The 65,403-nt window shown below is 40.1% G+C and overlaps 4 protein-coding genes across 8 annotated transcripts in view; 3 read left to right on the forward strand and 1 right to left on the reverse strand.

Moving 5' to 3' along the window:
* The window catches only part of aif1l (allograft inflammatory factor 1-like), a 15,707-nt gene extending 7,703 nt beyond the window's left edge, over positions 1 to 8,004 (forward strand). The window contains exons 4-6 of the mRNA XM_030065215.1: positions 414 to 455; positions 1,120 to 1,282; positions 5,411 to 8,004. Coding sequence (XP_029921075.1) covers positions 414 to 455; positions 1,120 to 1,282; positions 5,411 to 5,498 — 293 coding nt within the window. The 3' untranslated portion in view covers positions 5,499 to 8,004. The remainder of the gene's footprint in view (positions 1 to 413; positions 456 to 1,119; positions 1,283 to 5,410) is intronic.
* Positions 8,005 to 20,170: 12,166 nt separating this feature from the next.
* On the forward strand, positions 20,171 to 40,176 carry prkaa1 (protein kinase, AMP-activated, alpha 1 catalytic subunit). Of its 2 annotated transcripts, XM_030065218.1 has the most exons (9): positions 20,281 to 20,377; positions 23,100 to 23,241; positions 30,254 to 30,347; positions 31,675 to 31,819; positions 32,478 to 32,565; positions 32,722 to 32,946; positions 33,127 to 33,646; positions 34,777 to 34,903; positions 37,335 to 40,176. In XM_030065218.1, exons 1-9 carry the CDS (start codon positions 20,281 to 20,283, stop codon positions 37,628 to 37,630), a joined length of 1,734 nt encoding a protein of 577 aa, XP_029921078.1. In that variant the 3' UTR covers positions 37,631 to 40,176. The 2 variants fall into 2 exon arrangements, with proteins under 2 accessions (XP_029921079.1, XP_029921078.1); XM_030065219.1 differs by lacking the exons at positions 34,777 to 34,903; positions 37,335 to 40,176 and adding an exon at positions 33,977 to 34,770 and having other exon boundaries at positions 20,171 to 20,377.
* Positions 40,177 to 40,808: 632 nt separating this feature from the next.
* ttc33 (tetratricopeptide repeat domain 33) lies at positions 40,809 to 60,648 on the forward strand. 4 transcript variants are annotated; one of them, XM_030065427.1, is made up of 5 exons: positions 40,809 to 40,918; positions 42,133 to 42,378; positions 49,453 to 49,534; positions 54,507 to 54,638; positions 58,920 to 60,648. In XM_030065427.1, the coding sequence occupies exons 2-5, from the start codon at positions 42,137 to 42,139 to the stop codon at positions 59,292 to 59,294; spliced, it is 831 nt and encodes a 276-aa protein (XP_029921287.1). In that variant the 5' UTR covers positions 40,809 to 40,918; positions 42,133 to 42,136; the 3' UTR covers positions 59,295 to 60,648. The 4 variants fall into 4 exon arrangements, with proteins under 4 accessions (XP_029921287.1, XP_029921288.1, XP_029921289.1 ...); XM_030065428.1 differs by having other exon boundaries at positions 40,822 to 40,918; positions 42,136 to 42,378; XM_030065429.1 differs by lacking the exon at positions 40,809 to 40,918 and adding an exon at positions 40,938 to 41,226.
* A 3,795-nt stretch (positions 60,649 to 64,443) lies between these two features.
* Positions 64,444 to 65,403, reverse strand: part of LOC115369451 (prostaglandin E2 receptor EP4 subtype-like) — a 2,822-nt gene continuing 1,862 nt past the window's right edge. The window contains exon 2 of the mRNA XM_030066064.1: positions 64,444 to 65,180. Coding sequence (XP_029921924.1) covers positions 64,572 to 65,180 — 609 coding nt within the window. The 3' untranslated portion in view covers positions 64,444 to 64,571. The remainder of the gene's footprint in view (positions 65,181 to 65,403) is intronic.

Genomic DNA, 65,403 nt, shown 5'->3' on the forward strand with positions numbered 1-65,403 from the left:
CAGCAAAAGTGAACATCACAGCTTCCAACATGAGTATGAGTTTCCCTTCTTCTTGATTGTTCTGCTTGAACTTTGACACTCCTACTATCCCCCTCATTGGCTCCCACCTTTTATTCTGTCCCTCTTGTGAACCCCACTCAGCTGTTGCTTGCTTTCCTCTGACACACACACATATGCCCACACACACACCTGTCATTATCAGCTGTTTGTGCATTTCCTTTTGCCAGGTCAGCTGTCTGAATGTGTTAAGAGAGTGAGATAATCATACGCTATCTGGCAACAGTTCGCTGACACTTGAGGTGCCAGCTGGGAGATTGGTGCTGATGAAAAGGTTCAGAATAAGTTCATGAGTTCAGAACAAATAGCCACTGTTCAGTATGCTTACAATGTGTTGTGTGTGTTTTCTTTTTCAGATAAATATGCGGAGTTTGACCTGAATGACCAAGGAGAGATAGGTGAGTAACAACCGGCACTGAAACAGCAGCTGCACAACAACAGCACAGTCAAAACAATCTGTCAGTTGACCCATGTCTGTTTGTGACAGCAATATGAGAGAACAGTAATTAAAACTGTTGGTACATTGTCTGACTAGTGTGAGGGGAAGGTCAGGCTCAAGTGTCACTTTTGTGTCCCATATGTAAGGTGAGACCATGTTGTACACCAGTGTACAGCATGTACTCTGTGATGCTTAGGGCAGATGTGAAGCGAAGAGTGAGCTAACCAGACAACAGATGCAGCATGTCCTGGAACAAGAAGAGAGAAATAAAACTGGTTCAGTATTTATTTTGTCAACAAAAATCATGACAAAATATTTTTGTTTTACTATGTCAATGATGTGACTATAACAAAAGCATTTTGATCCTTAAAAATAAAAGTGATGGTGTAATCAAAAAATTTGACTAAAATGAAAAAATAAATAAATAAATAATTCATTGACTAAGACTACAATAAAACTAAAGGGTCTTACAATGAATCTCTGGCAAAATTAACACTGCCAGCTATGGAGGCTTTTATTCTGATAAATATTGTTTTCTTTTCACATTTGCTAAGAGGGAGGAATGCTCCTTTGGAAGTTATTCACAATCTTGAGTCTGACCATGGATTTTTTTTTTGTCTCAGATATAATGGGTCTGAAGCAGATGATGGAGAAACTGGGAGTTCCCAAGACGCACTTGGAGGTGAAGAAGATGATCTCGGAGGTGACTGGTGGCAGCAGCAATACTATCAACTACAGGGACTTTGTCAAGATGATGCTTGGCAAGCGTTCAGCTGTGCTCAAACTGTAAGTAAACCTCCATGTATGTGTGTGTTGAAGTGTGGGTCTCTGTATTTTATTTTATTTTGTCTTATCATTTATTTTATTTTGCCAATCTATGTATTGAGCAGACTTCCTAGCTTCTAGTATGGGATAAATATACTATTATATTTTGAAACTGAAAAAAGCCTTGAAAGTTTGAACAAAAACTCAAGGACAAAATCATGTTTGCAAAGATCAGAATTTTTTTTCCAGCCCATCCAAATGCTGCGCAAGCCTTCAAAACTTAGTTTCAACCTTATAAAACCTTTTTTATTAGATTTCTTGCTTTCAAACATTGAGTTTCAGTCTTTTTAAGCCTTTTTTCCTGTTTCAAAATATGACCATATATTTATCTATTTATCCCATATACAAAGGTTTTTACAAACCGAGCTGACAGTCGGCGCTCAGTGTAGCTATCTTGATCGCCTGTAAGTTTCTGTGTTACGTCCCTCACCTTCTGCCCTGATTAGTCCACCTCAGCGGCTTCCCGGATGATTCAGCATTTTAAATCGATGGTTGTGGCCGAGCGTGATAGAGAGAGAGCTTTCTGATTGACAGTTCAGCCTAAGCAAATCAGACCAGAGGGGAGAAATAGAAATCCAGTTGTGTTGATGTTGTGCTACCTAGCTAGCAAGCTATCTAACCAGAAAAAGCTGGTTATAATTAACAAAAGTTCTTCCACAAGCCAAACACTTGTGGGCTGACAACACAAGCGCCAGTTCAACTTCTCATCAGGCATATCACCAATTTGTGTAATGAGACCATTTGAACAGATTCAGAATGTGTGAAAATGGAGGGCTACTGAAGGGCTTTTGTCTGTATCTTTCCACTTTCTACCTTCCCCTCCTGGCATGGGATATTCCTGTCACACTGACACAGATCGTGCCTGCATGTCGACCATCAGCTGTTGTCTGTGCAATGTGTGATCATGGACAAGTTTTAGCAGGAGACATGAGGCAACACACAACCATCTCCTTTCTGTCTTGGTCAGCACTTGTTCTTTGAAGTTGCATCGGTGTGTCCTGGGCCCTACATAGCTACTATGCTTGTGTGTACACACCATGTGCATGTAAGAGTGAACTGTTCTTGTCTTCAGCTGGGTCTGTATGTGTGTTCACGTTTGAGACACAGAACATGAATCTGTCTCGTGCTGTGTCAGCTAGGTGGTTTATGTCTCAGCAGGGGTTCTGAGTTGACCAGTGTTGATGTCATCACTACCCACATGCGGCATTAGCCTTTAATCTCTGTGGCAACAAAACCTATTTGTAATGCCTATCAGATCCATCGTTGGGATCTTGTGAGTAGGTAATCAACAGTAGGCTGATTATTTAACCACTAACAGTCACGTAGGGATGGCGAGAAGACCAAAACTCATCATATTCATAATCAAAAAAGAAAAGAAAAATACATGTTATTACCTTTGTTCAATGGCTCTTGCAGGAAAGAGGTACATTTTTGCTGCCTGCTGTTTTGAAATGGGCTAGTGTGGCATGTGTAAGCCCTTTAAAGCAGCCCTGAGTGGGTCAGCGCTGCAGAAGCCAGAGAGCTGGCCAGTGCTCAGTGTTTTGGCTGTAACCTGTCAGCTCTGCTTGACTGAGCTGACTGGACCCTTTTCAAAACAAATCTCATAATCTCAAATACACTAATCAGCAGAGAAAACACATTTTTTTCTCCTTCGCCTTTCAAACCTTTTCCCATCTTTTGTATTCATTAATGCAGTGCCCACTATTTGGAGTATGTCTCTTCCCTCCCTCATACACTCATCCCATTTTTTTTAGGAAGAAAGCATGAAGGGTCACTATTCCCCCCAAGGAATTAAATATTCTCATTAGCCTATGCTTCCTGAGGAAAGAGGTTCATCAGCGTGTTTTCCTCTCTGTATACCTGTAAAGATCCTCTAGTAAAAATAGAAATTCAAGATCTAAACTGTGAATTACATCCCTGTTCCTTGTTATGGAATGATGATTGCTTATTATTAGGTTTAATGAAAGTAGCTTTATGTAAAATCTGGTTCCCTTTTCTATTTTTTTTATTCCATTCAAAAGATAATTATAGAATTAGTCACTTTTCATTATGATGCATTATTGTTAGTATGCCTGCACCAACTCTTGAAAATTTGTCGAGTCGATGCAGTCGCTTTCTTTTTTCCAAGATCTTTTCCCACTACTGCTTTTAATGTAACTGTGTTCTGTCATTTTTCTTGGATGAGAGAAAAGGTGTGTTGGGGGGTGATGTCAGGGAGAGGGCGCGTACAGAACCACTTTAGAGCAGTGGCATTCAAAGTGTTTGGCAGGAGAACAATTGATTCAGTAGCAATTAGAGGAAAATAATTTGCATCTCCAAAGGTGAACTTAGGCTGTGAAAGGCCAAGCTTAGATTGTTTCACTTTATACCATTTTAGCGCTGCTTCTAACTAAACACAATTATTAGTCCAAAGCAGGCACACACGCAGTCACAGCAGTTTGTTTGAGCGAGCTTTGTGTCTGACAGCTGGGCCTCGCAGATCTTGGTAAACTATATCCTCCAGAATTGTTCACATCCAGCCAAGAAGGATTAAATAAGGATTAATTAATCCTTGTAGGGTAAATCGTTTGTACTGATGGCAACCTTAGATGATGATTGTCTTCCAGTATTGAATGAGGAACCACGTGGCCTAATTCTTACCATCTGCTGTACTTTTCCATTATTATCTAGGCCCCAAATGAAGTGATTTATGCTGAGTGGGGTGATAGCCTTTGTTGGAAAAACACAAATTTCTATACTAGTCCAATGAGCTAGCAGGACTTGCACAGACCAATTTTTTTGTAGCTCAGAATAATGTCAGTGCTTACCTTTGTCCTGATATAGGAAACAACATTTGCAAATACACAGGAGTAAACAACAGGAGTTACAGGAGTAACAAGATTAAGTCAATCAATAATTAGATTTATTTAGCTTAACTTTATTTAGAGATGATAAGCTTTGCTAGGCAATGTGGGAAAACTGTTCAAAAGGTTTGGTTCAATTTAGTCATTTAAAATGACTAAAGTGAATTTCACACAGTAACAATGGATCACCCGCAGCTGTTTGTACAAAGATATTACATATACACCTGTTCAATTATGTATTGACTTGATTGACTCATATCGCCTAGGTGTAGCTGGTTACTGTCCAGTGTGAAGGATATGAAATAGAGGAGGTAGTAGAGTTGTGCCGACAGGAAGTGAATGGGAGTGGTTGCCAGGGAGACATGTGCCAGAGTTTGAGTTGCTGAGCGCTGGTTTCGTCCATGGGATCAGTACTCCTTATGGGCTTAGTGGAGCTTTGCAGAGGTTTTCCAAAAAAGGAAATTAAAGACGGGCCTTTGCTCTGAATAGCTCTTGTCAGATCTCTTACTCCACTGTGTACGGCCTAGACCACAATTCTTCCTCAGTCCCCTTTGTGTTCTTCCCTCACTCTCTCACTCAGCGCTCAGCTGCTGCATGCCCTGTCTGCAGCTCTGGCTCTGCATTTGCCAGTAGCTGCCTATCCTTCATTACTCACACATCTTGCTTTAACAGCTTTTCTCGTCCACCTTTTGTTTTGTTTTTCGCTACTCTTTTACACCAGCCCAACTGACTGTTGTCCTAATCTGCATTTGTTTCTATTTCATGCCACTCCCCCTTTCATCTGTCCAAATCCCTTATCCCTCTCTCTTGTCCCTGTGCAGCAGTAACCAGTGAGGACCACTAAGCTTCTTGTCAGCCTCCCTAGATGCCAGTTATTGTTGGACATTGAATGGAGATGTCAGCAACCTTAGATTCAATACTTGCCTAATAAAAACAAATTCTTGAGGATTTTTTTCTCATCATGCAGTGCCATCACCTTCATAGCCTGTTTTTTTTTTACTGCCCCAGTTTTCTCACAGGGTTTGGGGGCATGGACACATTCGTCAACAAAAGAAATATATATATATAGATAGATAGATAGATAGATATCTTTAAATTATTGTTATTAGTAGTAGTAGTAGTAGTAGTAGTAGCATTATTCATTTGGGCGAATACAGGATTTTTGGCAACTGATATCTTAAAAAAACAACAACAACTCGCCAGTGTGTTTGACTTTTTGTAATATGGTGTTACTTTCTCTCCTCAGAGTGTTGATCTTTGAGGACAAGGCCAATGGTGCCAGCTGTAAGCCGGACGGGCCCCCTCCAAAACGGGACATTGCTAGCCTGCCGTAAAGGCAGACGTCAGCTTCCAGACTACTGTTGGGGGCATAAGGAGCATCGGTGGGTCCTAGCCTCTGGGCCGTAGCCACATGTACATAGCCTTACCAAGTGTCTGACTTCAGGACGCCAAGACAACCATGGGTGTCGGAGAAATAAAACCTCCTTTGTGATGTGTGGAGGAGGACGACAAATTGTTTAACTATATATATATATATTTGCTGTGAAAAGAAAAATGTTGAGGCAGATTAGCTTTTTTTCTATGACAAACATACATGTATATATTTATATTGATGATTACGATGCAAAGCTGCATATTTTTACTTAGTGTTCACACTCGTAACCCTTGCGATAACTGTGGAATTGAGCCGTTCTATGAAAATGTGCAGTGTTGTATTAGTGTGGGACCAGTGATTGAGGATGTAATTTTGTGATTTACTAACTGTGTGTGCAAGATGTAGTCTGTTATTTGGAAGAGTGAGCCCACAACACACTAAGTGATGTTTGACTGTGAATGATGTTATTCAACTTGTTTTTTCCCCCCACAGTTGAAATGTAGCATTGATAGTTTTACATGTAATCTGCTTGATGAGTTTAATTTTGTAGTAAGGGTTTCATGGTAATGTTTTAAGGGAAAACTGTCATCTCCTTTCACCGGCTAAAGAAAAACTCAAAGTCCTTCACAGCATATTTTTGACACTGCCTCATCCTTTGTACCTTGCTTTGTCTTTGGGACACTTTAACTTTAATGGTGTGAGAACAGCATGCTTTTGGGGAAGCACAGGGACAAGAAAGCACAGTTTTTCCAGCACATTTTTTATAACGTTCTCAGCAGTCTCACATAGATTCCTGCCAGGCTAAGCTTGGTCAGTATCTCACTTTAGATCAGGTGCCAGAGATTAAAGGTCCGCCCCAATTCCTCTGGGTCCATAGTCATCAGCCGTCTGAGTAAGATTACTGATCTGGAATGAGTAACCGAGTCATCATGACCACTTCATATTTGCTCATTAAATACCCACCTTCGAGTGGAAATATTTTGAAGATAAGATGAGAATGTGAGATCATGTTGACTGTGGGACTCTCAGTATCAGTAAGTGGCTTGCTGACCAACAGCCAGTGTGACTCAGTTTTAAATCTGTAGGGTTCAGCACATCGTTCATTTTGGAAGGAGTGTGATTTAAGGCACACAGAAGATTGAAAAAACTCCAACAGCATTACAGACTTGCATAGTACTACATGCAATCATATTCTTTCCAAGTGCCTAAACATGCAGATACTGTAGAAATAAAAACATTCACACATCGGGAGAGGAGGGTGTTCATACAAATGTTCAGTTGAAGCAATGTTTCCACATGACCGTTAAACAATATTCTTTGGTATTTGGTAAGCTAGTCTTAATGGTGTTTGTTGAATCATATTTATGTGGTGTTTACTTCTACTTATTCCCCACATTCCATCTAAGTTTTCACAAATGATGGATTGTTTTTGCCTAATGGAACTGGACAGGGTTTGTGTTAGTAGGCCATGCCATCTGTTTGTCTGTTGGCAGGTTATCCAAGAAAAAAGTCAGGAAAGGATTTGCATCAAAAATGTGAATTGGTTAGTTATGGGCCATCAAATACCTGATCAACTTTTCATACTAATTACTCAAAAGAGGGTAAAAATGTGTATAATTAGAATGTAACATATATCGCAATTGAAATTGATATATAAGATATAAGAAACCCAAGCCGTCCATTATTGCCCCAGGCAGATAAAATGGGAAAACTGGAGTGCTCTTTTTCAGTTTAGAAATAACAACCCCGGGAATTTTTCCAAAACTTGGTACAGTGATGGAGGGGCCGCCGACTGGCCATGAGGTGTTGCGACAATCGACTAAAATGCTTACAAGTGGCTAGAATCTGAACAGCTCATGTCTTGTTTCAGGGACAGTAATGAAAATGAAAAAATGAAAATGTGTCTATCTTCTGATTTGAAACATGCTGGTAATGGGGCATGGATGAAATTAAGGTTTCACAAAAATCCTGTGTGGAACTGGCACATCTTGACAACTGTGAGTGCCATCCAGTTTAAAAGACTTCAGTCTTTTAAAAGACTCAACTATTTGGTCTTCTTTGTGCTATAACAAAATGTAAAGTTTGAACTTGATTTCACTGTTGATGTTTCCTTTGGTTTATCTTGTTATTTTATTTTCTGTAATTAATTTCTGTCTTGGCTGGCTCTTCTGTCCCTCATATTGTTTCACTAGCCATCCATCTCTATCAAACTGGTTCCATTGTCCTGTGAATTCTGTGATTTGTGCCTCAGAGTTTGTCTTTAATTTAAACTATCCCATTCCTCACACTATGGAGTATGAAATGGTAACCAGTATTTTAATATTTTAGTGTTTAACATGTTTTTAACCATTTTGTTGTTTTGTTGCCAGTTTGATAAAGCGTTTAGGTATTGTAGTGTCATTTAGTCATCATTAAGATGCACATTGTTTCACAAACACCAAAGGAAATAAAGTTCTTACACCGGCCTTTCTATTTTTGAATGGTTTATTGTGGTAATGCAGTACTTTATTAAACGCTAATTATCACAACTAACTTTGGGCTTTTATTTGAGAAGGTAAAAGCAGTACTTACTCTTTTTTTTTACATTACAGAAAATTAAATAATTTACTGAGTGAGATTTAGTCATAGACTGTATAGCCATTTAACACCTATCTGTCACTCACTGAGTGTCCTTGGTTTGAAGCGACTTCCAGAGTTAAAAGCTTTTACAGTAATTTGGTTTCACTTACGAGACTATATATGAAATATCATGCTGGAACACTGCAGTAGCCATCAGCACTGATACAGCCAGAAGGGAACCAAGCTGCTACATGAAAAAAAACAAAAAAAAAAAACAGGCAAAATGAAGGTAAATGCAAACTCACACTAAGTCAATTTAGCAATCAAGCACACTTGCCAAAGGAACTGTTAAGTGAAATGAACAAGCAAATCAAACCACATGCTCATCTCACTCGCCAGTTCCTTCAAATACTCAGAGATACCTGATGCATGGGGCTCCTGACACCGTGACTGGCTGAGTTGGGTGGTTTCAGTGTGTGAGTTTGCATTCCCTGTTAGAATTTTCCCATGAACTTTTCATACCATAGAATACAAACAGCCTAGTGCATATGTGGCCATGTACACTGTATGGGCAGAAGTATTGGGCCAGCTACATATTCCACCTACAGGAGCTTTTCTGACCTCCCATTCTAAATCAATAGGCATTAATGTTAGGTAAACATAAGAAGAGGAAGAATTTGTTGATACATATGATCCCTTAGAAATGTTATAAGATGTTTCATTCTTTTTTGTTCTACATAAAAATGCCCTTCATGTTACATTGCAGTGGGAGGGAGGAGAGAGGTTCTGCTTGAGTATAGAATCGTGGAGGGTGATAGTAAGCAACACTTTAACAAGCACATTAACAAGCAGATCCAGTAGGATTATAATAAGCACCTCTGTAATTAAAATGATAATCACTGTTGCATGCAACAAACTGCCAGGGGCTTGTGCAGGCACGGTGGAAGAAATTGCCTACGGAGCTGGGAGACAGAGCTGGGATCATGTATTCACATAAGAAAAAAAAACAAAAAAACAACGAAATTAAAAAAACAGCTTCTGATGATGCCACTGACCCTGGGGCCTGTTATTTCTATTTTCCCCACTATTTTCCTTCTATCCTGTCTAACACAGTGGAAGCACAGAGCAAAATAAAATGAATTTTAATTAATACTTATGTCAAGCTTTCTCAACAGTAAAATTCAATCATTCATGTGCAGACTGGAGCCTGGAGGAGCAGGCTGAGGATTTCAAACAGATCTCAAAATATCATTCAAGTGTCCTGCTGGTTGAAAAATGGTCTCATCACATTCCCAGCGGTCATGCTGTGCAGGGTGTATGCAGCATTCAGGAATCCGTGTCCCCTCACTTTCCCATCTCACTGTCATTTGATTTCTTTTCTTTGTTCGTTTCTATGATTCTCACGTCACAGGGGCTTCTGAAATTCAAAATAATTAGGAAAGTGAGAAGCTAAAGAGAATGCGTGTGTATATACGGGGAAGTTATATTGCTTATCCATGCTAATGAGTCAGTATCTTACACAGCCACCAGCACCATGATATGGGATAGATAGGGTTATGTGCTCATAAAACCCAGTGGATTATGAATATGCTCAATTTCCTATATTTTTACATCTGTTTTGTTCCAATTTATCTTGATCATTCACTTGCTATTTCAACAACCCCAGAGGGCTGTAGACACTGTACCGGGTAATGGATGACATGGAAAAAAATGAATGAGCCACTGGAGTGCATCCTGGGGCTTATCTGTGCAGCTGTCACCTGGATTGCTTGCCTGCATCGTCCTCTTCCTCAACTCTTGTATGGACATTGCCACCTGCTGGCCACCCAAATCCAGGAGGCGACAATGAGCCCGAGGTGTGGCTCTGCGAGATTAGGATTAATAAACCTGCTTAACCGCCACACACTAATGAATTCTCCGCCCTGTTGCAAGGCGAGTATCCAAAGCCTGTTCATCAAACATTTGACTGGTGAAATGAAAAGTAGCCTGAAGTCCTGAGGACCAGTGTGAGACTAACCTCTTCATTAACATCAGCGATATTCTGTACAGAGATGTAAGCATGGCGAAATTGAACAAGTTTCTGCCAAAAAGCTGTTTTTTTTTTTTTTTTTTTTCACAAACTTTTCAAGTACAATCTGCAGATCAGATCACACGAGGATGGTGCAGTCCAACTCCTGGTGGGAAGTGCACAATAAACAAAGTACTTGCTTTGAAATATTACACGTTTGGAGCTACAAGGACATCTAGTGGGTGTTTAAAAAATCTATGAATAAAGCATACAGGATACAACAAGCCTTAGCTTTAGTGTGTGTCTGTGTGTGTTTGTTTGCTGAGCATTTAGAGCAAATGAGTTAGATAATTTACCCACATAACTCAAGCTGGATTATACAGCATTAAAAACTGTGCTTTGGTTGTTGAGCTGTAATGGAGACAGTGGCTGTGTCTGCATGCACAGAATAACCTGTGAGCTGCTCTCCCATTAAGGCCTGATTTGAGTTAAGCTGTTTTTATGAAGTCAAGTAAAACCTATCAAGTTAACTTCGTTTGTGTGGCCCTAACAATTACAGTATGAAAGGCCGCCGCATAATGAAACAAAACATGAAAACTGATTGAGGTTATGATTGAATAAATTGATAAAATTTTCTTATCCAGTTTCCTGTCCACAGATACAGCAGTTTGCCAGCCAAAGGGCATGACAAGATTCAGCTGCCAGCTAGTAGGCAGTAGTAGTAGCTTACTCCTGATACGTCAGAAAGAAATGATGATCCAAATAGTAATGCTTGCTATTTTTATTGAAATCAGCATGCAGCCATAACCCTGTGTGAGTCTGCGGAGGAAGGAGGAGGATATTTTCATGGCAGTACACACACAGTTATAAGCCAAGCATCAGAACCAAGGGTGTCCTGCCATAACCTGCTTATTCACAATAATCTGGTTTCTTGTGCACGTTTAAGCATAATTCATAGCGGCTGCAGCCTCTATAGTAATCGGCTTTGCTCTTGCACTTCCAGAAAATACGTTCTTGCAAAATTCCAAGCCTGGATTGAACCCCTCAATCTACAGCTTGAGAGGCAAACACCTCACCATCCCAGCTAAACACCTTTGGTATAACGTCACTGTAGACAACACGTCTAAAGCAGGATGTAATGTGATGCTTAAGTCTACCTCAGCACATCAGCCAACTTGAAAATGGGTGGACTACATTATTCTGACAGCATCTTACCAGCTGATCATGCCACACACTCTTTAGGTGGCATGGCCTTACCTCATGCCATCCCCAGACATTTGGCAAAAAACAATAATGATAATAATAATAATTTGGGATCCCTTGCATTTTACAATGAAACTATCTATCTACCTACCTACCTCTGCCCTGACTTGGGCAGTGGGTTGTATTGTGAAGTTTAATTAATGAATAAGCTACATTGCATATAAATCTGACAAGGTCTTAAGGTCTTAAGGTCTTTGGAGCAGCCACATTGACAAGAAAGGGACACTGACCCTTTCAAACCATGTTGCTTTGAACATTTTTAACCAAATCAGCCTCTCTAACAGCTCTGAAACAGGAAATGTGCACATCACCAAGTTGCTCAGCGCCTCACACTGCAGTTCAGTCTCCTCAGTTTCCTCGCAGTTTCACATGAGAGGGAACCCAGCCAACGGGGGCCTAGTCAGCCCTGCAACATCTACAAGCAACCACAAGGTGTCACTGCTGTGCCTGCTCTTTCTAGTCGGCCTCTGTCCAGCATCTGTGTGACATTAGTGATTAGAGCAGCGTGTCAAAATGTCTCAGCCTGGGCCACATTTATACCCAGGCTACGTAACTTGTCATCAGTCCACAAACTTACATCCAACAGTTTGACATGTGGTTGAAACCATGCCCTGTACAAAAATTGGGCCACTTTTGTGATGCTTGAGATGTCTTTTTGTGGAGTCATGCTGTTCGTCTAATGTGCTCTCACACACACATACACACACATGCACACATGCACGCACGCATGCGGGCACAGGTAGTGGGGTGGATGGTCAACAGCATCAAGCTCATGTTGGCAAAACTGTTTCAGCTTTATATCTAAACCAGATTAAAACAAACAAACAAGCAAAAAAATAAATGTAAAAAAAATAGCAATAGGTGAGATGTGAAATCTCAAGTCATACCTATGTTTTTACTCATCAGCTAACACTGCATATATACTGAAATTGTTTCATTTTTTTATTTTTATTTTCCAAACTATTTTTTATAGTGCACACACATTTTTCACAATCTTGTTAGAAGACGCACCATCCTTGTGTTTCCATGTCCTTGCATGTTTTACAGCTGTTACATGCAGCAATGCAAATCTTATTTTCATACTTTTCATTCATATAGGCTATTTCTGCTCAACATGTTATGCTGAAACAGTCACATGATGACCTGTATATGCCTCCCATTTTCCAGATTATATCATCTTTTGTCTTTACTGGGTCACATTAGCCTACTTTCTGCTGCAAAACCCCCAGTTTGAAAAGTTCATTCTATCATTGTATATGCTCTTCTCAAAGGGTCACTTACATTGCTGCTGCTAAGGAAAAAGAAAGGAACACTCCCCCTGAGGATTATGAGTCAAAACGGTGTCATTGCACTGACTTGACACTTTTTGGCTTTATGCAGGTTTAGACCTTTACCTTGACTTCACAGTCGACAGACAGTAAACAGGAAATGTGTCAATATTGCATTAAAATCAGCAGATGTTCACCAACTTGGCACCGGTTCACTGTCAGTGGAGCTGCTCTGCACATCCTGAGCAGCTCAACATATCAGCAGCACACTGGCCCAGGGACAAGCTGCTCCTGCAACATCTACAAGAAACCACAAGGTGTCACTGCTGTACATTTGCCTCCAGAGGACATTGTCAGGCCTCTGTCTGATAGCAGAACAGGCTGTCAAAATGTCTGTTGTTTTTTTAGAGAACCCACAGAGCACTTCATTCAGTACATGTAGGCCTAAACAGTTTTGTTTTGTTGCTGCCAAGCAGAACAGGGTGTGATATCACTGGTTAAATGCAAGGAAGCCACAACAAAATCAAAGAGTCAGCCATAACCTTCTGCATCTTTATTCACTGTAAACTGAGACTCATGATTGCAGGAAAAAGGATAAGTGAGGACAAGACAAGACAAGACAAGAGATACCTTCAGGTGCATGCAGGTGAATGCAGACAAGAGTAGGCTGACGTACTGCCTGATGTAACAGAGTAGTAAATGTACTGTATTCTAGTAACTTATTTTGTTTGACAGCCTCAGCCAGTGTTGGTTCCACAGCCTCCTGTGGTGCTGTACTGTGCTGCAACTGGACAGTTTCTCTGTCCCAGTGACACTGCTGGCAACTAAAAATATGCACAAACAACGAATTAATTTGTATGAAAAGATGGCAATCTCACTGGCCAGGAGCAAAATAAACACAAATGTTAGCCTTCTTAATGGCTTGCACATGGCTACTTGCATTGAGCAGACCATCCCAACCAGGCCACATGTGAAAGCAGATTTTTTTTTTTCTGGGATATGTCTACTAATATCTAGCCATCTGGCGTTGAAAAGGTGTTATTTTTATTTATTTATTTTACATGGAATGCTTTGATATTTTTATCATTTGTGCTGCACTGGTAGTCCAGCTTGTCTAAATGTAGTTGACCTCCTCGGTGTGATTTTGCAGGGCCGCCTTGGCCACTGCTGGATGGTTTATTTTTATGTGAGCTGCTCCACTGGCCCCTTGTATATTCAGTCCTCAGCACTGTATATGGCTTGTATAAGCAATGTATCAGTTCACACAAAACCTGTCATTTACATCATCAGACAAAGGTTTCCTCACTAGACCTAGAAAAAAATCGTAATTTGGTCTATAGTACCGTCAATCATTATATGTCTGCGCTCTGGAATTCTCTACCACATGAACTAATATCTGTTCCAACAGTGTCTTCTCTTCAAATTCTTCACTTCAAACATGTACGTTAATGCAAGGTTTTAGTTAGGTTTAGAGGTTAAATGGTGAATCTTTCATTATTATTATTATTATTATTATTGTTGTTGTTGTCGTTGTTGTTACTTTTTAATAATATTAATTCAATTTATGTTATTCCATTTTATATTTTATTTTTATTTATATCCCACTATATTTCATTTTTATTCATGAACTACTATTGTTTGTTATCTTTTGTTTACATGTAATACATTCTTATATGTTTTTATGTACATGTTTTTATATATGTAATACCTTATCTTATATATTCTTCGCTAATATGTTTCTGTCATGTACGATCATTGCCTAATCATCTATCATTCATTTATTAATTGCTTCTTTATTGCTTCTTAGCAATAAAGATAGATAGATAGATAGATAGATAGATAGATAGATAGATAGATAGATAGATAGATAGATAGATAGATCGTGCACAACACAGAGTGCTCTTCTTACTGTGTCCACCAGGTGGTGGTATTCTGTTATTTTAATTTTATTCTCAGCTTTTCGACCTTCCAGTCTCATGAACTCTGAGACAGTGGGCCTCACTATGTGAAGTACATTGTAATTTGTATGTTAGTTATTTGTTCATTATATGTGTTTACTATTATAATTATCTAGGCTATTGTTTATTATAGCCTAGATGTATTATGTATGTCTCTAAAAACAAATTTGCTGTGTGTGTGTGTGTGTGTGTGTGTGTGTGTGTGTGTGTGTGTGTGTGTGTGTTTGACTTGTCCCTACACTGCCCTCTAGCCTTTGTCCTGCTGCAGCCCACGCCCACAACAACATATGTGACTCATGGACGTCTGGCTCCGTCTGACTGTGTGGTTTTGGGCAGAACATGTTTTCACAGTCGGTATTTTTTTTTTTTTTTAAACATGATAACATGATTTTGAACAGAAATACCAAAACATGGAAATGGGAAAAAGTTTTCATTTTTTCACTGTGACAGATGATAAAATTATTAACCCATCTGTGATTATGCCCACCAGCCTATATGCCTCATTGTGAAAGCAGCGTGAGTCTGTTTGTGTTTTTGTTTGCTCTGCACCTGTGACCCAGGTCATGGTCATCGTGCTCACGGCTGGAAGCTGCTCACAGCCTGTCAAAGAGCCGCGAGCTTTAGCAGGCCATACTGCACTCAAGAGGAGACCAGGTAGCAGCCTGAACTTCTCTACTATCAGAACTGATTTTCCAAGCTTCAGTCACCAATGCTGCCAACGAGCCAGAACTTAATAATTATAGCCCATTATTAATGTTAAATATGATTATATTAAAAAGTGTTATCAACTGAAATTCTCATTAATGTTCTCTTCTCTATGAAAAGCAGAATAAGTGGCCTAAGACTTTTACTATCCCATGATAGTGGGTTGTTGAAAAGTATAATTCACTTCTCCTGGTAGAGATATTTGTGGCTACAAAAACTCACCCCCTGGTCCATATCTATAAATGAATGAATGAATGAATGAATGAATGAATGAATGAATAATTAAACAAATAAATAAACAAAAGTAAAATGTAGACTTAAATTGAGATTGCACTATGTCAGCTTCTCTACAAACCCTTGCTGCCACATGGCTGCCCACTCATCTATTTCAGGGCTTCAGTGGTGCTTTAGTTACTCACCAAATGTGTAGGCTATACATATTTGATAAACACTAATGTTTCTGAGGTGCTGCAGACATGTCGTCTCTGTGGATACAGGAGTATTGCTGCCTTCAAGAGTTGTCGGACGCACCGGTGTTGGAATTTCATGTAGACCTTTATGAACCAATAAAAGCCTGATGCCCTTACCTGAGCAACCCAATAAACTGGGATATTTCATGTGACTTGGAAATTCCCATAGACTACTATTATCTAAGATATACACAAGTCTCTGAGATGATATGTTTACAGCGAAAGGCATGACAGCTGTATCTTGAACTGATGGTAAAGGTGAAATATTTATTTACTACAGCCCAGCATTCTGTGCAAATTATCAGTAATTATCAGTAGTGTTGTACGCTCCCATTTACATAATATAATCTTTTCTTTTTTTTTTTTATTAACCTGGTTCCGGTGAATCACAGGCTCACTTTAAAAGGTTTGGAGTGATTCAAATCAGGTGAAATTCAGACTGAATTTGGTGGACGGGGGGACGGTCCCCACCCTCCGCACCCCCATGTTGGAAAAACCATCATTAAAGTGCCCTCTAGAATGCCAAAAATGAGAGGAAGTGCCCCATTTTTTATAATCGAATGCCCTCTACGGTTCACCTTCATGCAATAAATAATAATAATAAATTATAGTAAATGGTGTGCTCCTGTAATGGAGAAGTGCCCCTCCAGTGGAGAAAATGTGCTGCAAAGCTGTAAAGGCTGTGTGTGTGCAAAGTTTCTTAATGGATGAACTTCCAGTGGAGAAAATGTGAGGTGCTGCCAGAGGACAGGAGGCCTGACAATAGGAGAAACATGAGGTTCCCCATGTGTCTTTCTGATGAAGGAAACTCAGAAGGTGTCCTCTCAGATGCCCTTCCAAGTGAGGAAACAGGAAGACGATTTCATCATACAAGATTCACTGACAGTCTGAGGGTCACAGTGAGATTGTATGATATCCCAATGAGATTCTGTAGAGCTCAAAGGCAGGTATATGAGCTGCTGAAGTCAACACCTGTCATCCAGACTGTAAACAGGAACATGGATTCCCAGAAAAAAAAAAAAAAAACTTTGAGATTAAATTTGCAAATTTATGAGAAAGAAAAAACTTGGATATTCTCTGAGATTAAAATGGTAAATCTAAAATTCACACATTTATGAGAAAAAACTTGAAAATTCTGACATTATAAAGTCAAATATTTGCAATAAAAAAAAAACTCAGAAACTCTGAGATTAAAGTCATACATTTATGAAAAAAAGACTTGATAGCTAGTGAGACTTGGAACAGCAGACTTAAAAACACCCCAGGCAAATGAAAAATGTTGTATTTGATTATATGCTGTTGTTTTCATGAAATTTGCTTGAGATGAGGTGGATCAGTGGTTAAAAATCACGGATTAGAATAAGATGGACACAGGTTTGGATCCTACCAGCACTGACGGTTGTCTTTGCTCTGCTGTGGACCAGCTGACTGGTGTGTAATGGTCTGTGCAGCACTTCACTGCTCTGTATGTGAGAGCACACAAACAGACATGGCACATGGTCAGTTAACACCCTAACTGCTGACATTTGTAGACACAAGGCCTGAAAACTGATCTGCAGACTGATCTGAGGGAGCTCAGCCTTAACACAGACGTCTCCCTCACAGAATCAAACCTTCCTGGGACAGTTAGCTTCAGCCAGGGCCTTAACCAGAAAAGAAGAGCACTGTTCCAAAGCCCAAACTGACATTTGACAAAATGAGTGTCAACATGTGCTGAAATCAGCTGATGTTAGCAGATGATAGCAGATGTTATTGATATCAGAATGGCAAGCTCACATGGTATTTTTAAAAGGAAGCTGAAGACCTATCGTTTCAATCTGGCTTTTATTTTAGAGTAATGTCATAGCCTTAGTTTTTCACTTTAACTGTTGGTTTTTGTATTTATTTTTTATCCATGTGTTTATTTCAATTTCATTTAATTGACTTTTATTATCTGTTTTTAACATGACATAGTTTTTACTGTGGTCATTTTTAGTCTAACATAGTTGTTACTGTTGTCTATTGATTTTATTTTTCATCTGTTTTCTTTTAATCTTGCATTAAGAAGCACTTTGGGTAGCATGCTTGAATAAAAGGTGCTATATCCGTTAAGTTGAGTTGAGTTAATATGAGATGGGAACTTTTTCTGCTCTGCTGTGAGTTTCTCCATATATTGAAAACATTTACCTCCTAAACCTCATGTGGAAGGTGAATATTCCCAAAGTGTGACAGATGAGCTTCTTTTTCAGCTCTTCACCAGGTTAGCATACAGTCTGATGCTCTTCTGGAACAATTTAACAATCGACTCTGTGACCCCAAAAGGCCCCAGAAGCCCATGTGGGGATTACTGACACAAAGGGAAAGGGCTGGAACGGTGGGACACACAAATACACAAACATGTACACAAAGCATTTTCCATTTATAGTGGCAGGATTTGTGTAGAGTTAAATGACAATAATTAACTCTTTGAAAACCTGAGCAAATTCACTTGATTTCTGTCAAAAACATGGGAAAAGATTATTACAATCAGGCGAGAGGAAATCTGAGCTCTTAGGAAAAATGTCTTTTGATTTTGTATTTATTTGCATATTCAATTCTAAAACTCAAAAAAACTATGAAGGGAATGGCAGATGGCACTCTGATTGGTTTACTGCATACACCCAAAACCCACCCAAGATTAATGGAGAGACTCAGTACAATGCTTTTGAACCAGGCGCCTGGCACAGGCAGCCTTTTTTCTGCCATTAAAATTGCAAAAGTGGACTTGGACACGCTATAAATGCATTTGCACAATGCTCTGCAAACTGTGAGCTTATCGTTAAAACAGAGCCTAGTGACAAATAGATTTAAAGTAGTGAGATTAAAGTGTGGCATTGAAATAATCTTACATTTTCATGTATTATAGCAGCTACTCAAGTCAAATAGAGCTTTACTGCCATCTGGACCATATACAGTTAGAGCATATTACAGAGAGGAGATGACTCTCTCCTTGCACCATATGGTGCAACACAGACAGCGCAGACCATCATGAACGTAGTGAATAGGATGAGGAACATGTACTCTATATTCAGGTAGAGAACTGTGTTAAGAGTTTTGAACACGTAACACTAGTAAAAAGGACTATATAAATGGATGAATAAAGAAATGAACGGAACTGCACATTGGAAAGACACTGTGGAATAGATATAAATGCATTTCCCATGGTTTAGTGTTGGTTTTGATATTCTCTTTCATTCGCTGCTGGGCTTCAAAAACCTCCTCAGCTGAACTTGTTGTTACAGTGTTGGAGTTCAGCTGGAAAAGGAGGAGGAGGCCTATAGTCGAGCTCTCTGACTCAGTGGACAGAGCTACTGTACTGTCTGTCTGTTGCAAATGTAAATTTATTCCCATACCACACTTTACCAAGATCTTTACCAAACTTACCTAGACCCTGATCTTAACTTTGAATTTCCCTGGTTGGGATCAATAAAGTATATCTATCTATCTATCTATCTATCTATCTATCTATCTATCTATCTATCTATCTATCTATCTATCTATCTAATTCTGTATTGTAAATGTCACACAAACAGCCATTTATCACATCCAAAACAGACATTTTTAATCCAAGGAGATACTGAAAAACCCATGAATGCTTTTATTTCGAAGAGCATGGCTGCATGCCTGCTGACAAAAACCAGGAGGGCACATATCACCCTTGTCCTAAAATCTCCTCAATGGCTACCTGTATGTTTTTGAGTGGATATTAAGATTCTTTTATTAGGATATAAATCTCTAAGTGGCCTAAGCCCCCAGTACTTGTTTGATGTGCTTTTAAGATATGTGCCCAGCAGGTCACTCAGGTCCTCTGGTGCTGGACCCATGGTCTGAGGAGAACGACCACTTTTTGTGGTAATGGAACTCCCTGCCAGAGGACCTGAGGAATGCCTGGTCAGATAATGTTTTTCAGAGGAATCTTAAAACTCACCTTTTTAGCATAGCTTTTACCTAAGGACTGTTTATTATTATTATTATTATTATTATTATTATTATTATTATTATTATTATTATATAGTTTTTTTCACATTTTTTATTTACATGCCATTTGTTTTATCTTTGAATTACTGTGTTTTTATTACATTTGTTTTCTCCTGCTTTTATGACTTTTGAGTTTCATTTGTTTGTATGAAGTGCCATACAAATAAAGTTTGAATTTATTTATTTGAGTATGTCATTAATTTATTAATTAAGTTAAAATAACAGTCGTGGAAAAAGTACTTTTGGTTTAAGAGCCCCTCAGTCATAATTAAAGACAAAGGGACACTCGGATGCTTGACAAATAGTGCTGCTGACAGGCGTTCTCTGATTTAGGAGCTTTCTAAGCGCACGTGAAGGCAGCATTCGACGTACATTTTGACGAGCTGCGGGTCGGTGCTCGGCAGGAGCCGGCGGCGCCTCCCACTCTCCAGCTGTAGAGGCGCAGACAGCGGAGTCAGGTCCATCTCTACCCGCAGCTAGCTATCTAGCTTCACAGCAAGGCCACTGCGGGAAGATGGCGACGGACAAACCGAAACATGAAGGAAGAGTTAAAATTGGCCACTACATTCTCGGAGACACGCTCGGAGTGGGGACGTTTGGAAAGGTGAAAGGTATGCATCCGGATCTTTGTGACTGTGCGCTGTGCCCGCTCAGAGATGGTGGGAAAAGAGAGCATTTAGTGTCGCTGCTAATGTATCCCGCTAAGCAGAGGGCTAGCTCGTTGCAACACACTTGTTGTCCTGGCCATTAGCTGGCTAGCTCAACAACTTTGCGGCTCACGTTAACGGTACATGTTGTGATTTTTAGGCTGCATCTGTTAACTGTAGTGGATAGAAAGCAGACTGCACTTTAAAGTTGTTTTTTTATTTATATTCTTTTTGCGTCAGTTAGCTGCGTTGTGAGCTAACGTTAAGTTAGCTTCTGAGCTAGGACTATTTTGGCAAGACAGCCACCGGGGAGTGCAGCCTCTGGACTGATGTTAGCAGGCAAATTAGCGAAAGCCCAGCATTGTGCGTATCTTTCCTCTTTCGCTCACACTACCTCATCATTTTAGACCCACCAGAAACAAATGGATAGCGGTATGAAGCTGAGCACTGTGTGTGCTTTCCATCCTGTCACTCCTGGCTCCTTAATTGATATAGTTGTGTTTTCCCATACATTATCGATTGAGAGAACTGGCAGTGCAAATTTGATAGGTGTGTGTGTTTTGGTGTCAGACTCCCTGGCTGAATCAGGGAGAGAGCTTGGCTAAGCTGGTGTCAGTGTAGCTGGCCCACAGTGTGTCATCATACTACTGTGTGCCCGACTTCCTGTCTGTAGAGATGGACTGGTTTGTAACTGGTGTGCAGTTTCACACTATGTAAACAAGGCCTTCCTAACACTATATTTGGGGCTGTGTCCTTACTGTGGTGAGGATAGTCATTTACATGATCATTCCAGAGCCATAATTGCATTTATGAACTGATTTTCATCATGCATTGTCATCGGCCTCTTTGGAAGAAGTGCTCAAAACACACCTGAATAAAGTGAATCATACGCTCATTTTTAAAGATACAATAGAACAACCATTAGCGTCATTATATTCAGTTAATTATTACTGAGTCATCCTTTCAGACTTTTCTTAGTTGAAGGGGTCAGCACCACACTGCATCAGAGCTTAACTCGGTGATACATTATAGTCTTGATTAGTGTGGACTTTGTTAATGCTTCACTACCAACACCACTGTTAAAGTAATGTCTTTCTTGCAAGCTTGCTGTTGCTCCAACATCCAGATGTAATGTAACGCTCTCTTTCACGGGGCCTGTGCTCTATGGGTCCAGTCTAATGTTTAAGAAAGACTGTATTTGCACAATTTAACCCTGTTCCACATTGTTGTTTGTGTGAAAGCCTTGTATCTCCAGCTGTGAACACACTGGGAGCGATTTTGACGCATGTCAAACCCACTTTCTAATCCATTGTTTGCAATTGCATGGCATTCACTGTCAGTGTTTTGAGGCTCTTCCACTGTGATGCCTGGACTCAGAGTGTTTCAGTTTGAAGGCATCAAAACAGAAGCGGACAGACTGGAGCTGTTGTTTTACAACAGGGCAATTCAAAATTAACGGGAAATGGGAGGCCAACAGCCGTCTAGTAAAAGCCTCGCTTCCCCAGCGGCTACGTTGCCGTGAATGTACCGCCTACCCAGTGTCTATTGGGTTTACTGCTCACATTTATTAAATTAGTGAATACATTAACTAATGCTGATATGCAGTAACCGGCCAAAATCAGGGGAAAGCAGCCGCCTGCCACAAGTCCAGTGCTTCAAACCTGAGTGCACATACAACCTTCATGATCACATTTTTAGCAAGAAAGCACACAGACTAATGTTAGGTCAACACCATCAACAGTTTGGCTACTTACAAATTCTTTCGTGGGTTCCTGTGTGTTTGTGCCCAGCGCAGACTGGTGGTCTTTTAATCTGACCTGGAGAGAACACCAGTGTCCCAAAATCTTTTCTGTTTCAGCTGCAGCTCCGCTGCTTGGGGAATTTAGCTAACTGTCTACTGTCGACTGCTGCAAGTTTTAGGCAAGCAGTCGTTTTTTTGCAAAAATCTCTCTCGCCAAAATAAGTCCTGAGGTTTTAGTTTGTACAGTTTTAATACAACAACACGGACAGAGGGTTAAACAAGTATTGTGGGCTGTGGGGCATCAGATGACACTGTGCTCAGCTAGTCTAATTCCTAAACAATGTTTGAAATAGTGAACATTGAACCTTGAACAATGTGTTAATCTCATTCTTGCCAAATATGTGGACTGCCTGACTGTTCACATTGTTACTTGCAACAGGCAAGGATGGGATGATGATGATAATAATAATGATTATACTATTACTACTGATAATAATCATCATCATCTTGTGGTCATATTGTTGTACTCAACTGGATGCCTGTGCCATAGGAGTATTAAATGATGCGTGTCAAATGAGGTGTGTCAGTCATTGCTTTCAGTGCATGTGGGCCTTTTCACGTTAGCTGAAGGATTACATCTACGGGGAGAGAAAATCTTCTGCCCACTTGGGCTTACTAAGCCCAGTCATAAGTCAGTTGACAATATAAAATGCAATGTTTTCAAGTTATAAACCTTGCTGTTTTTAGTAGTTTCTGAAAAATTAACATTTTGGAAATCTGTGGATTTCATCTGACAGGGACAGTATTTTTGTATTGTGGTACTATAAATTCTTATGTTATGGTGGTGGAACTGTTTTCAGTCATTTTTCCTTTATGTTTCATATGTAATGTATTTCATGCTCTGTTTGCTATTTCTCATGTGCTTGCATTCTCTCTTTCCTGCAGTGGGGCAACATGAACTGACCAAGCACCAAGTGGCAGTGAAGATCTTGAATCGACAGAAGATCCGCAGTTTGGATGTGGTGGGAAAGATCCGCAGGGAGATCCAGAACCTCAAGCTTTTTAGGCATCCTCACATAATTAAACTGTAAGTCCTAGATAGCATCCTGCTCGCTCCTCCATAATCCCCCTCCCACCACATTAGTGCCACCCAGTGAGCTATTTCAAGGTTTTAATGGTTTGCATTAGAGTACATCTATCAAGGACAGTATCTGCCTGACCCAGTCTCCTTTCCCCTCAGTCCATTGCTCTTTCTGCCTTTATGTTTTTGTTTATCCCCTCTGTTGACCTTTCATGGTGAGTTACGCAAGTGCTTCACAGATTTAGCACCATACCCATAAATTTTGCTCCGTCTGTTCTGCATGCTCTGGCTGTGTGAGCTCTTCTTAAATTCAGTATCAATATTCATGATATAGCTCACAAAACTCTTGGTTCAACATAAACTCTCTTTGGTACTGTTTTTGTGCAACTGCAGTGCAGCAGGAGGAAGTTGTCCCTACCAAGTCAGATATGGTCCTTGGTGTATTTGATTAAGCAAACATGCTACTTGTCCAGTTTAACTTTGCATGGTAGAGTTGTCAAGCGTGTACATGTCGGAGCTTGGGCAAATGACTGTAGGGTATTGAGTCAGTGCTGAATTACATGTCTGAATTGACTGTACCAGTAATCTTGAGAGGCTAACTCACGGCTCTATCGATTAACTTGTGACAGTGCTTGTTTGGGTGTGGTGGGGGATATACTGATTGTAGCTTCTGTTGTAGTCTTGATGCAGTACAGGCCTACACATACTTTTGTCTTTTGAGTTCATGAACAGCTGTGGACTTGTACTGGTCAGGCGGATGCACACGGTTTTATCCGTATTATAATTGAGGGTCACGCATTTCCCGATGTATGTGTGAGACAGAGAGAAAGAGAGTGAACATGTGTGCCATAACATGACTATGAACATCAGCTGGCTGGTAGAGATAGCCTCCTTGTGCTCTTGCCCTTGCATGCCATGTTGTGTGTGTGAGTATGTATCGATCCTCTTCTCCTGTCAGGAGCGCAGAGTGATCCATCTGGAGCATGTGCAGTCGGTGTGCTTGCCATGCAGACAGTCCATGCAGTATCAAATTATGGCCTGCATGTGGACGTCCACATAGAGGTCCACGCAGACAAGGGTGGCTGACGACATTTACATCATGTGGAATGAAGCAGACCCATGTGAATGCACAATTTATGAATTAGCCGTAACAGTGCATAGGTTGTGTCTGTCTACGTATGCAAACGGAAGGCAGCATCGATAATGGAAAATGGAACAAGGCACAAAAATGAAAAAAAAAATGTGACAGTAACATACATGAAACTTTGAACTTTGCAGCCTATGGTTAGCCTTAAGGCTCATTTATGCTCCCTGTACGTTAGAAAAATGAATACGTCCATTTCCAACAATATAACCATCTCTCCCCGTATACTTTTATGCGTTCCTGATGTTGGCATGGCTGTTAAGTGATAGGTCCACTAGAGGGCAGTTTCTGGCGAAAACGAACATGGCGATGGTCGAGAACGTCGCAATAAGGGACGTGGCACAAAGAGGCAAACCTGGAGGAGGCGTTGCAGACGGTGGTGGTCTGTTAGGTCATTAAATACATCACGACAGGAGGACTGAGCATTCTTTTCTCTAATATTATCATTTTTAAAAATGTCTTCTTCGTTTCTTGCTCATTGACCGGTCTCTCTTTAACTGTTGGCTTCGCTGCCCGTGTGATTTCCGGTGGTACTGCTCCATTTTGTGTGTATCAGGAAGCCTCCTGAAAATGTGCAGAAAGGCAGATGAAATGAACACAGAGTACAGACAGAAGGCCGTATCCACCCGTATCTGTATACATACTTAACGTTGAGCATGAATGAGCCTTTATTCGGGCTGTAGTTACTCTGGGGATGCACTCACTAGGCACACAGTGGATGTCTGATAAAGACTAATGTAGCTGTAACTGAATAAAATCTGACCCAATGACATTTTCAATAAATGTCAAATAAATTTTACTAAAATATATAGTATGTGCATAATTCCTTCTATAAAGTCGTCATATTTGTTTTTAATGAATGTCTTAGCTGTGTTGGTTTCGATTTATTTCACTGGTGGCATCGAACATATAGATGATGGTTACAAGAGAATATGCATGTCAGCATGCTCTCAAGTTACCTGACCACTGCCCGGCTATCACAAAATCCCTTTTATATTATCGTAACAGCTTTCAACATTGTATGTTTTTTCACAGCAAATAGGCTTGGGCACATTATCAGCAATGCTGAGCCAGTCAAGCTGTTTTTGTTTTCTGTTTAAGACAACTTGTGGAAACCCACAATGTCTAACATTAGAATGTGTTGTTTATTTGATTTAGTTTAAGGGATTTGTAAGCTATCAGCACTTTTTGATAACTGAGATAATCCATAATACCATAATATTACATAATATAAAAAATACTGAAGGCAAGATTTGAAAGTAGATTTTTTAATAACATGTTCTCTCTTTTAAGTAATGGCTTTTTTCTGAACTAATGTCAAAGTGGTTACTGTGGATCTTAATATTGTGCAGTGTAGGTGACTTCCAAAACCAGATCAAATTATGCTGTTTTTCCGATCCCTTCAACAGTTAAAGCTAGAATTCTAAGTATAGGCTTTCTGCTGGGTGTCTTTTAGATTGTGAGCACCAAGTGGAGGGGGCAGGACATCTAAAAAGGATGGCTGGCCCAGACACAGTACCTCAAATGAACTACATCTGAATAAACTGTTTACAGTACAGTGGTGGACAGGGAAATGACTGCATGCACAGTTACACTGGGCAACCAGTGCGACCTGTGTGATACTCCAAATATTTTCCCAGGGTTGGCAGCTCTGATCTATTAAGATAATAATAACTTTCTGTTTTTGCATAATTTCATCATGAGAATCAAGAGGAGTTATCTTTGGAATCATAGGTAGTGATACTTGTGTTCCCATTGAGTTGAGGTAGCCTATGTGTTGGACTTGAGTCCATTTTGTATATTCATGGAACACAACTAGATGTCTTCAGCTAGATGAAGAGGAAAGCATAGTATGGTAGTGATAGGAATATAGTTGTGATGTTTTAGATATTGTTTCTTCAGGAGATTGATATAGATAGAAAATGTTTAATTATAATTTGGTGGTTTGGGCATAGTTGGTTCCAGGAGTGATTAAGTTTTATTGTACAACAGTTAAAAGTAGCTTTTAACATTTTGATGATGGTTGTTGTTGATTACTACCCTCCGGAAATATTGTATCTTGTGTCATTCCCAGTTTGACGGTGGCCATCAAGGTTACATTGCCATTTCTTGATGCATTAGGATATACCGGCGCAAATTTGTACTCATTTTTGCCATATTTCATATAGTGAAATAAGGCCAAAGTTATGTATAATTAGACAACATTTGCTTACCCAAAATTGAGGTAAATCTTGAATCTTGATACTGAACTTTTTTTTTTTTACATTAAAACCAGTCTTAAAAAAACAGTAAAATGACCAGGCCTTGATAAATCATATGATATAATAGCATCATATGTTGGTGATGCAAGCACAAGAACTACCACTCACTTCAATTCATCCACTAATGAAATCCCTGGAGTCATTCCTGCTGAAATAAACTTGGCCAGAGCCCTCGCAGGGCCCCTCGAAGTCTGGTTACTGCCCAGAGAAGCCACTGCAGTTTCACATGCTCAGCCCAGACCAGTGGAGTTGAGTGACTTTAGTGCAGGGCAGCCTTGTTAAGGGGAGGACAAGAAAAGCACAAGATTAATAGGAGACACAGAGACTTAGTTAAGAGTCTGTGTGTCTTCTTTAGTTTAGAATCTGGCTCCGTTCATTCAAATCCATTCTCTAAAGCAGTCCTTTGCAATAAAACTGTAAAAGTTGCTCTTTATACATAAGAGGACCAACTTTTTCCAAATTTATAAATGATGATGTTTATAAATTATGGTGCTTAAAATCTTTCCATTGCAGTGCAAAAGATGTGGAAGAAAGCCAGTGTTTCTGCCTCATGGAAATCTTTGTGAAGGATTACAGTGGTCAGTTTTCAGGTTGCCCAGTCTAGTGAAGGAAGCTGATATCTAGGGAAGGGGGTGGGGGCAGACGTGCACGGTGAACACTGGGCACGTTTGCATAAACTAGTTCTTGTAGAAAGTGAATGAAGGTAGACTTTGTCTGGATTGTGTTTAGGTGGACTTGTACAAAGTCACCAGGTGTTCAGTTTGTGATGGAGGAGCAAGTTGAAAACTAAGAGCCATCTGAAACGAATGAGTCATCTTTTGGATTTCTGGGAATTAAACTTGCAGTGGCTTTTTGATTGCTGGATGTTCCTGGATGTTGATGAGTAATCTTATCTAGTAGTATCTTTCTTATGATATTGTGCCAGTATATAATTTGACAAAGTCATAAACTCAGGTCAGCTTTGAACCTTTGGCTGTTAATTTTGTCATGGACTGTAAATAAATACAGCTTGTAAAAGACAGTGATGGAATTTCACTGCGACGTTCCTTTCTCTTTTGTCAGGCTCAGGGTCTGACTGGCACCCCCAGCACACTTGTCTCTGTCTCACGGTGTGTGTGTATTTGGTGTGTTTATATAGTTACTATATTTAAAAACTAACTCTGTGTGATGAGAAATGGAGTGTGTGGTCTCTCCGTAGTGTATACTGTGTCTGTTTCTGAGAGTCTATTTGTAAGTGGTCTTTCACCAGTGGTTGCTGCTGCTGCTGGCAGAGCAGTGGTGGAGTGGTGAGGCCAGCATCCTCCTCCAATAGACCGTTTCATGGAAAACAAAAGGAAAAAGGCTTTCAAATGCATTGATTGATTGGTGTGTGAATACTTGAATGGATACACGGTGAAAAGTAATTGTAGGCCAAACTCTAAAACCAGGAGGGGTTTCTGTCTTTTATGCAAACAGAAGAATCTCTAGACTTTGCCACACTGACAGTCTATTAATGATATGCTTTGAGACCGAATATGCTGTAGCTGGTGTAACCAGGTTTAGCAAAAAACAAGTGTAAACATCTTAATTCAAGAATTCATTTTAGTCCTATCCCAGGACAGTCTTTTTTTTTTCTTCTTTTTTTGGGGGGGGAAATTTTCCCTAAGGCCAGAAATTTGGAACTACAACTTGAATCTGTGAGCAGAACTATCATTATTAACTTCTCAGGGATAGAAAAAGTAAAAATGATTGGTGTAAAAGCCCCAGTTATGCTGACATTGTTCTTTGTAGTGCTTATAGTTCTTAAAACATTACTATGCTGCAGTAGCAGAAAATGCATGATATTTTTTTTAATCCCTAACAGTACACAGAGTCTTGAGGTGGAAGCTGTCAGTGTCATTGCCATATGCACAAATTTTAAGTTTTACATGTCAAAATATATTAATGATCACTAGCTACATAACCAACTAGCAAGTCTAGCTAGTTTGCCTGCTCATTATCTTTGATGTGGTCCGTTTATAATGTTTTTTTAGGTCTGTCATTGTCATCCAATTTTTTTTTTTTTTTTTTTTTTTTTTTTACTTTACTTTTACTTTTATATGAAAAAAATGAGTAGACACAAGGTAGGTCTCCAAAGTTGCTGTGAGACTGAAAGGCCTTTGCAAGGTGGGTGGGCATGAATTGTAACCACATCTACTACAATCATGGCGTATGCCATGCCATTAAGATGGCCTCCAAAAAATAGTAGCTTGTGGTTCTGACTGAAGACAAAAAGGCACCACTTGGTCAAAATGATGGATATTTATCTCATTAGTAAGACAGCAGAGTGTTATGTGATGACATAGCTATGATTGAAGGATTTGGACGTTGCATATGTTTTTGCATAGTGTGTGGTTGCTGATCCAGGATTGAACAGTTGAACAAGCGGTTTCAAGCCACACGGAGTTCAGGCATCATTATAGCTAACAGTTGGTGGTGAGCATGCTGGTTTGAGCCTGCAAAGTTTAACTGTCCAATTAGGCTGTCTGTTTTTCCCCCAGTACAGTTTCTGTGCCATTTTAAGTCAGTGAGGTCTGTGGCCTTACCTTGTTGTTCAGCTTAATGTTGAGTATAACAATTACGGGGGGAACATGACATTAGTACGGTGCTAAGTCTAATGTGATCACAAGTAGTCAGGAGTATGTATAAAGGGGCAGCCTTACACTTAAAGGATAAAGTTTGCTATTTTGGAACCTAGGGCATATTTAACGATTACTTGGCATCATCCTTAGATGTAGAAAGCATCATTTCACCAGTTGCTTCAGCACTGATGCTGATATCGATGTGCTGCAGGCACAACAGCGGTCAATAGGGCAGTCATTAATGAGTTTAAAAAACGAAGATTGCTCTACTGAAACGGAAAGCTTGGTGTATACTCTCGTCAGTCTCAGATTGATCTCCTGAAAAAGGGTATCGCAAACTGAGCAACTGAGCATTTTGCCCATAGTTAAGGGCTCAGACAGTTGTATTCTTTCGTGACTTTTGGTAATTATTTTGGTGCTTGGCAGTCTGAACTGAATCAGCCAGTACCAATGACCTCATGTATTATAGCACTGGAAATAAGTCCAAAACAAAAACATTTGGTTGGGTGGCCAGTTTAAATATTAACAGGGTATGAGATGCACTGGGCAGCAGGTGTCTGACACACTGAAGAAATTTCAAGGCTAAATTATCTTTGTTGTGGCATTTAATTTATTGTTGCTCTAAAATGTTCTAAATACATTTCAGATTTGTTAATGTAGTGTACCAAAATTCTCATACAGGAAGTAGTCTAAATTGCTGACCCAGCTGATGTTTGAATATCAGGTTGCTCTAAGAGCATCTGTGCAGGAAAACTGTGATGAGAAATTTCCATTGAGCTCTGAAATGTTTGTAGAATAGCTTCAAGTGGTCACCATATTGTAAAGCACACCTGAAATCCATTTGGTGAACAATGTTGGTAGGGGTTTGATGACTTCTGATGTTTCTACAATGCTGGGATGTTAGACATGTAATACAGGGAAATGAGGCGTAAGCCTCTATGTTTGAATAGTGTCATTTCATCTGATGATTGCTCAGCTATTTGTTTCACACCCCGTGTTTGTTACTTCTACAGGTATCAGGTTATCAGCACCCCTACAGATATCTTCATGGTGATGGAGTATGTCTCTGGAGGAGAGCTGTTTGACTACATCTGTAAAAATGGAAAGGTAACACATTATTTTATGTGTGTTATGTTGTAAGATGTTTCTTGTGTTATGATGATGTCCTGTCATTTTTCAGTGTTTCTCTCTGTCCTATTGTGCATTCAGGCCTCTTACTTTATAATCAGTGTAGGGCTGTGCCATATATCATTCATGATAATACCAGTACAAATTTGTCTGTGGGGGGAAAAAAAAAAGTGTCTCATCATGATATCGTAATAAAGCAGCATGATGACATGTTGACGCATTTGCAAACCCTACCACGCAGCCTACAGCATTCTCTAACACCCAGAGCTGTGTCAGCCTCTGACCAGGAATTCAGTGTTTTCCACACCACCTCGGTGCACTCACAGTCCCTTTAGCAGAAGGGTTTGTTAGAGATGACATGTACCTCTCGAGCCTTTGCCATTGCGTGAAGAAAGAGTGGCCGCTCAAGTTCAATGTGCACCACAACAGGCTATAGTTTAGATCTACTTGCCTGTGGTGATTAATGTCCTCGAGTATCCTTATATCTTCCTGTGTGTTCCAGTTAGTTACATTCCAAGTATTCAGTCAGTGACAGAAAGTAAGTGCCTGTTGCTCCTGTTATGTAATGTTTCTATCTTGGAATTTAATTGTGCATTTATATGTGCCCAGCGTGATGACAGATCTTCCCAGTATTGTTCTAATGCTCATGGTGTAACTGACTGGACTGAATATTAAGTTAGCTATTGTGAGCTGCCTGTGTTTAAGTTGAAGTAGCACAGGCAGTGCTGTGAAGAATTAAAATAATAGCGTGTCCATTTGGTGAGGAAATGTTTGTTTTGTGGACGCCATTTTCTAGCACCCTTGTTTAACCAGAGGGCAGCGCTATTGTCATCGTAGCCTGGTTAGGAATACATTTGTGAAGTGTATTTCTCTGAAGAGCAACATTCTTATTTGTCTGCAATTCTAGGTTAATGTTAAAAATGGACCTTGCAATGTTCATAGGTACCATGTATGGTCCATAAATGCCTTGCTACTACAGAGTATTGAACAAAGGAAGTATCACTGAGGAAAAAGCAAGGTGAGCAGGGTAAAGTTGAGTAAAAACACTAAAGGTTGAGAATTAACTAGAATTAAAATGATGAAATAAGAAATAGCAGGCTAGATATAGGCTAATGTACAGGGTCATTCTGAGGGAAACACTGGCTGCCGCTTATGATGCACATCATCCTTGAACAGCTGTGATGGTATAAAACCAGTACAGCTTTTAAATGTTATTAAGCACACAACTCTGAGTGCCGTTTAGTGGGCTATGATGTGCTGACTGAGTCACAGAGAAGATCACACCTCACTGTCCCTGCTTTGACAGTTGGATGAGAAGGAGAGTCGCCGGCTGTTCCAACAGATTATTTCAGCAGTAGACTACTGCCACAGACACATGGTGGTGCACCGAGACCTCAAGCCAGAGAATGTCTTGCTTGATGCCCAGATGAATGCAAAGATTGCTGACTTTGGTAAGTCACCCTCTTAGCCCCAAACCCTCACATTGCCTCCTCTCCCTGTGCTATTAGCTGTGGACAAATATTACAGTTAAGAAGATAATGAATGATTCATGAATCCAAACTGGTTAATAAAAATGGTTCTCACTACCATTACTGAAGCGGTGTGTAGTCATTCTTATAGCTCAAGCAATTTATAAAGAAAAGTTTCAACCTTTTAGTGCAGTTTTAGCAGTTAATAAACATAACTGACAACAATTTGTTTGTATTGCACAATTCAGCTGTTCTCAAAGCAACAACATAGATGTATCAAATTGTATTGGCACAGATAAAAAATATGTGGCATTTGACCTGTCACTTGCAAAAGAGATGTCAAAATCACAGAGTTGCTGGAGCGGTTAGTGACTTCCTTTAGATCTCAAATGTAGAATGGAGCTGCTCTCATAAATAATACTCTGAGCTTTTGTCAAGGACATTGGATTAACACATGTTCATTTTGAGCCACACTATTAAAATGGTGAAATACTTGAATGCCTCAATTTTCAGAATTAAATAAAGTTTTTGGTTCTGGCCTGATGCTGTATTAGTATGTCAAATCTATGGCTTTTTGAAATACACACAGCTTATGTGTCATGTGTTACATGATATAACACTGAGAAATGTTTATGTGCAGGTTTATCAAACATGATGTCAGATGGAGAGTTCCTGCGAACAAGCTGTGGTTCTCCAAACTATGCTGCTCCTGAGGTTATCTCAGGAAGGTAACTTCATAAATCATATTCCTCATTAGTCATTAATATAGGGATCACACTTTTAAGCACTCATGATACTAAAAAGGCACTGTGTAAGAGGCTATACAAATCATAACAGTGATTTAATAGGATCATGTCTGTCTGTGCCATGAACATTTTCTACAGGTTATATGCTGGTCCAGAGGTGGATATATGGAGCAGTGGGGTGATTCTATATGCCTTGTTGTGTGGGACGCTTCCCTTTGATGACGACCATGTGCCAACACTCTTTAAGAAGATCTGTGATGGGATTTTCTTCACGCCACAGTATCTGAACCCCTCTGTAATAAGTCTCCTTAAACACATGCTGCAGGTGGACCCCATGAAAAGAGCCACCATCAAAGAGATTCGGTGAGCCATTTCAAACCATTGCCACAATCATTCAGTTGTTTTTATTGAATATACAGCACATTATTTACCTTTAGAGACCTATGGATGACAAACTGTAGTCTTATTTAAATAGTTGCACTGGCATGGTTTACTGTGTTTTCATTAAAGCTTGGACCATGCATTTTTTTTTTACTCCCACAGAGAGGATGACTGGTTCAAAGAGGATCTACCCAAGTATTTGTTCCCTGAGGATCCATCTTACAGCAACAACATAATTGATGATGAGGCCCTGAAGGAGGTATGTGAGAAGTTTGAGTGTACTGAGGAGGAAGTGCTGGCATGCCTGTACAGTCGCAACCATCAGGATCCACTAGCCGTGGCCTACCATCTCATCATCGACAACCGCCGCATCATGAGCGAGGCCAAGGACTTTTACCTGGCCTCCAGCCCCCCTGACTCCTTCCTCGATGACCAGCACCTGACCACCTCTGGAGCCACTGTGGCTGGCATTCTCAAGCCCCACCCTGAGCGTGTGCCCTTCCTGGTGGCAGAGACCCCTCCCCGGCCTCGCCATACACTGGACGAACTGAACCCCCAGAAGTCCAAGCACCAGGGTGTGAGGAGGGCCAAGTGGCACCTGGGTATCCGTAGTCAGAGTAGACCCAATGATATCATGTCAGAGGTGTGCCGTGCCATGAAACAGCTGGATTACGAGTGGAAGGTAAGTTGATGAGTGGGGCACAAGGGAGAAAATTCAAATAGGCCTAACCTGGTACTTATTCTGATGCTGTTGAAAGGCTATGAAAATGACAGGAGGTCAGATACTTATGAAACAGAAAACTGAGATTGCTTTTCCTTTCTTTGTAGCCTACGCAAGCTGGCTTACAGTAATACCCATCTAGTCCATTTATAAACCAAGGCATCAGGGTCTCAAAACTAGAGGATGAATTTGGATTAAAGAAAGCAGTCATTGAAGTTAATGCAGTATATTCTCTCTAAATGTTTACCCAAAATCATTACCATGTTTTTTTTTTTTTTTTTTCTCTCACAGGGATAATGCTTCTTGACCTACAATGGAATGTTGCCTTTCCAGATACTTTTTTTTTGATTAAAAACATAGAAATCTTAGGAATGTACCAGTTGACTTATCTTGTGGGAAAATGTATTTCCTGTTTTTGCTCTGGCTCTGATATGAAGCAGCTATTTATATTTTTGGGCCTTGGGATACACAGTAGTAGACCATGGTAATTTCTAAATTACACAGAACCCACTGTGCTAAGTCAACCCTGCGAGTTGGAACTGTTGCCCCAAAAACATTAAAGTTCTTCTAGCTGGTCATATGCAATTTCCCTGCTATTTGTTTGCCACATTGTTGAAGAGTTTGTTCTCACTTTTATCACACTCTGTCTGATAATTAATTTAAACTTCCGTTACAAAGGATGCTTTTTCAGGACTTGAATATATATAGTTATTGTGTCTATATAGATACAATGGCCCTTACTCATCAAGCTATTGTGGAAGAGCACAGAAACTACCATGGAAATTATCCTTAGACATGTGACAAGTCTGGAACTTTCTCAGGGTGCCAAAAATGATTGTAAAATGCATGACTGATTGATAAATTAGCAGCAGCCATGGAATGAGAACCTTTTGAATCAGTGAATCATTTACATATGACACCCAACATCCTACAGGTTTAGTGACTATTGGCCTATATAAAGGAAGGGCGAGTGCAGCAGAAGATCTTGAAGATCTTGCTTGAAGATGAGACTTGATTGCACGATAGCTTGATGAGTGAGGCCCAGTGGTATTATGCAGTCTTTGTCTCTTCACCCGTTGTAACTCTTGCAGGTTGTGAATCCATATTATTTGCGTGTGAGAAGGAAGAATCCAATCACTGGGATGCAAACCAAGATGAGTCTTCAGCTCTACCAGGTGGACAGCAGAACCTACCTCCTTGACTTTCGTAGCATAGATGGTAAGTTTAAACTATGCTTATTCCCATATCATTACCATTATAAAGAAAAACCTTATCAAGATTGATTCTTTCAGCTGAGCTGAGCTGATGAGATGAATGACATATTTGCATACTAATATTGAAACAGGTATTGGGGCAGTTGTGTAAAATTGCCTTTTCGCATTATTCAAAATTTTACTGATAGCCACCCTGCCCAAATTATCAGCTTCATTAAGGAGAATGTGTCTCTATGAAGAGAACTGAATTTGAATTGTGGAGACCAGAATTTGAAATTGTAGTCAGACGTTAAATTCATTAATAAAGGCTTTCAATGATGCTGATCTCTTTCCATAGAACAGACATGAAAGAGGAAAGTATTCACAGGTATGGAGGAAACAAAGTGTCTCACCGCTGACATATTGGCATGAATTTGGCTGTTGATGACCAAGGCATTGTTGTGATGGCAGTTTGATAAAGAGTACCTAACCTGGTCAACTAATACACACGTGAAGTTACAAAGTTTCTTGTTTTTTGAGAGAGCATTTCTTTTAAGAAATAGATCAAGAAAAAACATTTGACTATTAATCTGCATCTGTGTTGCATTTGACTGTCTACATAAACCGACGATGAACTTGCCTCACATTCTTGAGAAAACTAGAGCAGTTGCAACACGCCAGATTTCAAGTAAAGCAAGCACTTTTTAAAGGGAACTCCCAAAGTGGATGGGCAAAAAAAAAAGACCAAAACTTGGTAATGTGCAACCCAGAGTTGCACATTGATTTTGGTTTTAGACTTGAAGAGTTAAGCAGTTGTGCAGCCAACTGGTCTTCTCTGAATAAATTAAAGATTCAACGTGTAATACTTCCATTTTCCCAAGATATACAAGGACCAGTGAATATCAGCAGGTGAAGCTGAATGCTCATGAGAGAATCAAAGTGAAAGACTCCTGGTGCACCCGTTCCTGAAAATTCTGGATACAAAAACACAGGAGCAGTCCAACTCTCCATTTCTGTTGTTTGAAGACGCTTCTACCACTTACAAGGTCTCCTCAAGGATTCTTATCCAGCCCAAGACATTTGGAGCATACTTGCAGTTGTGAGGGAACTATGCAGTGATTTTATTTGCTGTAGGAACTGGCTAGCATTAACATATCTGGGTGCTTTACTTTTTGTTTAATATGATATCTCGACTAGTTTTTTTAAGATAAACCTAATAGCAGTTGTGTGGCTGGTAGTGAACATTAGTGAAGGACGACAAATGAAACAGTCATCTGGTCTATAAAGAGAAACACTATCAAAATAAATGCAATTTGGTGTGACAAATTTCAGAGTGGAAATTAAAATACATGCAGCTTCTTGTGTTTTGTAAGGGATGTTATTTTGTCAGTAAGTATAATTAAGCATGAAACCAGATTTTTTTTTCGTGGAGCTCAATATTAGTGTCTCTTAACCCACTACTTGTGCACTACTTCGCAAGCTAAGTTATTGCTGCTTCACTAAAAAATGAAATGAACACTGACAAAGTCATGACCATAGTAGCTTTCCTTGTTTATGTTGGAGTTGCCTTTGTTAACTTGTTTACAGCGCCGCTTGTGCTGTGTATCTGCAACCTTTGTATTGTGATCTGCTTGATCCTGCTTGCCAGGAGGGAGACGAAGGGTGGAGGGGGGGGTTTGCAGCCTACATGTCATTGAAAAGGAGCCAAGGCATGTGTGTGTTTTCATTTGTTGTCGTTCCATTCTCAACGATAGAGGTCAGCATTGAGGCAGAAATTACACATAGGCTCCTGAATGCCCATAAATTGAGTCCGTCAACTCTGAATCACAACCCAGGAGTAAAAATTGACTGTTACTTATGTTTTTAATGGCTTAAAATTTTGAACGCCACTAAAAAGAAACTGCAGCTGTAGCTCTCTCTCATCCCAACTATCCCAGCTGAACACAAGGGTACACACACAAGGTTAATATTTAGTCATATACCACTTACACACACAGCGTAAAGTTTGTCACCCATTAACATGACCAGACTCTAGGATATTCTGGCAAGCCCTGAAATCCCCCCACCCCCGTATCACAGTGGTATTTACTTGGGTTCTGTCCTATAGCACTGTTTCAGTGTGGAAAAACATCAATGATTGACTCAATGTTGAGGCCCTGAGCTGTTGCACAGGTATTTTTGGCCATTCGCCAGCACTTCAAAGGAAGATTTGAGATAAAGTGCGTCATTAACTTCACACAGAAAACGTACAGGGTGTAAGGGTAAATTTTGACTTTAGATTACTTTTACGTCGTCTGGTTCCAGTTTCTGCTCAGTTATGACCATTAACCATTCAGTGTTATTAAAATCAATGGATCACTGTGACCAATCAAATAAAAAAAAAAAAGGCCATTGTTTGACTATGTTTGAGTTTGACCCATGTAGGAAACATGTTTGTTTGTGTTTTTTTGTTGCAGATGAGATGTTGGAAACAAAATCTGGGACTGCTACCCCTCACCGCTCTGGGTCAGTGGGGAATTACCGCACCACCGTTAAGAATGACGTAGATGGGGCCGAGGGCAAAGGGGACGCTCCAGCTGTGTCTACTCCTGTGCACCCCACCAAGGCCGCAGAAGGCTCTTTAGTGTCGTCGCTGACCTCATCTGTCGACTCGACAGGAGGGGGAGACAACGCCTCGTACCCCAGACCGGGAAGTCACACCATAGAGTTCTTTGAAATGTGCGCGAATCTTATCAAACTACTTGCACGATAGCTCGCAAAACAATCGCAAGCCTTTTGTCCTCTCCGAGTGTCTTTATAGCAATAAGCATGCAACTGATTCATGGCGCAATTCATCCCCACTGAGGATGAACTGATTGTTCCATGGCACTGATGCAGGTTGGTATCCCCCAGACTGATGGATTGTATATCAAGCTGGCAGGGGATGCTAAGGGTTATAGGGAAAGATGAATGACAAGCTACTTTAATAGTTAAGACAGAATAACATTTAAGAGATGGTTTTACATTTTCCTGATCAATTTTATTAGTAATTATCCACATCCCACGTATACATATACGAGTCCTGAGTGATGACACTGAATTTTCTGTACTGTAGCCAGCGAGCACTGCTTTTCAGTACGGAGAACAAAAGCAAGTTTTTGCCTGCAGAGGAGGAAGCCACGAGGTGAGGGTTAGGATGCAGAGGTGGCAACGGTAGGATGCAGGGAGCACTTTTGCACAGTTTTCTTTTATTTCCTGCTGCTCTGTTTTTCTCTCAAAGGAGATCAGAGAGGCGGTGCAGATGTCTCGGGGCTCTGCACCGGCTAGAACAAGGGTTGTCATGCCAATCACGCTCATTGGACTATGAAGAAATGCAATGACCCCTGTATTTCTCTCTTGTGTCAGGGACAAAAAAAGAGTGCGTCATAGGAAATATGTTTGATTTTCTTTTTTGTGAATTTAATTGAATTTTCAAAGACTAAATTTTCATGGTTTTGTCCGTGTTGTAAAGATTTCCGTTTAAATATATCTGTCCCCTACATTTTTATATATGAAGAATTGAATATATTTATCAGTGCTTTAAGTGGGGGGTGGGGGGGGGGGGGGGATTATAGGTTATATCAGAAATGGAAATAGCTTTTTTCTTTCTTGCATTAAGATCTATTGCTGGATGATTTTCTTTTTTCTTTTTTTACTGGTTGTCAAATCAATATATCAGCTTTGTTTTTCCTTCAATCACAGGTATTCCGATACACTTGATTTTCTTTTCAGATAAACATAGCCTACTTTTCACCACTTAAGCAAGAGGTATTTGCCATGACAGTCAACATTTAGATATATCATTTTCAGCGTCTCATATTGAAATGACAAGTTGATTATTATTATTATTTGTTACTGTAGTGTTTTCTTTTTTTCTTGTTTTTTCAGAATTGATGGTAAAGATTAGCGCATCATTACAGAGTGACATGCCTTTTGCCTACATACAGTTTGTAAATGTCAATCCTTAAGAAATGTATAGAGCTCAGGGCTCAATTTGAAAAATATTAGTAGCAATTACATGCAGTGCATGGATGATATGTATTGGCAGATGAATACATCCAAAATATTGTCATTGTAAGACATGCTAAGATTATTTTTTGATGGCCCTTAAATTCCTCTGAGGAGTGATTTTTGGAGAAAGGTTTACATATTTGTCGAAACCCCAAAACCCCTTAATGAAGTGTTAGATATGTATTTTAATCATATGACATGTCCCCTCTGTGTCCAGAGTCTTTTTGAAGTCTTAAGTAGTGTCTGTCATTTGGCTGCCTTATCATTATCAGTACTGTTAATCAGTTTTTATATCAGTAAAAGTTAAACACAGTTGTGGTCAGAATTATCGGCATTCCTTGCAGCTTCAATAATTCACTGTTTCATTGAAGCATTGAAGTTAAAAAAAGATTATTTAGTGTGTCAGTGGTGCAGAAGAAGTATTTCAGAATACAGATGTCAGCTCAATACTAGAAGTTAATTCTTAAAATTTTTGGCTCATCCTCACACACTGTTGCACTAGGATTCCATGTGAGTGCTAAGTGTTTCAGGGTTACATCAGAATTTTAAGAATCTGTTTGCATGAAATTCTCATAATGTTACCAAACACTAAACATTTACCAAATTTCAGTTTTGTGATAATTAAACCAGCAAAGGTTTAGGTTGCCATTACTACTGTTGATGCAAATGAGATATTCCTAGTCTCAGCTGGTGTGGAGATCACACTGCCGTATATTTTTCACAGAAATCATGAATCCTCAGCAACAGTTGCAAAGATTGACTATAATTCTGACTGTGCCTGTTTCTCTTGCTGTCCTCTTGTTGGGAGGCAGGGCAAGTTTGGACTGAAACCTTGATATTTGACTGCTATGTCTCAGTTTTAAGATGTAGTTTATGAGATATTGTAGTGATCATGGTAAAGAAATATGCTGTGGTCTTTAAAATGTTTGTAGGACTAAACATTTTTAGCTTCCAAGGGCAGATGCAAGTTATGATTTTTTTTTTTCTTTTCTTTGTTTTTTCATGGTAACATCAAAGGTTCTGTGGGGGAAATGTATGTGTGAGACCAGTGATCTTATGGACAACTTATGTTGTGAATGGGTGTCCAAAAAATGGGCTGGCTGCAGGAAAATGATGTAATTGTATCTGTCTGAACTGCTTCAAATAAATGTTATATTTTTGTTTTGGTGTGTAAAGGGACCCAACCAGAATGACCAATGTAAATCTCAATGGACAGTGTTGAAATCATTTGTATACACAACTGCCTAATAAACAGCTAAATTGCACACACTTCTATGCCCATGATATTCTGTTTGGTTCTTGTATAATAATGAGGAAAGATTGAGCTCAATAACTTCAATTTTACACTGACTGAACATGAAACTGCAAGTGATAGATAGATACAGATATAGCTAGAGATCTTTCATGCAGTAAATTAACAGCCTGTATATTCCTGAAAATTGAGCTGTACTTGATGGCAAAGTCATTGGCAGGAGCTGGTGAGACAGATTAATCGGCTCTGCCGCCATCTAGTGGCCATTTATGTGAGTCGACGGTCTGGACGGATCTATTTTAGAAAACATTAAAATGACATATATACGCCATACCCATAAAGATGACTGGTTGAATTTAAAACAAGTTTTATTTAATCCTTTTTCACATGTGAGAGCACGCTTAATTAAACGTTTTAAAACTAAACAAAAAAGGAAAATATACGGTCCACAGCATTAAACGTTTGAGTTGACCTCTGGCTTTGTTCGCGGCAATGATTTTGTCGTTTTTTATCCGCAATATTTTCATTAATTTCCCATACTTTAATATTCATACTTTCACACAGCCTATGAACGCGCTACATGGTTTATGTCGGCCCACACAAAATTAGAAGGGCTCCGTGTGGTACCTTTAAGAGACGATGTCAACAGTTGCACGGCTTCCGGGTCAGAAAAGGTCACCAAGTAGATGCTAGCTTCCGGTTTGCTGCAACAACAACAACAACAACAACACGGGAGAGTGCACAACACTGCAGATTTCTGTGCGTATAACGTTCCCTGCATAATTCAGCGTGCGTGTCTGCGTCCAACTAACATGTTTTACTGCCATTAAAAGCAGCTCTATGATTTATCAAGTGCAGGTAGAGCTAGCGATTAGCCGACGCTAATGCTAGCTGGCGTCTATAAACAAGCTCACAAGCAGCTAGTAAAACAAGGCAGTTCACTGGTTGTCATGTTGCACAGGGCTATGATATGAAGCAGCTAAAATCACAAGAGTACACCGTGGTGGACTTTTATAAGTGACTGGCGTTGACAGTATCTCAGCTTGGACTTGTTTTCTGTCCATACAGTGAGTTATTTCTCTGCATTCAAATATCTGTGCGCGTGTTTAAACGGTCCAATCGAGTTGTGTGCCGCGTATCACCGCAGTTTAGGCGTGAAGGAGCTTCCACAAAGCCTAGCATCGTATATTTGACTAAGTCAGAAAGGGTTGACTAAGTGTAAATAAGTGTACTTGTCTAGTTGCCATGACTGCACATTTGATGAATAGTTGAGTTGCTGTAAAGCTGGTAGTCCACATTGATGCATGTTGTTTTATTCGGGTTGTTGGACAGCATGCTAACGTGATGAGTCTCTAATCTGCCCCTTTGATATTTCACAAGTGTCTTACAGCTGATTGTCCACAGTTGACTGCTGCTCACATTGTGTGCCTGTTAGATAGATAGATAGATAGATAGATAGGTACTTTATTCATCCCGAAGGAAATTCACAGTTTTCAGCAGTATCCACAGAATACAAGATTAAGTAAATCAAAAATAAAGAATAAGTAAATCAAAAATAAAGAATAAAAGATGACCCTCGAGATCTAAAGATCTAAGTACCCAATGTGCAAAAAAAACAATGTGCAAAAAAACAATTAAACCAGTGTGCATCGATGTATACAATGTGCATAGATGAGGGCAATGTGCAAATTCACAGTATAAACAGATGATAAATAAATAAATAGCACCCAGATGATAAGTAGATGATAAAAAACCAATAAAACCAGTGTGCATCGATGTATACAATGTGCATAGATGAGGGCAATGTGCAAATTTACAGTATAAACAGATGATCAATAAATAGCACCCAGATGATAAATAGATGATTAAAAAAAACCAATAAAACCAGTGTGCATCGATGTAGTTAAGGTGCTGAGTAGAAGGAAGAATGTGCATACATGTTAATGCGGTCGGTGACCTCTCTTGCACCCCAGCAGGATGGCGTCATTTGGCTGGAAGAGGAAAGCCGGTGAGAAGGTTTCAAAGTCAATTGTGCGTCAGTTCGAGGCCGAAGCTGGGAAAGCTGGTGATGATGATGATGATGATGATGAAGCCTGTGCGAATGATGAGGTGGACTGGCTGCATGCAATCAAGCGTCGGCGGGAGGTCCTGCTGGAAGACTGTTCGGCCAAGAGCAAGAGGCTGAAAGATGAGGGCGCGCTGCTGGCTGAGCAAGGCAGGTAAGGGAAGAAATACCAGTGAAGTGTTTTCTTTGGCAGCTTTTCTGTCCTTGTGTTTGTGCATGACGCTCTCTTTGGCCAAGTATGCCTGCTGGTGCTTTCATTTCTCGGTTACACACAAGACTTCTCGTTAAACAATCATCAGTGATGTTGATATAAAGACCAAGCAGGTCAAAAACAAATAACAGAGCAGCAAAAACAGTTTCTCAGGAAATACCCCCCTTTTGCTGTAATACAGCCTTTAAAATCAGAAAAACACACTACTTGCAATATTATGATATCCAAATTCCCAGATAATCTTTGGCACATCTTAGGTAAATGCCTGTAAGCAGAGATTGTAATTCTGAATGACACTGGTTGGTTGGTTCTGGCTCTGTATGCAAACAAGTGTGTTTTTGTGAGCATTTTCATTGGTAATTGGTACATATTTATATTGACTCAGGCAATGCTTTGACAAAATACTGATACAGAATAGACGTTTTGCTGATCTCGAGCTATTAATCAAGCTATTAATTACATTTATAGATATTCCATTACAATCATTACCAGGTTTAAAGCAGTCATAGTTGTAAGTTGAATCCTATACTGCTGTGACATTGACAGCTGTTTTTTTTATACTGAACGCTGGTGTCAGTTCTTGGTGGACTGCTGCACCACAAAGAAAGGGTTTCATCTCCCCTTTGCCTTTTGTCCAGAAGCATCGCTCATTTCACTGCCACAGTTGGTGAATGTTTGTTGTACAGCGAAGCCTCTGCTGTTCATTTTCTGAGAAAATATCGTGCGAAGACAACCAGGAGCCCGCTCAGGAAATGAACTGTTATCCTCATTTGTCTGCTCTCTTCCTTTTTTTCTGTTTCACTCTCATGGTTTTTCTGAAAGGTGATTTTTGTGGTAGATTTCACACAGAACAGCACAGGATGTTGGCTTTGCCTGTGAGCAGGCATGTGAATACACTTCCTGGCCCCAAAAAAAAGTCGCCACCAAAAATATTTCTAATATTTCGTTGGACTGCCTTTAGCTTTGATTACGGCACGCATTCACTGTGGCATTGTTTCGATAAGTTTCTGCAATGTCACACGATGTATTTCCGTCCAGTGTTGCATTAATTTTTCACCAAGATGTTGTATTGATGATGGGAGAGTCGGATGTGTGTGAAAATGATGTCTCATGCTCCCTGAACCACTCTTTCACAGTTTGAGCCCCATGAATCCTGGCATTGGAATATGCCCGTGCCATCAGGGAAGAAAAAATCCATTGATGGAATCACCTGGTCATTCAGTATATTCAGGTAGTCAGCTGACCTCATTCTTTAGGCTCTTAATGTTGCTGAACGTAGACCTGACCAAGTGCAGCAGCCCCAGATCAGAGCACTGTCCCCACAGGCTGGTACAGTAGGCACTAGGCATGATGGGTGCATCACTTCATCTGCCTCTCTTCTTACCCTGATGCGCCCATCACTCTGGAACAGGCTAAATCTGGACTCATCAGACCACATGACATTGATGATATTAATGCATTGGACAGTTCTTAACCCAATTTTGGTAGTTTCTGCAATCTCCTTAGATGTTTTCTCTGCTTGATGCATGCCAATGATTTGACCCTTCTCAAACAGACTACCGTTTTTTCCACGACCACAGGATGTGTCTTTCGACATGGTTGTTTAAGACATGAGGAGCTACTCATTGCATCAGTTGGGGTTAAATAACTTGTTGCCAGCTGAAAGATAATCACCAATGCAGTAATTATCCAATAGGAGGCTCTTACCTATTTGCTTAGTTAAATTTAAATTAAATTTCTTTTGGCCAGGAAGTGTATTATGAGAAATCCTCCAGATGAGGGCGCCATTGTCCAGAAGACATAGCTCTGTCCGTGGCTCTGCACTGATACGGCTATGGAGAGAAGAATTAGAGAAATCAGTTATTATTTGTCTTATTAAGACATTAACAACTGAAGGCTAGTTGAGCTTTTTATGTGATTTGCTGCGAGTAACAGACATGAAATCAGTTCTGTCTTTTGTGACCCTGAGAGGAGCAGGTCTTCAGGCTGGTCAGCCCATATTCAGTGTTCAGTTGAGACTTTCTGAAAATATGCAAGAACTTCACAATATTACAGTATACTGAAAGCCTATAATATAAAAAAATGCTAAAGAGAAATTGTCTTTAGCCACACATCTCTTCATGATGAAACATTGCAGTGTGCTCTCTAGGACTTGTGGCAGTGCATCTTTATGGAGTGTATCTATTTATTTCATGTTTATTAAATCGGGGCAGATACATATACATTGAGCATTTCACAAAGATTCTGACATCATGTATCATAACATGTATAGCTTAAGAGAATTTGTGATGTTTGTCCCTAGTTGGGCCTTTGTTAAAACAGCTACACATAAGACATGATCAACAATTTAAAAAAAAAAATGCAGAGCACAGGATAGAAGTGAGTAAAGTAAGGACGACAGAAACCAAAAAATAAATAAAATTTAAAAAAGGACAAGGATATACATTTTGGTGAGAGTGCATGACTGACTATGTTTTAGAAACTCTTTCAATTTGGGGTTGAGGTGATCCCAGTTACGGTGAGTTTTGAGCTGAATATGTAGTGAATCCCAAATATTGATCCACCTGTACAAAAAATGTTGTCTAACCAAAGGACGTGCTGGGATGGGGCACCTCAATCTGAAAGGCACATATTTTCAATTCTTCTCTTGAGAATTGAGCAACTGCAACAGACCCAGTTTCCCCTCAGGGATCAATAAAGTATTTCTGATTCTGATTCTGAATTGATTCAGTGAGAATCTGATGTGCTCAGTTATCTTAACATTTATGGATAGGTTTAGTGTCAGAAACTGGAAATGTATGCACATCCAAGCAGGTGCTAGGCCAAAAACAAGCAAACATGGCTCACACACTGCAGAGCTCCAGTTTACTTCTTTATCCTATTCATAAGTTGGAATAATTTGGGGGCTTGCATTGTGCAAGCCGTTTGTTTGTTTCATAGGCTCCGCATTGGCCAATTTAATGAAATTATAAAAACTTAAAATGAAATGTTTATTGCATGGTTGTATACCAATCCTAGAGGTTTGATTATAGTTGGATTTGTTTAAAAAAAAAAAAAAGTAGTATGTCATTGCATTTGGAAATAAAAACAGTACATCCCGCAGTCCCAAATTGAACAAATCATTCAGGTTAAGACTTTTGTTTCTGTCCAGTTGCTAGACAAAGAAAAAGGCCTCCTTCAGGAACTGTTATTTGATATTGCTTCTTTTTAGCCAAATCACAATCACTTTATGAAATCCTTAGTCCAGTAGATGTAATGTTGTTGCCCACAGTAACTGTGTGTAATTGTGTTTGTGAGTAGAAAGTGGATTCTGCAGCGGAAATGATGTCCTGCTGGTCCATAATGGCTGGTCAGGGGTTTGAGATGGTGTCTGGATGAGGATGCTAGCCAGGACATTTTCTCCTCTAACCACATTGACCTCTGATGTCAGGCTATCATTACCAGGATTTAGATGCTCCTCGTGTAACTGAAGATCTTCATGACCTGTTTTGTGAACTGAGTCACATTTCGTGGATAGGTGAGACTGTGAAGGTAGGACTGTGATTTTCTGACATGTTTGAATGTTATTCTGCATGTCTGTGTTAATGTTAGAGGTTGTTTAATGTAAAATGATTAGGTTTGTTATGTAAATCTGTCTGTGAGCAAAATATCTCATAAGTTATGAACAGATTTACGTGAAACTTTGTAGAAAGGTTGGTCCGGGGCCATGGAGGAATTGATTAAATTTCTGTCCAAAAACTGTCCAGTGCATTAATATCATCAATATTGTCATGTGGTCTGATGAGTCCAGATTTACCCAGTTCCAGTCTGATAAAAGATGCAACAAGGATCAACAGAAACGTGACTATGACCGTGTTGTAATTTTGACATCATGCAGGGAATGAGACGTGGAAGTGCCATAAATTCCAATGTTAAAACTCCACTATGAAATAATTATTTCAGTAGCACTGAATGAAATGATATACAGGTGACATTTTCATAATTTCAAAGCCCTTATTAAAGGACTTCAAACACGTTTAATCGTAGCAGTTTTCATGATATGAAATAAAATGAACGAAGGTGAATGGCTGCTCCGCTAAGCGCATCATCCATCTCAGATCCGTGTAGTTGCCGCGCAACCATCGTAAGTAATTTGTTGATTTCAAAATGTGCACATATCAGATATGACCAGCTGGACAAATGGAGATGTACCGCACTGTTGGGTGAAGGCAAATACCGGATCTTCCTCATTGGCAAAAGTCTGCGCTCTGCTGAGCACATTTTCTAGCATGGGCGACAGTTTTGTTTGCTCACTATTTTTCCATTGATCCATGATCTCACCGGCTACTGTCAACATTTGGTTTTAAATTCCCACACTGGTTGAGAGGGAGCGCCTTGCACAGGACACACTAATCTTCAGAACTACATGTTCTCTTCTTTTTTTTTTCCTTGTTATTTTCCTTCTTTGTCTTCCAATTCATTTAAAACTATGAAGCTCTTGATCAGTGTCACATGGCGAGAAGTGGTGACTTGGACGAACGATCCTCCAGTCATTGCAGAATGGGCGTCTGGGCTTGAAAGAGCAGGGGACACTTTCTTTGTGAAGTGTGTTGATCAAAAATCGAGAAAACTTCCTGAGCCAAGAAACTGGAAGCTTGATTTATAGACGGTGTATCCACTTGCAGATGTGGGTAGCCCAGAGATATTTTCGTCCCTTACACCATTGAATGAGACTTGAATAAAACAAATTCATCTTTAATCCAGCATAAGCTTTTGGAGTGCACAGAGATTTCATTTTGGTAATATTTTGTAATATCCTATCTAGTCTGAAGATTTACATGTGGTTTGGGGTTTTAGATGGATTTATCAGCACTCTGGTATAGTGCTGCTAACCATGTGTTGGGGATACTGCCTTCTTTATGCACAACATTGGTTTTCACCAGTCGACCATCCATCCATAGATTTCCTTTAATTAATTTTTGCTCTGTCTTTAAACTATAAGGTTGTGAATGTACATCACAACAAGTGATTGAAGTTTCTCATTTTTCTGTCATCCTTTCTTCCTTATACTCTCCCTCTCTCTCTCCCTTTCTCTCTCTCTCTTCTCTTATCTGTCTAATAGTCTTAATGGCCTTGCAGTCAGTAAAATATGTATAGCACTCAGGCTTCCAGTGGGATATTGCTTAATTTCCTGACATGATTTTGCACAGCCTTTTGCCACATCTGCTGTTGACGCTTTGACACTACCCTGGTTCCGTTTCCTAACTTTCCTTTTGAAGAAGAATGGCACACAGTCTGTCCCAGCCTCACCTTGGCTCCTGTTCTAGTAAGGACACAGCTAATCAGTGATAGGATAGAGTTATTGCATAACGATCTCATCCCCTGGCTTTAATTGATCTGTAAAACTTAAGGATATCCGTCTCCATAAAACTGCGATACAGACATGATAAATAAATTGGTTGTCAAACACACAGGATTCATCAGGTAATCTTCCCAAACTCTTTCTCTAGATCAGTACGATAAAACGAGTCTTCAGTCAATATTTACTCGAGGAGGAGGCTAGAGTGAACCAGAACGTATTGCTGTGTCATTGCAGTATATTTAAAAAAAAACATATCTGCTGGCCACAAACCCAATGAAACTTGAACCCTACAAAATAAAGGTTTGCACAGTACTGGTCTGCAGCCCTCACATGTGACTCGAAAATCCTCTTTATTCCTCTATTTGCATTACTTAGCAGAAACTGGTAGCTAATCTCGGACAAGAACCATATGAAACGACAGACTTCCTTAGGAAGGGGTTGATTGCACAACCTCCGTTTGCATCTAAGTTGACCTGATTATGCTCGCAGGACCTCGTGCTGCAGCCCTCGCTTGTTCTGTCCAGCCGCTCTGACAAGAGCCAATTCTCCTTTTTCTCACAAATGATAAGCTGACAGAACAGAGGCTGGCCGCCTTGAATTAAAACTCACTCAGAGCAGAGGTGGGATGAAAGATTGTAAAAAATACCTGAAATATGAATGATCCAGATTCACTATATGGTATTTGTCTCAGCCTCGTAAACATTGTGTGCAAGAACAGAAAGGAATCAGAGGCAGCTTCCCTATGGCAGAAATAACCTCCCTAAGCAAATACAAGCAAATTCAACTTACTGTGGGTAAAGCCTGTCAATTTCAGGCTGTATCATATACACTGAACAAATGTGCCCTTCAATTACATAACACACACTGATCTCAAGACAGGGACAGTGAGACAAAGAATGTTTGATTGCATGAGTCGTTCATACTTCACAACGTTGGCATGCAACAGTAAACTAACTAGTTCTGCTTCTTATGAACTGTTCAGTGGAAGGCTGGGACAAGATGAAAATATAATGTTTCCACACGTCTGCCTTAACTTTTTTTTTGTGAGGAGCCTTCAAACATGGTGACAGTCAGGATTTTGGAATGATGGGAAAGATGCAGGCTCCTCCTTGTGCCAAATTAACAGAAAACACAAAATCAATATAGGAGTGTATATTAGCGAGCTAGACAGCTTTTGAGGATATTCATGATCATCCCTATTTATGATTATCCTGATAATGGAAAGTCACCACAATCAACTCAACTTTTTTGGGGTGTTTTTATAGCGAGAGGCGATATTATCCCATATCATCCCATCCCTCAATGAGGTCAAAAGTTGACCTCATTGAGGGTGCTAAGCCTTGTTTTAACCTAAGTGCGAAGTCGCTGTGTTCATTTTTGGATCAGTTATTTAGTATTAGGCAACAGTCATGATGATTTTGCAGACGGAGTTTCAAATACTGGAAATAAATTTGATGCTTAAATAATTGGTACCACCTGTAGCTCCCTGTCTGGACAGTAAATCTGTAGCAAGCGGAGGAGTGCCAACAAACATGCTGCTAGACTAATCTTATCTTTAATAGTAAATACCCCACTTCCCTCAGGGGGAATTTCTTGAAACATCTATCACCTGATCCACAATGTGTGTGTATGTGTGTGTGTGTGTGTGTGTGTGTGTGTGTGTGTGTTTTCTGCAGGCACTGGGAGGCCATTAAGAAGTGGGATGAGGCCATTCAGCTGACTCCAGACAACCCGCTACTGTACGAGATGAAGTCTCAGGTACATGACAAAGCAGCGTTGTGCAATTACAATATTGTATCATTTCTCCCCTCCACTTCTCCTCTTCTCTTCCTTTTAGTTCCCGATCCTGTCATAGTGCGGTTAAAATTGCCTCGAACCATGTGACTGGAACATCATGTCTCTGTTTCATCTTTTTTCCTCGTACAGCACAGTGTGTCTCAAGAAATGCCTACATGCGGTATGCAATCCAGATGCTGCCTTCAGAGTTGGGTGGTGCGTTTTACATCAGGGTCAGGGAATACTTTTGTCATGAGTTTTGTGTATTCCTAGAAATTGTAATCGACAATGATAAGGAACCTGTGGCAGCTTGCTGTGAGAAAGGTTCGCAGCTGTGGATTTGAACATCAACTTTTATCTGAGGCTGTTACGTGAAGAACATACATGATGTTATTGTCTTTAGATGGGAAAAGTTAATGAGCAAAAGCATTTTTGTGCCTGTACACACTGGGTATAAGTGTGTATAATCTCCACCCCTTAATCCTGTTTGTTTATGTGTGTGTGTGTGTGTGTCCATGTGTGTGTGTGACTTTCAGCCATCACTGCCACCCAGACCCTCTTCCAGCTGCCACATTTGTATGCTTTCATGTGGGATATGAGTTATCAGCATGTTGATAACACTGCTGAAAGTGCAGCGTGTTCGCAGTAGGTTAGGGATTTTTTTTGCCTCCTTTCACTTTGTCTCTCTCTTTTGGTTTGTTCCTTTCACTTCCTCTTTTTCTCTCAGTGTCTCTCACTCTGTCCATACTAGAATCTTGTTTTTTTTTTTTTCTTCAGACAAAGACATCTTTGAAAATGCGGACAACCCCTTACAACTGGGAAAAGTACAAGAGCCGTAGGACATTGAGAGGCAGCTAGATAATCCTCTGAACCACATTATCTTTCATTCATTCATCATCTGCAGCCTAATTAAATCTCTCATTACAGCCATGGCTATTTGCTTGACATTTTCTGAGTCTTCTATGCCTGACGTCACGCGTTCCACAAGAATTAATCAAGATACCTCGCTGGAGCCACAAATAATCCAACAAAGTCTATTTTTAACCTGTCATGTTTTTTTTCATCTTTATTGCAGGATGTCAGGATATCAGAATTATGGTAACTAATACCAACACCAGTGACAGTCCATGATTCTTGATACCTCTTACTTCTTGATACCATCTTTTATTTAAAATGTTATAGAAACATTTGCAAGTAAAATTTCAAGTATCTAAACATACAGATGACATAAGAATAAGAGCACTGGGTTACAAATACCAATTCTACAATATCTTTTGCATATTCAGAGAAGCCATGCAAAATTTTACATTCATGCCATAAATATTCTGTGAGTTACAGGTAGATTGAAATTTCACACTTGCATTTTGAGCCTCTTAACTTAATTTCTAGTAGAGACAGCCACATGAAAGTTTCAGGGCTAAAAAAACAAACTTGAGCTCTGTTCAAACCTGCAGGCAAGTCAGTTTTTGCATTTTCCAATAAATATGCAGAAGATATTGTAGAAAAAAATCAGTTGACACTGAGGAGCTCAGGTGGGAGGAACTTGTTGAATTTCCATGGAATGGTCTTGTGTAATAATTGCTTGGAACATTCTAGTAGAAAACAAAGTAACCCCATAAACTAGTCATTTGAGGTTTTCTTGTGTTGGTGATGAGTCTTGTGTTGAGTTTCTGCAGCACCTGGTTATACGTCAGCGTTCACTCCCAGTGTGCTCCTTGGGGTGCACTGATATGACTCTGGGGTCTGGTATAAACTTGTGTCACTACTAAAAACACTAGTCTTGGTACAGTTTTCCAGATTTTGGTATTGACTTCTTTGGCACCAGAGCATTGATTCTTGTGACATCCGAAATGTTCACTGATGTGTATTGTAAAATTGTTTGTAGTGGTGGGAATCATTGGCTAAACAATTTGTATTAATTCATTTGTTTATGGAAATAGTTCAATTCAACTGGAGCTTGTAAAACCGTGATTCAATCCAATAATTTGATTCAGCACTTTTAGCCAGAAGTTTATATTAACAAGCACGTGCAATACTTCAAGATTATCCTTTTCCTCTGAAATGTGAAAAATGTGAAACTACAGTTACATTAACATTATTCTTAAATAAACATTTTTTGCAGTTATTAGCAATTAGCAATTATTTGCACAAAAAGGTGCATTTCATAGTACTCTGTTAGAGCAACACATGTTGGGTCTTCTTTTTTTCAAAAATTATTAATCACTCAATTCAAAGCATTTTTTAAGAGTGATTTATTATTTATTTCTCTCCAGATTAATGCATTTGAATCATCAGAATTTATAATCAGTGCAATGAATGAATCATTTCACACCCGATTGTTTGCATTGCATTTGGAAAACACAATCACACAGTGTCACAGTCAGGGCTGAACGATATATCGTTATCATATTGTTATATAGTTATCAACATGCATGATATTAATATCTCAAAAGCCAACGACATGAACAATATCAAATTTAAGGTTAGCCTAAGACACTGATTGGTCTGTTCCAATCAATAAAATACTTTGTGAATTAACTGCGCTTTTTATGTTCATTTAGTATTATTATGCTGTTTTTTGATTTGTTTGGTTTGAAGAATGCTGAATTTTCACTGATGCTACACTTAAAATTTCAAATAAATGTGAACCCATAGTCATATCATATCGCTATCGAGAAATTTGGCATAAACATAGCAGTATGAAATTTAGTCCATATTGTGCAGCCCTAATCAGAATAATGTTTAATTCCAGTGTTTGGTAGGCTAAAATAACAGGCAGTATCTTCACGACAAATATGCGTACTGTTATAAAAGCATCAGACAGTGAGGCGTGGCTAAACCTGCAGCACACACCACAGGCAGACATGTAGGACTTATTTTCTAGTTTCTGTCTTACTGGCCCACCGCAAGCAGCATGTCACCATGCAAATGGTGCATCCAGGTGTTTTCACAGTAGTCTTTGTTTTATCACACACCATCTATGTTAAGGCGCTTTCCAGTAATACCATGCAAACGGCAAGATGATAAAAGGCATTTGGAGTTATCTGTCAAAGCTTTTAAAATTTTGGTAAATGATATGAAAAGGTTCTTGGTTAATGGAATCCCTGGCTGATATGAACCATTATAGGATATTTAAGGAGGAAAATGTTACAGGATGAGGTCTGGAAAATGAATACTGCTACTCCTTAATAGTTTAGATGAATTTTTCACGTGTGATTAAACAAATCAGAGCATAATCTATTAGGCAGAGAGGAAATTTAATTTTGCCCAGCTTACATACTGCTGTTATGCCTGACCTGTATTTATATCTTGTTTATATCTCAGTCACATTCAGCAGCTGCAAAAAAAAAAAAAAAAAAAATTCCAATGCCTTTAATGTCTCTTGTCAGTCCATCCTCTCAAGTTTGGATGCTGTTCACTCACATTAGGCTGGAATGGGCCGGGTCTCATCAAATTCCCATCACTGAGCCAAATGACGAGAATGGCTGATCTGAGCTCACACTGGCCATTTACATCCTCTCATCACTTTCTTCCTATTTAACCTAATCAGCATGTGGATGATGCGTCCAGCCCCCTGTCAATCAGTCATTGTAGACTGTGGTCTGCTCTGGAAGAAATGAGCTCCATTTGCAAAGCTTTCATCACGTCTCTCTGGCTGTGTGAGTGACGTCAAGCCGAACAGTGTCAGTGATACTTCACCTTTTTGGCCATTTAACATGCCGTAGTTTTCCCCTTGGAAGAGCCACAAGTTCAGTTTGACGTAGTCTCAGAAATTTCCATTTTTTATATTTCTTGGCTGTTTCTGTTGTGATCTGGTACATTTGTCTTCTCAGTCTAAGATAAGCAGATGAGTGCATTAATGGCATATCACTGGAGGTCCCTATTTATCCAGGACAGATAAAGCTTCTACCCATATACTGTGCCGGCTTCTGGCTGTGCTGTGCCCCTTGAATGTAAGGCTATCATGTAGCACTGTCATTCCTGCATCTTCAGCTCTTCATTTCTTGTTGAAGATGAAAGCCGTGGCACTTTAGCACTTACATTCTATTTTGTTGCTCTTTTCGAACCTTTTTTGCCAATGCTCTGTCTTTTCCATAATGATTGCTATTCGTTTTGCTGCTGCAACAACCTAATTTGCCCAAGACGATCAATAGAGTGTCATTTTATCCTACAGCGATCCATCTCCTAATGCTCTAATGTCTTGATTAGTATAAAGGGTTTATGGTTCATCATGTGTGCATGATGCAGAAATGATTATGGATTTTTTTTTCTTTAACATATCTCAAAGTTCTGAACAAATTTCCCTGAAACTGTAGAAACGTTGGTCCTGAACCAAGGAGGAGTTGATTTAATTTTGCACCAGTTGGCCGAGAGATGCAACAAGGACAAACTGAAACATGACTACAGTATGACCGTGTTGCAATTCACCTCATTCACTTCGGCGCCATGTTAGCATAACTGACGTCATGCAGGTGATTAGATGTGGAAGTGCCAATGTTGAAACTCCACTATAAATATGCTGTTTCAGTAGCGTTGAATGAAATGACATGCAGGTGACACTTTGATGAATTCAAAGCCCACATTAAAAGACATAAATTGCATTTAATCGTAGCAGTTTTCCTGATTTAGAATAACAAGAATGGAGGTGAATGGCTACACTGCTGAGTGCATCCATCATCCGTCTCAGATCCCTCTGGTTGCTGCTGATGATTCACAACCAGTGCAGGTCATTCAGGCCTTCAGTCCCAGGCCTTGGGATTGAGGGATGGTCTACCCCATCATTGCACTTCCCTGCTGCTCTCAAAACTGCCCAGTCAGCCAGCTGCATTTATTTAAATTTTGCCCAGACTGACTTGATATCTAAAAGTTATTCCATACTGACCATGAACACACACAGACAAGACACATGCACACACCCAAAGAGCTTAACTTTTGTCGTCTGCCTGGCCTGCAGGTGTTGACCATCCTTCAGGAGGTGTTCCCAGCGGTGAAGGCAGCAGAGATGGCAGTGAAGCTCCGCCCCCTCTGGTGGGAGGGCTGGCAGACTCTGGGCCGTGGCCAGCTAAACCTTGGGGAGGTGGATCTGGTGAGTATCGCAATTACCTCTTAAATAGACAGTGCCAAAGTAGGCTTAGTAGTGTTAGATAACTTTTTAAGGCATGTCACTTGCCGAGTCATTTATCATATCTTCATTCATGTGTTGGCTGTTGACATTGTTGACAACTCCTGTCAGATGTTTGCAACTTTGATTCACTGTGCCTGTTGTGGTTGTGGATTATAAACCAGTGCAAAAGTTGAAGTTATTGTTTGTTGCCCTTTGTTGTCTCAAAATCCACGAAGATGCACCGGTTAATTCTATTGAAGCATTTATCAGTTCTATTAATTCCCTGTCTCTGAGCTCAAGTGCCTCTTTGAAAGCATGCCTGTTGCCTAGGGCATGGTGGATTGCTTAAAGTGCCCCAGAACACGCCAGGGCGTGTGGGTGTATGAGGCATGCAGATGATAGCTACACTGCTTACCCATTTAGAGCAGACCAAGCAGGACTGAACTTAGAAAAACCCTATGGCAAACGGCACTGTGTATAGATCCCACATGTCCCGGAGCAAGAGAGCTGTTCAACCCAAAACAACAATGGGAAGTGTTGAAAGTTACTTCAGCTAAAGCTAAGCCAAATATAGACACACCTTCATATGTAATGAAGGTATTGGGAAGGAAGAAAAAAGCACATCTATTTTTAGTGGGGCTTGTTCAGTCAAGTTTCAGAACTTTGTGTGCATCAACATGTTTGAGTAGCGCCTGCTTGTGCAAATCTAAGTGCAGTGATTTCCCCATTTTGTCTTTTATAAGTGTCTGTCTTTTCTTTCCCCTACCTTCCTTAGTTTTCTTCTGTCTGTTTCACGACGGGGCAACATGGAAAGTACCTCAGACAGACACATACTGCCAGAAATGCACAGCTTGTTAAAAATTGCGAGAATACTTGAAACTGCTATTGACAGCATTGCAACATGAGGCCCTATCGCCTTGAATCATTCTGTTCATTACTATCAGGTGCTTTTGAGCAACATGTTCCCAGAGAAGCAGGTCATCCGCCTGGAGGGACTTTTTTTTATTCCCAAAAGAAAGAATCTTCACTTGAGGCTCAAGTCTGTCTAAGACTAAACATCAAATTGTGGTTTTGGGCATAGACAGTTTGTTTATCACAAATTTGTCATAGCTCATTTGTCAAGGATTGCAGGTTGTGCTTGACAGCGCTGTTTGCCCAATAGGTTTTGTTTATTTATGCCACAAGCTGGAGAAATCGGTCACATTACACATCAAGTTGAAAGGAATTTTGGCTTGACATAAGAGTTTTACGGGGGATGAAAAAGAGAGAGTCAGTGATACAGGAAGGCTCGCTTTTTCATATGGAAACAACTCGTAAATACATGGCCTGCATTGAGGAGTTTTTAATATTTAATAACCAGCAACAGTGTCTAAGAATAAAACTATTCTTCAGTGAAGTGACCTTATGTTGATAACCAGTGGAGTTAACCAGTACTTGCTTTTCTTCCATATTCACTGACAACCTATTACAGCAGTAAGGTTTGCTGCCATTATGTTGCCCCGTGATTTGGGATGGGGTTTTGGGATGAAACCAGACCAGACCCCTGTTTCTGGGTCATTGTTAAAGTTTTTTCTGTCCGCTCATGTTTAAAGAAACAATTCCACTGCATGAGAAGCTCATGCCCATAATGGCACCATTGGGACTGAATTCAGATTTTAATCGGATTTTTCCAGGGAAAGCAGTTAGTGCCAGTAAAATACTTGACTTTCAAGTACCTAAGAACATGAATAGAAAACATGAATACATGAAAAATGACATGGCAGATATTTTCACATTTTATGATAATTAATATTGACAGCAAACAGACCTAGTAATAATAATAATAATAATAATAATAAGTGAATAATAATAGTTAATAAACCAAATGTCTTGATCACATGGGCATGTTTTAGAGATGATGACCGGGAAGAGACCAGTTTGAAGATGACCAGTTATTTTTACTTTTTATTAAATGTGTCTGCATTCGTCCTTCCCCAGCCTCAGCTGCAGACGGACCAGAGAACTTTCTCCTCCGAGTTGAACTACTGAAAAACAGCTACTAAAAAGCTTTCTCCAGAGTCATTAGAAAGATTAAGAACGTATCCTCTCATCTGCATCTAGAGTCTTTGCCTGAATATCTCCTTAACCCAGACTGCAAGGTGCTCTCTGCTAGATTTGCTCATTCCACAGACGGCGAGGGTTTTGTCTTCATCAGATTCTCCACCACTACCGTGCTTATTTCATTGAGCAGTAACCTTGACATCGTTAGCTACTTGATGCGGTGCTAGTATTGATCAAAATTTGTTGAAAATTAGTGTTGGAAGTGCAACCAAGGCCATTTGGATCATTTGACCCCCTAAGTTGAAAAGAATGCTATATCTTTGTGACCATTTATTGATTTGGCCCCTTTTCGCCATTTTTACATCCGTCTCTTGTTATAACGATCTTGTTTTTCAGTTGCTTAGGGTTGAGATTTGCTTCCGACATTCGTTTTTAATGGACTTCTGCTGCTTTCAGTCTCTATTGGCGCTGATTGATGAACTCATCAGTCACCACATGTGGCACTTAGCATTGGATTAATTTTACAATTTCACTGGTGGACAGTTGTCATGTCTCAGATCTGACATATAGTCCCATTACCGATTGAAGGAGGACATTTCTGTTTCTATTCTGCGAGTTAATAGCACAGAAATTGATCCACAAATGCATGGTCAGCTGAGTGAGATGAACATCTTATTAAGGAAACAGTAAATCTGCTTGTAATGTGGTGTAAGTAAGGTTAGGCTCTTGTTTGCTTGCATTTTGATGATAGACCTCCAGCTACACCAAAGTCAGCATCGTGCTTTCATTTTGAGACCTGAGAGTCACAGTGAAGCCACAAACATGGCCCCATAGGAATCTGGGCCAACCATTAAGACCTCTTTGAAACCAGCGTTACACATTTCTCCTCACTGACAGTTTGAGTGAGTGCTTTGATGTTTTTATGACCCCCGACCCACTGCAGCGACAGCCATAGCCGTGTCTGTGATTTAAGCATTCATAAGAGGGTTGAGATATTTCTGAGGGAAGGACGGAACATGGGGGTTCCCCGTGACTGTTCGGTGTTGCTCTCATATATTGTCATAATGAACAATGCACACAGGAGGATGACATTTTTATTCATAAAGCAGAAATGGAGAAGTCAGTGCATTTTCCAAACAACATCCCTGAACCTGTATCACTTATCAGGTGATATACACTACTCACAAAAAGTTAGGGATATTTGGCTTTTGGGTGAAATTTATGGAAAATATAAAAAGTTCACGCTACAGTGATATTATATCATGAAAGTAGGGCATTTAAGTAGAAGCATACACTGGTGATTTCCTCATCTCAAACCATTTCTTGAAACAAAAGCCAACAACAGTGGTGGGTATACCACAACAAAAAATGTCAGTGTCAATAACTTGTCATGTGCCCTTGAGCATCAATTACAGCTTGACAGCGACGTCTCATGCTGTTCACAAGTCGACTTATTGTCTGCTGAGGCATGGCATCCCACTCTTCTTGAAGGGCGGCCCTCAGGACATTGAGGTTCTGGGGTACAGAGCTCCGAGCCTCTACACGGCGACTCAGCTGATCCCATAGGTTTTCTATGGGATTCAGGTCTGAGAAAGTGCAGGCCACTCCATTTGAGGTACCCCAGTCTCCAGCAGCCATTCCCTAATGATACAACCTCGATGAGCTGGAGCATCAAACACCTGATGTGAATTTTGCCGTTAAGCTCCTTGTTAGAGAACAGCAACTTGTGCAAAAAGTACTGAAACATTGAACAGTTGGACATGTGCATTCAAAAGTTTACAGAAGGTCACATTAAGTTCACCTGTAAAGGTTATAATGCATTTTAGGTTCATCCTGAAATTTCACCCGAAAGCCGAATCCCTAACTTTTTGTGAGTAGTAGGCCAATGTAGACAAATCCAGAGAAGTAGGCAAAAGTAAAAAAAAGAAGAAGTTGCCATTATGGGTGGCATCTCATGACTACACTGGCACTTTTGAATATGTACTTAACTTTTAGCTTTTTTATACAAGTTTGACAAAAGATGATAATGCCTAGATCTCAGTGGAATGTGAAAAAGAAATGATGAAATGCAGCTGCTTGTTGATTGATAATGATAGACTAGCAAAGTCATAAGAGACTATGCAAACTCACCCGGGACTATTTCACAGCACATCATGTAACAGGCAGTCTAACGTGCCCCCCCCATAAATGAGTAATCTATGAATGCTGATGTTCATCCTGCAGGCTGTGAGGAGTTTCCAGGTGGCCGTCCACCTCTGCCCGTCAGAGCGCTCCCTCTGGCAGGATGACTTGGCGTGGGCATGGAGGTTGCAGCAGCAGCAGTGTGCAGTGCAGGAGAAGAAACGAGAAGAAGAGGAGACCAAACAGAATCTTCTCAGTGCCCCAGAGCTCGAGCAGGACTATGATTTTGAGTCTGACGAAGTGCTGGCTGCCTGCATGGCTGTGGCCGAGCGACAGACACGCTACGAGGAGCTGAAGCGGACTGCAGTTGTCATCGACACTGAGGGCAATATCAAAAATGTACAGATTGAAGAGGAGGGATCAGCGGACGTTGCCTCTCCATCACACGCGGAGTTTGTCAAAGCACGAGGACTTTGAACTGGCATGAATTGACTTTAAATTGTGATTGTTGTGCGGAACAGTTTTACCTCCAAAGCTGTTGTTTTTTGTGAGCGTCGTTTAAAAAAAAATGTTCATTTGGAAGCCAACACGTAATCTCATTCTTTGTTGTAAAGCATTATGTGCTGTCCCAGATGAAATTATGATGAGATTAAATCAACAGTGATGAAAAATGTTTGCTAAATTCATTCTCTAATTAGTCAGAATCAAACATTGTCCTGGGCCAATGTACGAACACAAACATTAGAATCAAAACGGGGGGGACATAGGCTGTTATTCAGAGGAGCAGTCACTTGTCAGAAACACTGAAAATCTAGAGGAAAACATATTTTGTTGACTGGTACCCTTTAGCAAGGCACTTAACTCCTGGTGGCCAAAGGTACTTCCCTTTCTACCATAGTCACTGACTGACAACCTATTACAGCAGTAAGGTTTGCTGCCATTATGTTGCCCTGTGATTTGGAATGGGGTTTGGGGATGTGACCAGACCAGACCCCTGTTTCTGGGTCATTGTTAAAGTTTTTCCTGTCCGCTCATGTTTAAAGAAACATTTCCACTGAATGAGAAGCTCACGCTCATAATGGCACCATTGGGACTGAATTCAGATTTTAATCGTATTTTTCCAGGGAAAGCAGTTAGTGTCAGTAAAATACTTGACTTTCAATGTAAATATGACAAACCCTTCTAGCAAACGTCCTGGCACTGGGGCTCCTGGTAGTTTGGGTGCCACAGGGGAGACTAAGATTTTTTTTTTTTTTTTTTTTTTTCTCTGTTCGCTTAACATATTATCTCAAGTTAATGTTGTTTTGACAGCAAAGCTCTTCCTCTTCCATCCACTAACTAGTCAGAATCAAACACTGTCCTGGGCCAATGTATGAACACAAACATTAGAATCAAAACGGGGGGGGGACATAGGCTGTTATTTAGAGGAGCAGTCACTTGTCAGAATCACTGAAAATCTAGGAGAAGAAAACAGATTTTGTTGACTGGTAACAGATTTTGTTGACTGGTACCCTTTAGCAAGGCACTTAACTCCTGGAGGCCAAAGGTAAAGGTGCGCCAACTCAAATGTTGCATCCTCACTGGAAGGACTTCTCTTTTGTGAGATGAACAGAGACCATGTCCACTTGCGACGTGTTGACTGAAGCCACTGTGCACTCATATATATTTTGCAAAACTGCAACAGGTTAAAAACTTCACAGTGAACAAAATAGTGTTAAATTTTGATTCCCTTCCTATATAGCTATCTAGAAAGACAAATGGCGATACCAAACTGCGGTAACTAACAACAGGAAGGAAAAGACTTGCAGTAAAAACTGCAGTTAATGATGAACCACTGTTTGTTCTTTTTTTCCTGCTTCTTCTTACAGATTCTGTGAAAAACAAATTTCCCTGTTAGTTTTTAGCTGTTAATTATTATTTAGGTATGAATCATAGGTGAATCTGCAAAGGCGTACAGTTCACCCCTTTATTTATTCCTTGGTGAGCAGAGCTTGGACTAGGCCGTGCTAATTCGCTGATGCAGAGTCAAACTGCAGGCTGCTTTCATCTGTGCAGGCCATATGGAACAGGTGATGAAAAAAACAACATTTAAGTCACTTTTCACGTTTTACTGATGAAGCATTTGGTGCACCTTGACTTTGGAGGGCAGTATAAGTATAGAAATAAATCCATTTCTATTGATGGGCTTCGGTTAGGGTTTTTCCATGGACACTTTTGGCTGCGGCGAGTCAAACCACGCACCCACAATAGAGGCTCATCGTTTTTGGCAAAGCAGAGATCCTGATCTGTTGGGAATATGTCGATCATCAAAAACACATGGTCATTTTTTAAATGCCACAGATTGTGCCATAAGATGCCAAAGTGCTTCGTCAGAGAAGCAGATGACTGGAAGACGTCTGGCGGAAAACTCGGCAAGCTGCATCAACCATACAGCCAGAAAAGCCAAAGCTTTTTCATTCATATAATAAAACAATATGAAACAGCGTGCTACTTCTTAACCTGTTCAGAAAGGAAAAAAGATGCTCGCAAGCACAGAGAAATATAACTTAAGAGTAACCACTGAATCTCTGTTGAAGACTGAAGGGCTGTGTCATGCAAGTCTCAATAGGGAGAGGAGACGTTTAAATATTTGGACCTGAGGCAATGGATAAATGGCTTTTGATTAATTAACAGTACTTGCTTTTCTACCATATTCACTGACTGACAACCTATTACAGCAGTAAGGTTTGCTGCCATTATGTTGCCCCGTGATTTGGGAAGGGGTTTCGGGATGAGACCAGACCAGACCCCTGTTTCTGGGTCATTGTTAAAGTTTTTCCTGTCCGCTTACGTTTAAAGAAACATTTCCACTGAATGAGAAGCTCACGCTCATAATGGCACCATTGGGACTGAATTCAGATTTTAATCGTATTTTTCCAGGGAAAGCAGCCTGTGCCAGTAAAATACTTGACTTTCAATGTAAATATGACAAACACTTGGTAGTTTTGGCGCCACGGGGGAGACTAAGATTTTTTTTTTTTTCTGTTCACTTATCATATCGTCTCAAGTTAATGTTGTGTTGACAGCAAACTCTTCCTCATCCAGAGCTGTTTTAGATTGCAGCTGTTTAAAACTAAACTAAAACCAAGGCAAGACAGTCATTTTATTACCCATTTTCCTGTAGGCACCAGTGTACAGTCGAATTTATTTGCAGGCTAGCATGAGCAAGAAATGGCTTCACCTAACCTGTGTCAAAATTCTTTCAACTCTAAGTGTCTTTGATTTGAAGTTTATTGACAAAAAAAGCGCAGAACACTATGCTCGACCTGCGCGGCTATGCTGAGAGGCAGCGATCTGAACGCACGCCGATTTTTGAGTGGCATATTCTTCCAGTCAACTGTTTTCCCAGGCTCCTCGTGGAAGGGGCTCATATTTCTCAAACAGTCAGTCAGATATTGTGTAATACTGCTGTTAGCTGAGAACGTGGTGAAAGAAGAGACTCATCTTTTTTTTTTTCTTCCGCCCTCTGTTAAAGTCATATTACAGCTGCTTTGTCATTCACTTATCATGCCCCCCAAAGCCTCCACAGCTGGAGCAGACCCTTTAGCCCGAGGCCCATTTGTGTCTATTGAAATCATTAAATATGGAGAAATAGGCTTGCCAGTGAAATTGGTAGACCTGTGTGAGCGATGCCAGTGGTTCGAAATCTGGTTTGGCCATCAGCGCTTTAGTGGAGGAGATGAGGTGGACCAAAGCAAATATGTTCCCAGCAGCAAAATGGCGTTGAGAGTGACATGTTGGCTATTTATTGGAACCCGATCATGAAATGTCTGCATCGTCTGAGGAGCTCTTTCAGGAATCTGAGCTTTTTTTTTTTTTTTTTGCCAGGAAACTACACCCACTGCATGCCGCAGTTTATGAATTATGACCCCATTTAGTGTGATTTTGTAATATTTAATTCTTACCCATGTGAAATTAAATGGTTGTTCAAGACTAATTGCCTCTTCCTGCCTTTGTCTCATTATTCATTTTGCTGTTTATTATTAGTTTCCTGAAAAGCTTTCCAAAACCCTCAAAAGTACCTCTGTGCATATTGCTCTCCAAAATGATTACTCGTTTTGATTGATGATCATTTCTTTCCTCTATCCATTCACCTCAAGTAATCACTGCTGATTTTCATTTCCAGCATTAAAGCGCTTGTATTGCGGACTGATCGATAATCCATCCGGAGCGAGGCGGCACCGAGGCAGTGGCCCAGAACAGGCTCATTCAGGAGGGCAGGACACAGCAGCAGCGGTGTTGAGCCTGTGCAAATCCTCTGCACTGATGCTGAGACATCCCTCCTCTGTTGTGTAGCACACTGAACAAAGTCTTACCACACATATTAAACTGACTATGATCTCCAAACACAAACACATTCAAATGAGTTTACTAATAGGGATGTTCTCTGAGTATTGCAGTTGCAAATGTGCAAATCAGCTGTGGGAAATTTGTACCACATACTTCACTATCATGCTAAACTGGTGATGAACTGGGTCAGCTTCAAGGGGAGAAACATGCTTAATGTGAGTAAGTGCACGCTTTATTCTCATATTTATTCATGATCTTGGTACAACACACATGTTCACGAAACATCAGACATTTTAGTGGTAACAAATCTTTTTCAACTGGTTGGCTTCAACACAGGAATATGACCTAATTTGGCATTAATATGTTCAGCAAGCCGTTCCAGGTTGAACCATGAGTGCCATTTCACGTGCCCTGTAACTGACCTGACAGGGAATACTTTCAAGAAAAGAGAGGGTTATTTATTTTATTTTATTTTTTTTAAACAGTATTGCCAACTTTATTCCCCATTTTATATGTTAAAATCAGATTCAGTGAAAGGCAGTGGAAATTAGGTTCAAATAAAATCAAGTGTCTTGATCTCAAAAATGGAAAATTGAGCTGTATGTATAATAACATGCTGCTTCTTGAGGCCTCTTCATCCAGTGTTTGAATTGTGAAAATATTTCAACAAGTCACAGTATAGCTGCCTTTGGTTATTAACTGCAGTGGACGCTGTTGTTTGAGCTTTGTCGTCACACCTCGGGCAGTTTGAGGGAGCTGCTGAGTCGACCAGTATGATGAAATCATTAGCAAGTGTTGAAAAGTGCCCAACAACCGTGAGCATATTCATCTTGTACCAGTTTGAAATGAGTAGAAACTATCTGGACCTTCTCACAGAGAAGACAATAAAAGGTATTTTCATTCTTAAAATAAATTAGCATCACTGTACACAGTTCACATTTTAACACCAACTCTTTACAGTCGTGCAGGCCAGTCGAAATGCTACAAAACCAACAGGGCCTTGCAGTGGTTTCATAATTCAGAAAGTGCAACAAAATATCTCCTCTAAAATTGTCACGTTGTTTTCGATATTTTTGTCGATATAACTGCAAAAGAAATGTTATGTCTAAATTTGAGTATAATTCTAATGAGGTGTGTTTAATGATATGGTGTTTTTTGTCGTCAGCTATGGATGAGGAGTAATACATTGATAATAGATAATTAGCTCAGCAATACATCTGTCAAATGTTATTTTTTCAGCAGTCTAATATGACACACAGATTAGATATCTACAAACTCGATGAATTCTTCAGTCTTCAGACCCTTTTCTGCAATCATGTCTATGGAGTATTCTCTTTATTTCCTATTTTCTGTCCTGGAACTGTCCACTGATAAGTGCTCCTCTAGTGAGTTCAGTATAGAAGTCCTTGCTTTTCAGTCTGTCAACTATATGGATTTCTCTTGTATGTTCAAAGTCTCATCTGTGAAGGTGACATGCAGAGTCTGGTCCTTGGGACCCAACGCGACTCCTGTCAGTGGTGGAGCATCATTGCTGCCACATGGCCGGCCTGGTGCCATGGCCTTTAACACACAGTGTGAACGCTGCCTCTGAGGGCCCTCTACCCTCTGGGGGTCCTGTAACGGAGACCCCTCTGCAGCTGGTGAACCAGAGCTGCTTTGTCCCATTGATTGTAGCGACCCAAGCATCCCGTGACTTCCCTCTGATGGGTACAGCAAAGTCTGTGAAGTGGTCACCACTTCCCTCAGCTCACGTGACACCAGCGATGGCGAGTCCCGGGACATGATGGAGGAGGAGAGGTTACTGTCAGCACAGTGGAAACGACCCCTGCTTCTCTGACCTCGGCCACCCATTTTGCAGAACAGACACTTGATTTTCTCCATCAGCTTAAGGACCACGGTCTTTCTGAGCAGGATGTAGATCCAGGGGTCCAAGATGGGGTTGACAGAGGCCATGCGTATAGCCAGCAGGTCTGGGTTCCTCTGCTTAGCATCATCTATCTGGTTTCTGTACAACTGGTTCACAAAAATCCTCAACTGAAAGCACAGGAGAGTAAACAACAACGGCATTATTCATCATAGATTAGTTCAGCTTTGCAGGTTAAATTTTGTTTTCAGTTCTCACATCAGTAAGCCCTAAGAGTTTCAAATGCTAAAAAACAGTAAAAAACAGACTACATAGGATTAAATAATTAATGTTTTGGTCATTTTAAAATGCTTGGCATGAAATGGTCAACTCTAAATAGGCACTAGGCCACAC

The sequence above is a fragment of the Myripristis murdjan genome, chromosome 12 (genome assembly GCF_902150065.1).
Source record: "Myripristis murdjan chromosome 12, fMyrMur1.1, whole genome shotgun sequence".
NCBI classification, from domain to species: Eukaryota; Metazoa; Chordata; class Actinopteri; order Holocentriformes; family Holocentridae; genus Myripristis; species Myripristis murdjan.

Excerpts from the sequence above, each read along its gene's own strand:
- ttc33 (XM_030065427.1), top strand. The coding sequence starts at position 42,137 with ATGGCGTCATTTGGCTGGAAGAGGAAAGCCGGTGAGAAGGTTTCAAAG. Across the intron at positions 42,379-49,452 it reads CTGCTGGCTGAGCAAGGCAG|GCACTGGGAGGCCATTAAGA; the intron begins GTAAGGGAAGAA and ends TGTTTTCTGCAG. Across the intron at positions 49,535-54,506 it reads TGTACGAGATGAAGTCTCAG|GTGTTGACCATCCTTCAGGA; the intron begins GTACATGACAAA and ends CCTGGCCTGCAG.
- prkaa1 (XM_030065218.1), top strand. The coding sequence starts at position 20,281 with ATGGCGACGGACAAACCGAAACATGAAGGAAGAGTTAAAATTGGCCAC. Across the intron at positions 20,378-23,099 it reads GACGTTTGGAAAGGTGAAAG|TGGGGCAACATGAACTGACC; the intron begins GTATGCATCCGG and ends TCTTTCCTGCAG. Across the intron at positions 32,566-32,721 it reads CCTGAGGTTATCTCAGGAAG|GTTATATGCTGGTCCAGAGG; the intron begins GTAACTTCATAA and ends CATTTTCTACAG.